The sequence below is a fragment of the Triturus cristatus genome, chromosome 5_2 (assembly GCF_964204655.1).
Source record: "Triturus cristatus chromosome 5_2, aTriCri1.1, whole genome shotgun sequence".
In the NCBI taxonomy this organism is placed as follows: Eukaryota; Metazoa; Chordata; class Amphibia; order Caudata; family Salamandridae; genus Triturus; species Triturus cristatus.
This window is the reverse complement of record NC_140588.1, coordinates 1102874156-1102946244: the sequence shown is the minus strand read 5'-3', so window position 1 is coordinate 1102946244 and position 72089 is coordinate 1102874156. Positions and strand designations below refer to the sequence as shown.

The 72089-nt window shown below is 42.6% G+C and overlaps 1 protein-coding gene across 1 annotated transcript; it reads right to left on the bottom strand.

Moving 5' to 3' along the window:
* Positions 1-19469: 19469 nt before the first annotated feature.
* Positions 19470-66480, bottom strand: LOC146829775 (nicotinamide N-methyltransferase-like). The gene is made up of 3 exons (XM_085608492.1): positions 66317-66480; positions 52777-52984; positions 19470-20169 (listed from the first exon to the last, which is right to left on the bottom strand). The coding sequence occupies exons 1-3, from the start codon at positions 66462-66464 to the stop codon at positions 19734-19736; spliced, it is 792 nt and encodes a 263-aa protein (XP_085464618.1). The 5' UTR covers positions 66465-66480; the 3' UTR covers positions 19470-19733.
* Positions 66481-72089: the final 5609 nt, after the last annotated feature.

The following is a 72089-nucleotide window of genomic DNA, read 5'->3' as shown; positions in this document are numbered from 1 at the left end:
GTGGGGTGATAGAGGTTTTGCCCTTTGTGAGGCAAAAGCCTGGAACGACTTGTTGTTTGACCTGAGAAATGCCACGGATCTCTTAACTTTCAGGAAGGGCCTAACAACCTGGCTATTTGCTAAATAAATACTCTTTTCTTCCGTTTCCTGTCCTAAGGAGTTGTAACTATCGCCAGGACACCCCCGGGTAACCGTTGCACATTAAACATATCATTAACATAACATAACATCACATCACATATTACATCATTCAGTACATGGTCAGTGACATTATTGATGACATCTCAAATTGCATCACTGAGAACATCAATGATCACATCATCCAGTGACTGTGAGTGTTTACAAAAATGTTTGTGAGTGTTAAATATGTATACAAAGGTGTACTGATGTATTAGTGGGTATATGGGTACCTGTGCATGGATGATTCAGTGGGTGCGTGACTGACTGAATAAAAGAGAGATTAGGTGTTTCAGTGAATATATGGATGAGTGACTAGGTTGTCTGAATGTCTGTATCAGTCTGTCAGTAGGTATCAAAGTGGCTGTGTGAGTTGGTAAGTGGGTACATGAATGGCTATATGGGTGACTCATTGGGTGTCTGAGTACCTGTATGGGTGTATGAATGTCTGTGCGGGTGGGCAAGGGAGTGTCTGACTGCCTGCAGGAATGAGAGAGTAGGTGAGGCTGTGTCTAAATGGGTTAGAGAGTGCATCTGTGAGAAGCTGTAGGGGTGAGTAGCTACATCTTCTGTCTTGAAAATTTCAGGGTGATCCGTCAAGCGGGGGCTAAGAAAAAGGGGATCCCAAAAACATGTTTCCCAATGTTAATTTACCAGTTGAACTGGTGAACGGAATTACACCAAATTTGGGATTTGCTGTAAATCTGTTCAGTAGTTTTTGAATTAGTAAAGATAATCTAACTTATACAAGGATCTGCGACCCCTCACTATCTCATGCTGAGATTTAAACCAAGAAGTGTTGACAGCCATCTTGGGTCTCAAATTGAGCCGAGCCTCAGAAAAAACATTAAAAAAAGGAAAAGGTCAGGGTAGAAATATCCTGACCATTTAGGCCTCTAGTGTGGTCTCACAGGGACCCACAATATGCATTACTTTTGTATTATTTTCAGTGGGACCCATGAATTAAAAAAAAACAAGTGTGGGCTCCTGAGCTTCATTTTCAATCAGCCTCTGGGTGGGCCAGGTCCCGGGGTCATTGGAATAATAAGGTGGGGGTGCACAGGACCCCTCATGGGGCTTAATAATGCCCAGAGGACCACCCCTCCCTGGGGCTTATTTTTTCAAAACATGGGTCCTCTCAGACCCCCCTGGTCCCTAGGGATAATCGACATCCTGGGCTCAGATGCCATAATTAAAATGTGGGATCCTCTTGGCCAAGGGGATCAATCAATCAATCATAACATTTGTAAAGCGCACTACCTACCCATGAGAGTCTCAAGGCGCTGGGGGGGGCTGCTACTGGTCGAAGAGCCAGGTCTTGAGGAGTCTTCTGAAGGCCAGCAGGTCCTGGGTCTGCCGAAGGTCGGTGGGGAGCGTGTTCTAGGTTTTGGCGGCGAGGTAGGAGAAGGATCTGCCGCCGGCGGTGGTTCTCCGGATGCGTGGTACTGTGGCGAGGGCGAGGCTGGCGGAGCGGAGGCTGTGGGCGGGGGTGTAGAAGCTGAGTTGGTCGTTGAGGTATGCTGGACCGGCGTTGTGTATGGCCTTGTGTGCGTGGATGAGGTGTTTGAAGGTGACCCTCTTGTCGACGGAGAGCCAGTGTAGACCTCTTAGGTGGGGTGCCATGTGGCTGCGTCGGGGGACGTCGAGGATCAGTCGTGCTGAGGCATTCTGGATGCGTTGCAGCCGTCTTAGGAGCTTGGTTGTTGTTCCTGCGTACAGGGCGTTTCCGTAGTCCAGTCTGCTGGTGGCGAGGGCCTGGGTGACGGTTTTCCTTGTGTCGAAGGGGATCCATTTGAAGATTCTGCGGAGCATTCGAAGGGTGTTGAAGCAGGACGCGGAGACGGCGTTGACTTGCTTGGTCATGGAGAGGGCGGAGTCGAGGATGATCCCCAGGTTGCGCGCGTGGTCGGTGGGTTCTGGGGCTGTTCCTAGAGATGTAGGCCACCAGGAGTCGTCCCAGGCTGATGGGGTGGGGCCGAGGATGAGGACCTCTGTTTTGTCTGATTTCAGCTTCAGCCTGCTGTCCTTCATCCATTCAGCGACGGCCTTCATGCCTCTGTGGAGGTTGTCTTTGGTGGTGTGGGGGTCTTCGTGAGGGATATGATCAGCTGGGTGTCGTCGGCGTAGGAGATGACGTTGAGGCTGTGTTGTCGTGCGACGTGGGCGAGTGGAGCCATGTAGATATGGAACAGTGTTGGGCTGAGGGAGGATCCCTGTGGAACGCCGCAGATGATCTCGGCGGTCTTGGAGCGGAAGGGTGGGAGGAGGATGCTCTGGGTTCTGCCGGAGAGGGAGGATGTGGTCCAGGCCAGGGCCTTCTCTTGGATTCTGGCATCTTAGGGGCGTGCAGTTAGGGTGTGGTGGCAGACCGTGTCGAAGGCTGCTGATAGGTCCAGGAGGATGAGGGGGGCTGTCTCTCCTTTGTCCATGAGGATCCTGATGTTGTCGGTGGTGGCGATGAGGGCGGTCTCAGTGTTGTGGTTGCTGCGGAATCCGGATTGGGATGGGTCCAGGATGTTGTTGTCTTCGAGGTAGTGGGTCAGCTGTCTGTTGATGATTTTCTCCGTGACTTTCTCCGGGAAGGGGAGCAGGGAGATGGACTGGAAGATCTTGAGGTCCGCCTTGGGTTTCTTCAGTAGGGCGTTGATCTTGGCGTGCTTCCAGCTCTTCAGGAAGGTTGCTGTCTCGAAGGAGATGTTGATAGTTTTCCGGAGATGGGGTGCAATGGCTGTGCTGGCTTTGTTGAAGACGTGGGGAGGGCATGGGTCGGATGGGGATCCGGAGTGGATGGAGTTCATGGTCTTGATGGTGTCTTCGTCGCTGACGTTGGACCAGGTGGTCAGATGACTGATGCGGGTGGGGGTCGCAGGGGTGGTTGTCTCGGTGGCGGAGGTGGGGGTGTTGGTGTTGAAGCTGTCATGGATGTTGGTGATCTTGAGGTGAAAGAAGGTGTCCAGTGAGTCGCACAGGTCTTGTGATGGTGGAATGTTGTTGGTGTTGGAGCTGGGGTTTAGGTTGGAGAGTTCTTTCACGATGTTGAAGAGCTCTTTGCTGTTGTGTGCATTGTTGTCTAGGTGGTCCTTGAAGGCGGTCCTCTTCGTGGTCTTGATGAGATGGTGGTGTCTGTGGGTGGCGTCCTTGTGGGCGGTGTAGCTGTCTGGTGTTCGGTCACGGAGCCAGTTCTTCTCCAGTCTTCGACAGGTGCGCTTGGAGGTCCGGAGGCCTTCGGTGAACCATGCGGCTTTCTTGTTCGTGTGATTGGTTGCGGAGGTCTTCAGTGGGGCTAGGGTGATTTTGCAGTTGTTGATCCACTGTTTGAGGTTGATGGCGGCTGTGTCTGGGTCGGTGGGGTCGGCGGGTAGTTCCGGGACGAGGGCGGAGGTCAGTTGGTCCTTGGTGATCTTGTTCCAGCGGCGGCGTGGCAGCTGTTGGGTGTGGTCTGTCCAGTGGGGTTTGGTGGTGTGGTTGAAGGAGACGTGGGGACTGGCAGAGAAGATGGGGTCCAGTGTGTGGCCAGCGGAGTGGGTTGGTGTCGTCACGAGCTGTTTGAGTCCGAGGTTTGTGAGGTTGTCGATCAGGGCGGTGGAGTTGGTGTCGTTGTTGTTCTTGAGGTGGAACTTCTGGTCCCCGAGGATGATGTAGTTCGTGGAGGCCAGGGCGTGGGTGATGATGAGGTCGGCGATGGTGTCGCTGAACTGTGGATAGGGTCCGGGTGGTCTGTAAACCAGTGTTCCTCTGAGGGTGGTGTTGGGGTCGGTGTGGATCTGGAAGTGCATGTGCTCGGTGGTGGTGACGGTGTCGTCGGTGTTGGTCGAGACTCTGAGGGTGTCCTTGTGGATGATGGGGGGGCTTTCTGACCTCGGGGACCACCACCTCCCTGGAGACATAATCAATGTGTATTGGGGGCCTCAGGGACTTCCACCTTCCTGGGGGCCTCCCTCCTTGAGCCACAGATGGCCCTGGGGATAGCCACCCCAAATGGCCCTGAGTGGGACCCGGGGACCCAGAAAAGAGGCCCTGCCCCAGGGAATTGTGTCCCCAGGGCCAAAATGGGCCCGGGAGAAGGACACGGAGCAGCCCTTACCCCCTTTCATCCACACTCTACAAATCTGCATCCTGGCGCACTACTCGTTTGCGGATGATGACTCCTTGAGGTCTGAGGGTCCTTGGGTCCCACTACCCCTCCTATTACCTCCAGTGAATCCTAAATAGTAGTCTCACAGGCAGGTCATTGGAAGCCACGCACCCTTTTTCCACCACTCTGCAAACATACCTCTTGGTGCACTATTGGTTGGGAGATGAAGTCCCTTTGGCTGCTGATGGTGCTTGGGGTCAACAAGTCCTCCTGTTATGTCCAGTACGTCCACACAGTACAATTGCTTTTAGATGGTCAGAGGCCCTGCCCCCTTTCTCTGTCACTCTACAAATGCCCCTCCTGGTGCACTATTGTTTGGGGGATGAAGTCCTCTTGGATTCTGAGGGTCCGTGGGGGCAAGGAATCCCTCCTGTTACCTCTAGAAAATCCCATACAGCGGGATTACTGAGAGCTGGTCGCAGGTCACAAATCCCTTTTTCCACCACTCTGCAAACAAGACTACTAGTTATAAAAACCATAGAAATTCTTAAAAAACAAAGGTTATAGGGATGTTATAGTTAGGAAATAGTTTTTAAAAAACCTCAGAAATTTACTGAAACAACAAAGGTTACAGCGGTGTTATAGTTAAGCTCAGATTTCACTCATACAAACCCTGTGAAAATTAGCAGTTATAGTTACCTACACTAACTATAACCTGAACCCCTTCAATGCACTATCCCTGACCTCACATATTACAATACGGATGACATTGTCAGTGACCCACTGACAAACCCACTCATACCACCCTAAAACCTCTTGTATACCCACTCACACACACACACAACCACTCACAAACACATTACCAGTACTCATATACTGGCTCACTCCTTTATAGAGGTACTCACACAACCATTCACTTATCGATACAGCCACTTATGCAATGAATCACTTATTTGTAGAGCCATTGACTTAGCCACAAACTCACCCATACAGCTACTCACACACCCATGTATTTACCTACTCAGTCACACTTACACAACTATTCACTCACCCATATAGCCATTCAACACAGTCACTCACTCACGCATGCAAACACATACACTCTCACTCTGACACTCCCAGACAACTACTCACATACCCATGTACACATCTATACAAACACTCATGCATCCACTCACTCACCCATATAGCCATTGACACAGCCACTCACTCATACACACACATATATATGGAGATAGATAGATAGATAGATAGATAGATAGATAGACAGACAGACAGACAGACAGACAGACAGACAGACAGACAGACAGACAGACAGACAGACAGACAGACAGACAGACAGACAGACAGACAGACAGACAGACAGACAGACAGATAGACAGACAGATAGATAGATAGATAGATAGATAGATAGATAGATAGATAGATAGATAGATAGATAGATAGATAGATAGATAGATAGATAGATAGATAGATAGATAGATAGATAGATAGATAGATAGATAGATAGATAGATAGATAGATATAGACACCAGCCTCCAACTGGTCACAGCTGGGAAGGGCTAAAAGATGTGCTTATCAGGGGGTTTGTCTGCCAACGTAGGATTGAGATCAGAGCCTTTTCAATGGGCTACTGGTCATGAGCAGTGCCCAGCTACCACTGCACACAGCTCATGAGCATCTGTGCTTGGCTGAAAGCTGTAAGAGGAAAGGAAGAATGAAAAGAATAATCAAGATGGATGAAAGAAGAGAAAGAAGTAGTGAATGAATGATCAATTGATGTGTTTATGTGTGAATAGGTTACTGAATTGATGGTAAAAAGGATATATGGATAGACAAAAAGAAGACATAAATATGGAGCAGAGGGAGTATCGATGATAGGCAGACAGAAAAATGGAATAAAGCAAAGAAGGAAAGACGGAACAAGAGGAAAAATGAAGGCTAGGTAGAAGGAAGGTAAAATAACTGAATGAATGTTAGAAATATACAGAATGAATGATACAAAGAAAAAGATGAAAAGGAAAAGAAAGTATGAGGAACATTTCGAAGAATGGAAAATGGATACGGAAAAGCAAGGGAACAAAGACAAAATTAAGAAGAGAGATAAACAGGATAGATAGTGAAAGAAATAGAATAGCAAAAAATAGCAGAAATAAGACAAGGACATCACTATGAAAAGACTGAAACTGTGAAAAAAGGTAGAAAGAAAAAAAAAACATGAAAGCAAGTAGGATGAAAAAATAATTAAATATGACCAGAAAAAAATGAAAGTTTGAATGAAGGATAAATATATGGAAGTCAATATTGTGAGAAGGAAATACAGATGGGAGAAAGGAGAAAATTAAAGATGGTTAGAAAGAAGATATAAGCAAAGATAGATGCAAAAATGATTGAATAAATAAAATGGAAAGAAAGAATGACATGAGAAACATGAGAGAAATATATAAACATAGAAAGATACAGTGGAGGATTTCACACCATTAAACTTCATTGGGTTATAGGAACTTTGTTGCTCAGAAGTGCTCTGTCAGTGCTGACTGTAAAAACCTAATGCCTTTTTGGTCAATGTATTTAAAAATGGTTCTGTGAAATGTTAACTTCTTTCTCAATATTCCTTGAAAGGAGAGAGTTCTTAAACATCTCTGACAGAGGACTTTAACACAGCTGCAAGCCCTTGGTAAATTGGAATATTTCATGCGTACACCACTCAAGCAGGGCCGGACTGGGAACCAAAACAGGCCCTGGCAAAGTGCCCGCCCCCCCCCCCCCGGCTTGGGGGTGGCGCCGAGCACTGTGCCAGGGCTGTTTTCGGCTGATTTTGTTACAGGGCCGATTTTGCAGCCCTGTAACAAAAAGGGCCCCCAGGGGCCCAAAACCGTCCCCCACCCGTGCGGGGCACTGGGGGATTGCCCGGTGCCCGCTACGGCCAGTCCGGTCCTGCACTCAAGCTGTCTAGAAGTTCGCTATTTTTGGGCTAATTTCTTTGAGTTTTAAGGTGAAAAATATACCATTTGGTCACATATTTTTCAACATTTCTCTAGATGGAGGAACAGCTCTTCTTAACACTCTCACCACTGACCTAATGAGGGTTAGGCTTCCTTCATTTTCATTCACTTTCTTAGTGCCATTTGAGGGATAGCTCAAAATGTGTGTCGCTTCATTTTTATCACAAGTTTTATGTCAAGATTTCCATTTTCTGTAATGAATGCGGTGGTTGAACAGAATGATTGTCAATGAATCTAAAGTAATTGAGACAACACAGTAAGGGTCTCATCTGTCAGCTTGGACACCAGTTTCTGTATGAAGAAAGGATCTGAAGTATGTGGGATGCCCATTATCTGTGATGAGTCCTCATACACATCCAGCATTTGATCCATCCTGCAGAGTACAACTGGTGCTTTGTGAGATTTCAGTGCAGGGTATGGCCCCACCCTCGGGGGCTTATCTACATGAAATTTGTGTAGGGCAATGCTTCCTGCTGTGCTGCCCTACACTAGTTTAAAAGGGCAGGAATGCATAGTATTTAAAAGCTATGGTGTATTGCTGTCATTTCAGCCAGTGCACAATTGTCCCCTTGCACTATGGCTCGTTCCTACACAAAAATAATCACGAAATACAGCTCATTGTTCCACATGTGCTGCAGAATGCAGCACATGTGGAAAGAGGAAAAGATAGGAGAAGTGTAAAAATGTCTCCTTGTACGCCTTCTCTAAGGAGGCAAAAGTGTTTGCCATTTTTTGTAAACAGATGTTATTGGTTGTCATATATACATTATACATACAACCATATAGTTGTTACCATTAAAGTTATCACTTATCTACTCAGATCTACATAATTAAAGTACTTATGAAAAATTATGTAAGTAATATGTAATCAATACCTAGCCTTCCCCCCAAGGTCCCTACCATGGAGTAAGTAAAGTATTACAGAAATGAAAGTAAGCAGCATGAATTGCACCACATATAAGGTAAGGAGACATTAGACATTTACAATTAGGCATCCATTCCTAGCAATTACTTAAGGGTGCACAGTACAAGCCAGAGTAGCAGAGACATTCCCCATAGAGAAATAATCATGGTGATCTTCTGGGTGTATCCGGTTCAGGGTTGGATAAGCTATCTACCATGACTCCCCAGGCGCAGGTAACATCAATTTTTACCTGGTCTCTTCAGGCTTTTTTCTTAAGCGTATTCTCCCCTCACAACCTGCTCATTTGATTATTTCTCTTCGCAACATGTGCACTCAGAACCCCCAGTTGTCTTCCAATTCCTCGCGATTTCCCGTTTTGCAAGGATAAACACTAGATCTTGGAACTTGCTTGCAACTTTCGTCTTGATGTGTGGGAAAACCATCCCAGAAAACAATGCCCCTGGGTATGGGGAACCTCTCCTTTGATGACCTTATCAATAGTGTGTAAGGTCTCAGTCCAGAATGTGTTCAGTATGAGGCATGCCCAGACCATGTGAAGGATGTGTGCCCCTCCCTTTCCTCATCTAGGACATGTTGCGTCAGTTACCTGGAAATATACGCCTATGCTCTGCGGGGTCAGATAGGACCTGTCTAAGATATTATACGAGTCCTTTGCTGTATTAGGGAGGCTAACTCTTTTTCCCTCCTAGATCACAGCTTGTTTTAACAGTTGTTGCTGGTCTGTGCATAACTCTCTATATAAGCAGCGTTTAATGGTGCCTGCAGGGCAGAGCCATATATTTACAGCTCAGCGATATCAAGAGGGTCAGTGGTTTCTTTGTGAAAATGTTTGCGAATTGCTGTCATGAGCGCTCAGTGTAGTAGAATGTGTCCCCAGAGTAGGTTGAATTTTGCATGGAGTTCCTCAAATGGTAGGACTTCCCAATCTCTAAAAAGATCACCCACTTTTGTTGTCCCAGCCTCAACCCAGAGTTCAAGGCCCTGCCACTTGCTGCCATGTGGAAGTGCCCTCAATTTTTCTAGAGGCAATTCTGATGAGTAAGGAGTTTTATTTCAAACCTCCTGTAAACCTCTGTTCACTCTGCCTACACTCTGAACTCCTGCGAGTCATTGTGAGAATTTTCTCACTCACAGAAGAAGTCAGGCAGTGGTGGCATAATGGGGCCAGGGGTCTGATCTCGATTCTGTCTCTGTGTCAGTCCTTGGATCAGCCATTTCTATTGGGCTGCAATATAATACGTCTTGAAATCAGGGACTGCCAACCCACCCGCTGCTGTAGTGCGTTGTATGATTGCCAGAACCACTCACCTGTGGCTTGTCCCTCAAGTAAACACAGTGACCAATGAGTCCAACGCCTAAAAGAATGAATTCAGGACCCATACTGTAGGTGTGCAAAAAACTTATAGGAGGCAGTGGGACAGCCAGCATTTACATGAGTGCTATTCTGCCTCCCACAGAAAGCGGTTGTGTCCTCCAGAAAATAATGAAAGGCCTTAGTGATCTAATATCTCACCCCAGGTTCCCTTCAACAAGTCGGTCCGGTTGTGCTAGATCCTAACTTCAGGGTAAGCCAAGTATCGGGGTATCCCACTGCAGCTCAGTTAGGCTTTCTGGGGGATTCTCACTCTGTACAACAGGAAATAGCTTGGACTTCTATCAACTGACTCACAACCCAGACAATAGACCAAACTCATCTAGCATAAAGAGGAGTAAGTCATCTGTATAGAGCTCAATTCGATGATGATGCCATCATATACACAATCCCCTATACATATGCCCATACCTAGCCAAAGCCTCTGGGGCTCCGTAGCAAGGGCGAACAGCATGGGGAATAGTGGATATCACTGATGTGTTCCCTGTCCCATCAGATAACCAGCAGAAATGACCCTAAACATATGCCATCTAGTATTATGTTGAGTAACATAGTCCATGTTATGAAGTCTTCACCTAGTCATCACTTCATACATATAATGCCATTACGGCCTGGGATAAATCTTGCTAGATCTGTGTGGATCAATGTAGGGATTACGGCTAGAGCTTAGCTGCTACAATCTTACTCAGAATTTTGTAATTGATGATGAGCATCAATAGCGGTCAATAGGCTGATCGATCATAGGCAGGTTTACCCCGCTTTAGGATGGGGGTTATCACTGCTTCTATAGTAGTGTCCGATACGGATCCGGTAGCCTTGGCTGTCATGTATAGATCAACCAATCTTGGTATTATATCAGCAGAGTATGGGCCATAAAATTCCACCAGGAAACCATCTGTGCCCGGGGTCATAGTTAGGGGTGGGCGGAATTTGTGAAATTCACTTTCGCAAATTATCGCAGAATTTTAAAAAATCTCCGCAAACATATGGAAATATCGCGAAGATGCGGAAGTTTTTTTCCCGCCCGTTCATGGTATTTTCTGCGTGGTCGCGGCTACCCAACTTACCCATGCGGTTGCTCGCAGGCGCAGCCATCTTGTTTTCACTTGTCTCGCGGTGCATGATCGCGAGAAGAAAGACGTGATCGCGCGACGAATGACGTTACTGCGGGCGCGAACTGTCGCGAGACAGCGCAAATGACTACCAACAATCCAACATCTCGTGGAGAACGCAACCGGATCGGGAAAACTTGTCGGCAAACATAGGGATTCAGGTAAGGCGATCACGCGCACGTGAGAATGTATTATTTTACAGGGCAAGCAAGCAAAAAATTTCCGGTAAAATGCGGATTGCGTAAATTTTTACATTTTCGCGCTCTCCGCGGAACGCGAAAATATCAAATTATCGCAATTTCCACGAGCGGAACGGAATTTGAGCCCAGGCCTAGTTATAGTACATGCCATTTGATTAATGGCAGAGGTTATTTTGTCTGGAGTAATATCCCCACCAAGATCTCTTGCAACCTTGAGTTGTTGCTACAGCAATGTATTGTTGCTGTGTCTTGTAAGGTAGAGCCTGTATAAAGGTTGGAGTAGTAACAGGTAAATATGTCATTGATAACCTAATGCAAGTAAATTCTGTTACACCCTTTGTCTTTCAATTCATTATTGCTGAACTATACTTATCTGGGTTGACTAGCAAAGCTAGTAAAAACCAGATTTATCTCACTCAACAATGGATTCTATCCATATACTGCTTGTAGTTGAAGCATCTAAGTCCTTATACCTGCAACAAAACCTCCTCTTTAGCTTCCAGGAGTTTAGATTATAGCTGAGGATTGCCGGTCGTTGGGTCTTTTTTCTCTTAAGGCTCTCTCAGCAGCTTGAACTTCACCCAAAAGTTTGTGCCTGATACCTTTCAATCTGGCCAAACAATACCCAGAAGAACCTCCTTAAAACTGTCCAATTCTACCTGAGGAGACAAAGCCATAGCAGTTTTATCGGTAAACTACTGGATTATCTTGGTTCTGATCATCTTGCAGAAGACCTAGTCTTCCAGCAACTCTGGTTTAAGCCTACACGTAGCGATTGTGTGTCGGGGTTGAGCCCATTGTAAATGTAATAGGACAGGATTATGATCCAATATGGTGCAGGAGAGATACTCCACAGTGTGTACTAGGCTATGAAGACTTGGGGTACAGAGAAATAGATCTAATCGGACATGAACATCATGAACCCCATAGAAGAGGGAGTAGTCCCCCCCATCGCTTACAGCCATCCCTATGAGTCAATGAGCCCCCAATGCTGTTGCCAGTCTTTAAACGCATAGGCTGTGCGAACAGTTTGGAAGTCATGTAGTGGAGGGTGCAATCTACCCAACTGAATATCAATAATTTCCCACCTTTGGGGGTCGGTGGAATCCAGATCTCTTATAATAGCTGTTCTACATTACTTTATGTCTCTATCCAGGAACTCTCTCTGTGTTGGTTGCAGTATCTGACAGTGGCATACCAGATGAACCGAATTCTCCTTTTTATAGCCACAATGCCTCCAATTTTTGTTTTCCTTATGCATCCAATGCGGGGCGTCTGCAAGAGTAGGGAACTGTCCAAAACGCAGGGTTATTTATTTTCTTTTAACACACATAGAAAAAGTGGACTCCAAATAGGCTGCTTGTTTCAATGTTTTATAAGTATTGATCACTGTCCACGAGTGAGTTCTTTTAGAAAAAATACTTTTATCAACCAGCCGCGAATGGAACTTTGCAGCCTTGTTTAATGTTAATTTGAAGGTTTGGTAGGGCATATATTTATTCCAAAGATCTTCAGTGCAGGTAATCTTTAGCGCATGTTCCAAAAATGTATAGGCTGGCAAATGTTTATCCTGTTCCATTTCCTGCCATAATGATTCGTTAAGACTATTTTCCTCTACAGTCTGTTTTGTCTGATACCAAACGTTTATGTATGTGTAAAGTCTGCCCAGTACCTCGTTCAGTAGCCCAAACTCTAAGCACATCTGTGCTGGTGAAGCAGTCTTTGGAAGCTGAAGAACCTTTTTGTAGATACTCGTTATTAGTTTGTTTACAATTTCTGAGTCCTTCCCGTACATTGCAGCACTGGCGTATGATAGTGTTGGCAGTGCTTTAGCAGAGATTGCCATCAATAATGGTCTTAAGGAAGGACCCTCCAGTTTCTTTGCAAGAGCTTTTAGGGCAAATGTTAGGGCCCCTGCTCTCTGCGTCATGTATTTTTTCTGGTCTCTAAATAATAATTTGTTGTCAACATAAAATCCCAAATATTTGTAGCATGATACATTCTCCAGCAAATTACGTTTTAGTCTAATCTTGTGATTCAAGGCTATACGGTTTGTAATGAGCATCATTTTTGCTTTTGAAAGATTTAATTCCAGTTTATTAACAGACAGAAAATCAGAAAGTTCATTTAGTAGTCTTGCTAAGCCTACCTTAGTTAAGCTTAACAGAACAATATCATCTGCATAAGGTAGATGCGACAGTTGTAATTTGCCCAACTTTGGTGAAAGTGAGTTAATTCCATCAAGCTTTCTCAAGAGGTCTGAGATGAATAAATTAAATAGGTGCGGAGCCAGCACGCACCCCTGTTTCAGTCCCGTGTTGGTATACACTTTTCTGGATATTCTAGCTCCATTTCCGAGCTTCACGCCTACCCAGGATGCTGTATAAAACAGCAATAGACCCTTCAATAGTCTCTCTGGTATATTCCAGGATTTTAATTTAGACCACATGAGTTTCCGGTCTACGCTGGCAAAGGCAGCTTTTAAGTCTATATAATACAGGTGAAGATCCTGTTTTCAGCTTTTGCATCTTTCAGCAATCAGTGAAATGGACAGGATATTTGTGATAGTTCCGATGTCCTTTCTAAATCCTGTTAGATTTTTTGGTATCAAGTTACATTCTCTTGACTAGTCAGCTGGATCTTTAAGGAGCAATGAGGCAGGGTTCCTGTAGGGCTATTATATCGCAATCTGCCTCTCGTTAAGTGGAAGGCCTTCATTAAGTAGTCGCCTGGCTCCAGCTATATTCCAAGATAGCATGTGTATTGCATGTGTTTCAGAGGTAATATCTGAGACATTTTTAAAGGTAACCAGTTCCTCTTTTATAGTACATTAGGCATATACGTGCACGTTAACACGGCATGCCTGACACTTTAAGTCGTCACGAGCACAGCGGTGCCACGGCCCCCGCACCACAGGGGAATTACCCCCGCTGGGAAGGGGTTAATATACACCTCTCCTGTTCAAGTAAGAGAACAATTTATAACGAAAAGCATTTATATGTCATTTGCCCTGCAGTAGATGCCATGTAAGGAAAAGTCATTATGCAAGTCCTCTTTATATCTCCTGTCCCGCAACCCCAATAAGCACAGTATGGGCACAATATACAATGTTTTACGACTCATCAATCCCCAAGATTTTAAAACAATAACTAGTGTCCCAACTCCGCATCCCCAGGACAAGCCGAGGAACACCACCCATCCAAACAGTAAAATAAAACAGAGCCAGTAATGTAAGTTCTTCCATGCTATGTATGAGTAAGAGGGTTAGCCAGTGAGTTGCCCAAGCTATTGAACTTACGTTCAGCTTATTTCAATAGCATTGTAAATTCAGCCCATTGTTTAGTGTTAGACTTGGGGGTCTCTAGTTGGCACAGGTATGCACTTGTGACAAATAGGGACCCTCGCCTCTAGTCAGGGTAAGGGGCTACACTCCTAAAATAACCCCTGCTCACCCCCTTGGTAGCTTGGCACAAGCATACAGGCTTATCTCAGAGGCAGTGTGTAAAGCATTAGTGAACACATACAGTAATCAAGTGACAACACTACAGATGGACACCACACAGGTTTTATATCAAAAATAAGTATTCTTTATATATATTTACCACAAGACCTTTAAAGGACAAAAACACACAATACTGTTACTTTAGATGGTAGAATTTAACTTAGTTCTCTTAAGTTCTTAGATGCGACACTTTAAGTCAATGTACCTTTTAGATGCGACACGCAGCGAAAGTGTTGCAACGATGTTGATGCGATGAAGTTTTTGGTGCAAAGAAATAAAGATGTGAAGATCTTTCAGATGCGGCACGCTTCTCCGATGTTGCGAGAAGACTCGACTCGATGCTTCAGCTGCAGCGGCGACACACTTTACGCGATGCGACGACATCGGGCTTGGCAGCAACACTCTTCTCCGACGTTGCGCGATGCTTCCGCTCAATGCGATGTTGCAGCGGTGACACCCCTATACGCGATGTGATGACAGCAGCTCCGACGGCAGCACGCTTCTCCGTGGATGCGAGGCACTTCTCTTGATGCGGTGCAATGCGACAACTATGATGGCTGCGATGGCGACACGCTTCTTCCTCGATGCGAGACTCTTCTCTTGATGCGGTTCAATACGTCAGCTACAATCTCTGCGATGGCGGCATGCTTCTTCGGTGTTGCCAGACACTTCTTCGATGATGCGAGACGCTTCCGCTTGATGCGATCCTGCAGTGGCGACACACTTTACGCGATGCGACGACAACAGTTTCGACGGCGTCACGCTTCTCATTCTTGAGTTGCGCTTCCAGCTCCTTGCGACGCGCAGTCCCTCATAAGGCCCAAGAGCAGCAGGCACTTCCAAAGGACTCTGGGGAGCTGGGGGGTGAAGTCTGTTGTTCCTGAGACTTCAGCAGGAGGCAAGCTCTTTTCCAAGCCCTTGGAGATCCTTCACAAGTTGAGCAAAAGTACACACAAAGTTCCTTTCTCCTTTCTTTGGCAGTAGGCAACCCCTGCAGGCCAATCCCCAAGTTTCAGGGATAGTCTCTCCTCAGTTTCTTCTTGATTCCTCTCCTCAGCAGAGGTTCTTCTTGTTTCCCAAAGTGATCTAAATTCTTGGGATCAGGGTCTCAATACTTATACCCCAAAATCCTTTGTCCTCTGAAGGCAGAGGGGCCTTTGCCTTGTTCAAGCCAGTTCTGGTCAGTCCTGGAGAACTTTGTTTATCTGACTCCTTCTTTCCTTTCAGAGTGCAGGGCAGAGACCTCAGACGAACCACATGAGGTGGAGCCAGCATTGTGGAGGGAAGGCACAGCCCTATTCAGGTCCCAGGTGCAACTCCTCCAACCCATCTAGATGCAGATCTCTCTATTCACCACTGGGACACCTCAGCCTGTCTCCTGGAATTCCTCAGCCCTGTCACTCAAACTCCAGGCAGGGAATAGACAGCCTAGCAGAGGCAGGTTTGAATGGTTAGACAAGAAAATACCTAATTTCTAAAAGTGACATTTTCAAACACAGAATGTTAAAACCAACTTTACTAAATGATGTATTTTATCATTCTTTGTTCAGGCATACTAAATTCAAATTTCTACCATGTTCCCTCAGTCAGTTAGGATTATAAGATGTAATAACCAAACTGCCCATGCTGGTCTATGGAGAACAGGTAGCCTTCCAATAGTGAAAAATGAAAATGGCTGTAATTCACTATTAGAACATGCCACACACACCAGGCCATGCCCTACCGTATCCTTACAATGCACCCTGCCCTTGGGCCTACCATAGGGGTGTCTGATATGAAAAGGGAAGATTTAGGGACTGGCAAGTGGGTGCACTTGCCCAGTCTGCATGACAGTACCAGACTGCACGCAGGTTCTGCAATGGCAGACCTTAGACACATTTTTACAGGCTGCTTCTGTGGGTGGCACAACCAGTGCTGCAAGCCCACCAGCAGCATTTGGATTTACAAGCCCTGGTCACTCCTGGTGCACTGTACTAGGGTCTGACAAGTAAACCAAAGCAACCAATCGGAATCACAAATCATACATCAATTTACAATAGGGAGCACTTGCACTGTGGCACTGGACAGCAGTGGCACAGTGCCCTGAGCAACTAACAGCAGCAAAAACATATGAGGCAACAGCAAGAAATGGAAGGGAGACCCACGCCAATGTGCCAGGTCTAACATTCAGCTATCAGTATCTTTCGCAGGTGTCCCACGTGAGTGACAACCATGCTATTCTTTTGTAGTATTCCCCCAACATGTTACCAGTTTGTCGTATAGCTCAGGTAATGTCATCCAATGATTTTGGTGATACCTTGTGCATCTCCAGGCTTGAGCCCTCTGAAGCATTAGAGCCATGTCCAGAATCTGAGTCGCGAGTAGGAGAACTCGGCTCCGGCGTCATAGATACCATCATTCTCCCACTTGTCTTGTCTACGACTTCCATTGCGCTCTGCCACCCAAGTTAAACTATGGCCTGTGAAGGGGCAGTAATACCTCGCTGCAATTGTGTCAAAATCAGGTAACTCACTGTTGTTTAGGGCTCTTGTCAGCTCTCGGTGCCTGTTGGCAGTCCAGCCAATCCCAGGCTTCCTGTGGGGAGTGGGAGAACTGTGTCCCGTCTGAGGTCGCCACCATCAGCCTTGCAGGGAAAAACCTTGCATACTTAGGGTCCAGTTATCATAGTTTTTTCTTAGCATCATTAAACAATGCTTTGTCTTTCGATGTCTCTGGAGAAGTCAGGGAACATTTGCATAACTGTATTATCAATTTGGAGCTCCTTCTTTCGACTGGCCTTAATCAAAATATGATTGCGATGGGACTTGGTGTGCCCTCTCAACTGCAAAGAATGTAGAGAGGTCCTCAAGCACAACCTTTGTATATAACCAATTCTCAAGATAGTTCATCATGTTGGCGCCCTCCACAATCTCAAGTAGTCTGACCACTCGGATATTATTGTCAGGGGAACAATTTTATACATTTCCACTTTTCCGAACATTAGATTTCACCGCTGTCAATTGAGCCTTCATTGTAGAATTGGTAGGGGGTATTTCCCTCAGAATCTGTTAGTTTATAGTGACTTTCTCCACAAGGTGCTTATGATCATCTCATAAGAGGCCCAAGTCTATGCTAATAGTATCTATTTTGGATTCCAGTCTCTCACAGGAAGCTATCATAGCTTGAAGTATGTCCTGTAACATCAGATTTCTAGGAGACCCCGCATGCTGGGACTTGCCTTCAGCCCGTTCTGGCAGGTAAGCATTGCTCTCAGGACCCTGGTCCCTTCTGTGAGTAATCTTGCCCATAATTCCCAATATTAGACTAATGCTAGCGGACATACTCTCTTCCTGCACCTGCACCTGATAAATTACAGTGCCATCAATCTGGCAGGGGCCATACATACCACCCCCTTAGTAGTGCAGACTGATAGTCAGAAAGAGCTTCAAGCAGGGGGGTGATAACCCATTCACGATAATATTCTGCTTAAGGACAACAAGGGCCCAAACACATCTTGTCAGCCAAAGACTCCCCAGACACAGGCCTCGCAGTATTCTCTGAAATGATATAGGTTGTAAATCACCTCCTGGTCATATTACTTACCCCCTTTTCCAAGGAGATGCTGGTAGAAAAGTGCTAGCAATTCTTTAGTCTGTTTCCTTTGTCGTACTTATATCGGTTATCTCTGAGACAGGGCCTCTTCTTTACAGCCTCTTCTAGCCGTCACTGGAATGGCAATGCGCTGCTCAGATCCAAGCCACTCCTTCAGACCCGGGTCAAAGTCAATCTTGCGGTCCTCAACCGATGCAGCCATATGGCCCAGGGGTAGGAAGAGCACCCAGCAATCTCCCAGGTCTCCTTGCAATGCTCAGCAAGATGTCCCTTGAACTCAAAGGACTAGGGCCAATATGTCTGAAAGGAGAATTCGGTGCCTCCATCTACACAGGGGGGCCCAGCAGCCTCTAGTACTGGCATACCTCACATCTCTCACATTGCTTTTCAGTTGGTATGCCTCTGTGCTCCAGCACTCACATCTGGCCTACACTGTGTGACACAGGCCCCACTATTTTTCTTCCTTGCAGGTTCCTCTGAGTACCTCCTCATCTTCAGCAGTCTCCAGCTGGCAATACAGCAGATATAGAACCCTCAGTAGCATGCCAATATGGAGGGGGGAGTTGGGGCTCTTGAGCTGGTCTCAGTTTATCAATTTGGAGCTGGATGCAGGTCAGCCAGACAGAGCTCTGAGCAATGCTGTTCACTCCATTGGCACCAGGCCACACTCCACATGCATACTTGATGCTGCTAAGATGGGACAATATCAAATTCCATGGGTGTTCAGAGATAAAACCAACATCAACACCTGTGGAAGGCCTCTTTCGTGCAGAGTAAGGCAAGGCAGCAACATGCACCGATTTGCCTTACTCCATATCTACATGGCCATGAAAAGTCACACAGGGTGGTTTTATGTGGCCTTGTAGATATAGCTAAGCCCTGTACACCAGCTGAATGTTACCAAAGTGATATCTGGAGGTACACATGGCTTTTAAATAAGTCCCTCAGTATGGCAATTGGTGTTATTCTGCTCCCAATCTGTATCATCATGATAAGATCTGATGTACATAGCCTCTCCATCACCTGTGGCAAGTTCCAATGCACCCAGAGTGCTCAAGGGCTAGAAGCAGCAATCTTCGATTATAGCCGAATGCGCACCAATGTAATTATCAATTGGCTCACTCTTGAAAACATACCCATAACATCACCACTTTCCTATAACCTTTTAGGTCTTTTGTTTAAAGTCTAATGTTTAAAAATATTGAATTTCAGTAAGTGCCAAGGAATGAAGGAAAATAAACTACCCTCCTAATTTTCAAAATAAATATCAAGAAATCATGAGTGCATGGTCAACCTTCCCAAGTGTCATTTCATTTTCAGAGATGAAGTGGAATTAGTGGTCGACTTCTGTACAACTGATGAATTGATCCTGAAAACCGGGCACTAGTACTGTCAGGCTTCTGGGTTATGAATATAATTGCCTGAAAGAGGATCCAGGTCCTTGGGGTTTACAATTAAAAAGAAAACACCAGAAATTAGAAGCTCTTGAAAAGAAAGCCATGTCCAGGAGTTAGGATGACATCATTGTTTATTGATTGTATTTATGAACCAACTACTCACTAATGGTTTCACTCACCATGGTTACTCAACATTGCCCAGCTTTGTGGACTACTTTTATGTTCTATCAACAGCTCTCTATAATATTAAAGAAATAATTATAATTTTAAAGTATAGATATAATGAGAAAATGTAAATGAAAGAAATTTGATGCTCAGGTGAGCTTAATTTTTCATAATTTTACCTCCAGAAAGTTTACTCTTTAGCTACTGAAAGATTACAGTTCTCTTTCTTTGCGTGCTTTTATAACAGCAAAATATTTAAAATCTGCTACATTGTACAAACTTTCTGTTTTTCGAGGATAAATGTAATCTTCCTCAATGACATAACCAGCCCCCTTGAGAGCATCCTTCACAAAATCTGCATCCAAGCAGAAAACAGGCATCTTGACGTCACCGCACATGAAAAATGTCGCACAGAATTTTGTAATCATTATCAGATGTCCTCCAGTCTTTAACAGTGACGAGACATTTTTCAGAGCTTCGCAGTAGGACTTCTCGTCTGAGACAAAGTGCTCCAGACAGTGCACCAGGAGCAGACAGTCAGCTTGGGAGTGGATGACGGGAGGCAAAGGGTTACTGCTCATGACGTCATATTTCAGAGCTCTTTTAATTTTTTTTCGCAACATCTGTTTCTTCTCAGTCAATGTTTCACTGGAATAAAGAAATACAAGGTGATTAATATGCTTTTAATTGTTGACTGACAATTGTTATGCAATGGGACCATCTTCATAGCTGCAATGGAAAAATGTATAAACCTTTTCAAGATGGCCGCTCCACTGCCTGTGCAGTTCACTTTCTGTCTTGCACTTTGCTACAGCTATCAGTATGTTATGTTATGTTATGTTAACAGGTATTTATTAAGCGCACGGCTACTCCCGGGAGTGTCCTGGCGCACTGGGTCACTGGGTTATTAACTACAGCACATTCACATACACATATCATTGCATTTCTGCCTTCCCTGGACTCCTATTAGACATGCTGGTGTCAGTTCATCTTTTTGGAATTATTGTTTTCCTTGATGTAAAAGAGCATTCTGTTCCTAGGCAATGGGAAAAGATCGATGATTTCTAAAATATGGTCACTGCCACATACGTTTACGGTGATCCTTCCATCTACATCACACATTATTAAAACCACTGTGTGGGATCAATCATCTTAATCGGCATCAATAAACCTTCCCATCAACTCAAATCCCACACCAGCGCATGAAACAGCAAAATGTAAAACCCTCACTTCCAGAAAATCCACTGAGTGAATATATATACTTCTACCTGGGTTTTAAGACACAACTCACAGTAGTCCCCAGAGAGATTTTTTCTAGATACTGATATATTGGAAGACTGGTGTCCTCAGACCCTGGCAATGAAACACATCACCTTAACCTCATTCAAACCCCATTCTCTTCCACTGATTTCCAAAGCAATCCTTCTCAAATGTCTTCCACACAAATGCTGCTGGCCCCAAGACAAGACCTTAACTAAAACCTCAACATTTTATTTTATTCCTAAAAGAAACCTGGTTAGATGTCTCCTCGGTTTACTGATAGATTATAATATTGTGTCCATAAAAATAAGGCCAAAAATATTGAGATTGTAAGTGCAATTCAGTATATCCATCCAGTGGGGGTAAGAAAGTGAGTTACCAATTGTAATTCCCTTAGGGTTTATAGACATGAATACAGCTTGAACAGCTGGACAGAATTACACCACATTTGGTAGAAATGTAGCTCTTGGTCCAGTAAGCGACATTTTTTGTAATTTGATGAAATTCAGTTATGTAGTTTTCAAGATATTAACTGAAATTTAAATGTGTATCTATAGGGTTTGTCCCTCTGCGGATCCTCCTCGTATTCCTGAATCAACATGCCAACTGGAATGTAGTGATTATCTGGCCACACCTGAAAGGAAAGTTGGTGCTGCCATTTTGTTCATTCATATACGGTCCTAGTGGGGAAAATAAAGTTAAAAGGTGATAGAAGGGGTCACGGTAAAGGTACCCTAACCACATGGGACTAAGGGAGGGGTCTGTGAGGGATCCCTCATGGGCCACAAATGTCCAACATTTTTTTGATTTCAGCATCAGAGAAGCCGCAGATCCTCCCCAGATACTCATGGATTAAGGTGGATCCACCAATCCAAAACACAGCAAAAAACATACACTCACTCAGAGATCCATACCCCTACTCATACCTCACTCACATACTCCAACACCACCTTACTCACCCATGAAGTCACTCACACACCACTCACACACCTATGCAGACACTCTCACACCTACTCACAAACCCGCAAACCCACTCACACACACACACACAACCAATGACATACCTACTGACACACCCACACAGCCAGTCCCATACCCACTCACAGCCACACACAGACAGTCACATAGACACTCATATAGCCACCACACACTCACACACCCACACAACCACTTACACACACACTCACATTCCCTCAGACACCCAAATGCAGGAACATTATTGTTAGGAAACAGCAATGAAAAAACATAGAAATTCACTGAATAAAAACAAAGGTTACAGGGACATTTTAGTTAGGTTCAGATTTTACACACACAAAACCACTGAATCAAAAGTTATAGTTATAGTTATCTCAAGTAACTATAATATGTGCCCCAAGGTAACTATAACTCAAGCCCTCATCATGCACTGCTAATTACCCCACATATTAAATTGCTCATCAGATCTTCTATGACATCATTGATAATATTATTGCAACATTTGAAGTGAAAATATTTATGAGAAAACTGTGCATGGGGGTGTGAGTTATAGTTACCTTAGGGCCAATTTGGGACCCGGGGAGGAGGTCGATTGTGGACTAGGGGACCACATCCCCCAGGGCACAGCCGTTAATTATTTTTTTTAATAGGGGGGTGGGCGTGGAGCTCCCCTCTCCTCTCCTAACCGATTTTGGCACTGGGCTCCCATCCCCCAGGTCCTGGCTTTTTTACAATCGGGTGAGGGGATGAATGACCCCTCTACACCGGCTGATTTTGGCCCTGGGATCTATCGCCTGGCCTTTTTGCGATGGAGAAGGGGAGCAGCGAGGTGTTCCTCCTTGGGAGGATTTTGGCCCAGGGACTCCATCCCCCTGGGCCCGGCCATTATAGTACAGGGTGGTGGTCTGCATGGCCCTCTCCCCGGCCAATTTCTCCCCTAAGAACCTCATCCCCAGTGTTCCGGCCATTATACTATCATGGAGATTGACTATGTGGCGCTCTCCCAGAGTCAATTTCTGCCCCGGAACGCCAATCCCTGGGGCGCAGCCATGTTTTCCTGGGGGTCCCCAGGAACACAGTCTGCACCTGGACTGCAGGAGTATCCTGAAGGCACATGCAGTGCCTGTCGGCACCTCACCTCCTGCATGAACTAGCATTGCTTCCACACATAGGGAGGTGCTGAAAATACATCTCCCTGTATGGGAAAGTAATTTGTCTGTTTCCCTTCTTGCTTGAAAGTGGGCAAGGAAACAGACAAATGCTCTGCTTCCAGCAAGTGAGAGAATTTGTTGTGGCTTGGTGGGAGCTTTTTAATCTCCTGCCAAGCAACAGTAATCACCAATATCCTAGGGTGAGCACCCCAGTACATAGCAGGAGCTGGCCCTGGGAGGTAGCTATCACCAGACAATCTATGGCTTCAGGAGGGAGGTGGCACAGCCTTCCTCCACTGTGGTATATTGCCCCAGGTGGTGGTCCCTGGGGCTGTGGAGATTCCCTGCAGGCCCCCCATTGATTTGATGTTTAGCCTTGGGCAAGTGGCATCCATTGGGCAATATACATGTATATATATATAATGTTATAGTGGGCATTCATATTCAGGTGCCTATATCTTTGGCAACAGTTGATACATCTTCATGAAATGCTGGTACTTCACATGGGGTCTGGAAAGTTTTGCGGTGCTTTTGTGTAGCAGGGACAGAGAAAAAGGTAGGATCCCAAAATGTGTTTTCCCTATGTTAATTCCCATAGGACCATTAGACACGACTACAGCCAGAACTGCAGGACGGAATTACATCAAATTTGGCAGAAAGCTAAATCTTGGTTCACAGATCATGTATTTTGTGATTTGGCGTAAATCTGTTCAGTAGTTTGGAAGATATTAACTGGAAAAAACATTTTTATATCAGGGGATGTGGATTCAAATTCACTGATGAACTCCTGATTGGCTGGCTGCCCCTTGACAGAAAAGGCCATTTTGTTTGCCATGGAACGGTTGTAGTTGTTGAAATCATAGAGTGAATATTAAGTGAAGGGGACAGGTGAGAGGTTTATTGACCCCTTGTGAATGCTTACAATTAGGAGTTAGGGTGTATTAAGGCCATAAATATGACTCCAAATTTTTTGGGGATCATTCGTTTAATCAGTGGATTCCTCATGAGGCGATGCTGGGGATCCGCTAAATTAAAGTAGCTGAAAAAATATATACATATTTGTATCCTATTCTTCCCACAGCTACTCACATACCCATACAGATAATGTTACATCCACTCTTATACCCATAAAATCATTCACACATCCAGTGTTACACCCATACAGGCACTGTCACACTGATTGACAACCCCATAATGACACTGTCACTCCTATTCCTAAACCCATACAGACACTGTCACACCCATTAATAAAGTCATATAGACACTGTCACATCCATTCACGTACCTAACCAGGCACTGTCACATCCATTGACAAACTTGTACAGACACTGTCACACCTATTCACAATCCCTTAGAGACTGTCATACCCATTCAAATCCCCATAGAGAGACTTTTATACCCTTCCACACACCCATAGAAACTAAATTACATCCATTCACAAATCCATAAAGTCACTGTTATACCTCCTAACAAATCCGGACAGACATTGTCACAGCCATTCACAACTCTGTCGATACTCTGTCACACCCATTTACAACTCCATAGAAATGCCTTCATATACATTCATAACCCCATACAGACTCTATGACGCCTATTGGAAAACCTATAGAGACAGTGACACAACCATTCACAAACCCTTACAGTCACTGTCACACCTATTGATAAACCTATACAGAGACTGTCACACTCATTGACAACCTCATATAACCTTTGTTATACCCATTTATACACCCATACAGACACTGTCACACCCATTTATCTCCAATACAGTCACTGTCACACCCATTGACAAACCAATACACACAATGTTACAGCCATTCACAAACCCATATAGTTTCTGTCATGCCCATGCATATACCCATACAGACAATGTCTCACTCTTTCACAAGCACATACAGACATGTTCATACTCATTCACAAAGCCATACAGACACTGTTACACCAATTCATGTACCTAACCAAACAGTGTCAGAGCTATTCACATACAGACTCTATGAAACCCAAAACCCATACAGTCACTGTCACAGCCTTTCAGAACCCCATACAGACTGACACATCAATTAATATACCCAAACATAGACTTTCATATATACTGACAACCCCATACAGACTTTGTGATACCTATTCACAAACCTTTTGGGACACTGTCACACCCATTTACAAACCCATACAACATTTATACACCCATTGGCAAACCCACTTTTGCACCTAAAATAACACCAATTTAGACTATGTTATACCCACTGTGAAAAATCATTCCGAAGCTTTTTCTCGAATTATTAAATGTGCTCTTTTTCATTGAATGACTGCTTTTGGTTTATGGATTTGCGGAGTCAAATACTGTTTGGGACATAACGTGCCTCTTAGAAGAGCTATTGTGTTAATTGTGAGTATATGATAACTACATATACAAGTGAATGCAGAGTTTCAAGTTGTTCAGAAACACTCTGTTGCGTTCATCTGGGAAGAGGAAACCATCTCTCCTGTATATTCCATGAATGTTGAAATGCAGGTTATTATTTTTGCCAGAGTCCATGTTACAACAGTTTTATGAAGATGTTTCCTGGCTTTCTCTGTCTGTGGACAGAATTCAGAAAACAACTTCCATTTCTGCCTCTGGCATATCTTAGAAAACACCAAGGCAGTGTAAGGGAAAAGTTTCATTAAATGTTCAAAGGTACTCTTCATTGGGATTTCCAGTCCTTTCTCAGTCAATGTGTCCAGGCAATTCCCACCACTGTGTACAAACTTGAGGTCAGGATGTTGGTTCTCCATAAAACTTTCAACCAATGGAAGCAGGTGATGCCACTTTAACTGGCCGAAGATGAGAGTGGTTTACCATTCTTCTGTTTGGTTTTTGCATGCTTTCTTGAAACAAGTTTGAAAACCTGATAGTGAGTACCAAACATGATCAACACCAATCACATTTAACAGGCATGTGTATCCATCTATAGCAAAAGAAAATGAAACAGAGGGTCTGAGTATTATTAAGATGGATGAAACTGAGCAGGATGTCAAAGGACATTTTGAAAGTGAGTAGATCATGAAAATAGAGTGAAGTGAACTGATAAGTAACTATGAATAAAAAGAGGTGAAGGAAAACAAAACAGAGGCATACATCAATGTATGAAGTAACACAAGGAGTGAAATGCTAATGTATGCTGTGAGATATTAAGGATTTTATTATGTATACAGTTATACAATGAGATATACACAGATATGTAGATTAAGATAAGCTGGTTCACACTGATGCTGTTGCAAAGAGAGCAGGGTATAATTAAAGATATTTACTTTTTACAGATATTGATATAGATATGCATAGACTAACAGAGAAAGGTTTACAGTAATGCATACATTACAGAGTCAGAATGAAACTGATGTGTGCATCATTTCTTATACTCATTCAGACCTCTTTTATTCTCCTTTATATACCTATACAGACACTGTTATACCCATTCACATACTGAACCAGAGACTCTGACATCCACTTATACACCCAATGAGAGACTCTCATGTACCCATACATACCCATACATACACTGTCATATCCTGTCACATACCCATTTAGACCACCTTTAACCCTATCCACAGAGCCATACAATCTGACCCCCATTCATATACCTATGCAGATAGTTGCATCCTGTCACATACCCATACATACACTGGCATCCCCTCCTACATACCCATACATACACTGTCATCCCCTCCTACATACCCATACATACAATGTCATATCCTCTCATCTACCCATTTAGACCTCCTTAACCCTAACCACATACCCATACAGTCTGACCCCATTCAGATACCCATACAGATAGTCACATCCTCTCACATACACATACATATACCATCAACCCCTATCGCATACTCATACAGTGTGTGTCATAACCATTCACATATGCGTACAGAGACTCTCACATATCCATACAGACACCCTTATACCAATTCACATAGCAATACACAACTTTAACACCCTTTCCCATGCTCATTAAGACCTCCTTTATTCCCATTCTTATAATCATAGAGACAGTCTGACACCCATTTTCATACTCAGACACTGTTAAACCCACAGGCACTATTATACTGATTCACAAACTGAAACAGAGACTCTGACATCCTCTTATATACCCAAAGACTCGAACAGCCTCTCACATACATATACACATCCTGTCATTTATCAATTAAGACCTGTGACATCTTCCCACATGCCAATGTATATTTTATTCACTATTGACAACACGCTCGACTTCATTTCTGAATTTCAACCTACCATGGTGCAAATCAGTAACTGGATGAACAGCAACCATGTAAAGTTAAATCCAGATAAAACTGAACTGATTCTGATAGTCAGTGCCCAGAATATTTGGAGCTCACACTTTTGGCCAACTGAGCTGGGCTCCCCCCCCCCCCCAGCTCCATCTACTATCTACTTCAGCTAAGAGCCTCGGGGCCAAATCAATTGTGACCTGTCTATGAAATCCCAGATTAGAACAGTAGCACTGGTCCAGGTTGTCTTAGCCCAGGTCGTTTTCCATACAAATTAGGCTAACTCACTGTATTTTGGTCTGCCAATGACTCTAGTCAAAAGAATGCAGCTGGTGCAGAATCAGGCAGCTAGACTGATTTTCCATCACCTGACATGGCAACATGCCTCCCCTCTTATCAGAAAGCTACGTTGGCTTCCCATAATACAAAGTTGAGCCTTCAAAACCGGGTGTCTCATCTTCAGATCTTTGCACAGTGCCCACCCAACATTTGTTTCCAATCTTATAGAGAGACATAAACCCACCCGCAAATTGCAGTTTGCCACAGGAATCTTTTGGTCATTTTACCTATCAACCAGAAGAGACTAAGCATCAGCAGGTTTGCAGTGTTGGACCCCCAATTTTAGAATACCCTCTCCCTAGGCATCAGATCCTGCACAGACCTGCTGAAATTAAGGAGACTCCTTAAGACATGGCTTTTTATTCAGGCGTACTAATAACTCAACAGGGCTCGGATACTCCTACTTTCAGTGCCAAGAAACCGACCAGTGCACGTGCGCACTAAAATGTTTTTTAGCATAACATAACATATATTGTCACAGCCTCTCACATACCAATACACACACAGTAATACCATTTACATACTGATACAGTGATTCTCACATGCTCACACATACCCATGCAGAGCCTCACACCCTCTCAGGTACCCATATATAGTCAAGTCAAGTGTATTGTTTTTATGAAACACAGTATATTCTATACATTTGTAAAATGACATGATTGTGTGCGATGTCTCATACTTCTGTCAGCAGGTGAGGGGTGTTGTTGGGAAGTTTCAACAGGCTATGTCTAACAATGTCATGAATTTACAGTTTAACTGAGGTGCTACAAGCTAAAAACAGGCAATTACAGCTTCCCTGCAGGTGCATGTGTTTCTCTTACTAAACAGCTTGTTAGGTATTGTCGTCTGGTTGTTTGCAGACCTGAGCAGGTACAGATTATCTCTCTTATTATTACAGTATGTGCATGCTGTAGGGCCCTTATATTTCCATGTTGGCAAGGCTGCAAATCCTGGTATGTGTCCCATGCATGGGGAAAGAAATCATTGTTTGATATGTGCCAAAAAAGGGATGGTCATATACAAGGCAGCAAAGAACTCTGTATAGTATTTCATTACCCTCCATGCATGTGGTACTGGGTACTAAAGTTGATTTTGTCTCCGAACGTGGAGATCATTTTTGTGGTTTTGTTTGTTACCCTTCTAAAGGTGTCATAGGTCATGTCTGATGTCCATTGCTGCGTGAGATCTAACTGTTTGATGGAGGCATGTAGGTATTTATGGTGCTCTGATAACTGATTATGTTGATGTGCTGACCATAAGCCCTCATTTAAACAGTTGGTTGAACAGCTGGTTTTTACTGCTGTCAATCTTCTTGATAGATCTTGCTTAACAAGGCCAAATGGATTTGTGTCAGGGACGAACCCCGCTGTAAATTAAATACTCTCCTAAATGCACTTATCTATATCCTGTCCAGTATTTCGTCACCTCGGTCTTACATCGCCATACTTGGAAAAGTGCTTGTTGGAATAGTTAATTGGGAGGCCATTACCCTTAAGAGTGACTGAAGAGATGGCCCGTTCAGTTTCCTTGCCAAGAGATAAAGTGTAAATTAGGGGTGTCTCCTTCAGATTGATATACTATTTTTGCAGTGTAAAATTCCCTCTCTAGTCTAAGTATACGTCTAGATGTTTATATTGCACTACTGATTCAAGGCACGATTCATTCAAAAAGAATCTGGGGCAGGGCTCAGAGGAATATTCAGTGACATTGTTTTTGTTTTTGCTATATTTATCTCCATTATAAAGAACGGGGTAACCCAAAGTAATCAAGGACCTGGGTATTATGTGGTACAAAAAACAATGGTCCTGAACCAATATTTCAATTGAATCAATCAAGGATTTTTATTTAACATATTATTGAGTAAAGCAATCAACATAAAAAGTCAACATAAAAAGTGCAACAAACGACCATAATCTGGATCACCATATATTTATTTAAAGCAATTAGGTGAAGACCAGACAGTACATAATACAAAATAGCAATTTGAGGCTGCTCCAGAGGGAGACGTGCAGTGAAACAGAGTGCTCAAGAGTGACGTGGTGAAGAGAGAAACTTCAACAGAAATATATAAAAGGTTCAATATGTCAAGGCAAAAAACAGGGGGACCAGTTGTGAATCACCGTCCTTAGGTAACCTGGCCCAATTATATTCACACACGATTGTTATATCAGTTCACACTAGAAATCAATTTTAGGGTAGCACGTGAAAGAAGCAGAGGGTCCAGGTTAGGTTAATTGGGCGTCGACGTTTCGATCCGACTTATGGCCAAAAGGGCATTTGGTTACTTGGCCTGGCGGATCTTCATCAGGACTAAACTGGGCAACCTGAAAAGGGGACCAAAGGTCAGGTCGTTGCGCTAAGATTAAAAACTGAAATCATCACACAATTAGTGTACATGACAAAGTAGTCTCACCCATCAATTACAAGTGAGAACAGGAGTCCATGGTTTCCTTTATTGATCCAATATGGGGGTATTCGTCTCCAAACGTAATCTTAAAGGAAAATAATCATACTTGAAAAAATGTGCTAACTAAGACACATGAGTTACTTAATAAACACTAGAATTAGTGAGGTCAATACCTTCACACTTGGTTTCAATAAATGCACCCCAGTGAGCCAAAGGCGATGATTGCGATTCCCAGTCACCCACAGGGAAACAAAGGGATTCTAAAATCACGATTACCAATTATCTCTCCTAATAGTAAAATAACGCAAAAAACAGCGCTCAATTATTGTTCATGACCATCGTGAAAATATACGATGTCCACTTAAATTATGTTACTTCTCCGATGGGACCTTTTCCACATGTTCAAGGCTAAGCTAAATATCTGTTTAGGCTAGGAAAGTAATTCACACGGCTAAATACAGGTTAGTGATGCTTGCGTTAGCGTTCCCGGGAGAATAATGCACTTTTAAATTGGACATGTCAATTATTAAATAATCGTCCACACGTTCGAGGTTAAGCTAACCCCCCCTTTTCAGGTTGCACACTTTAGTCCTGATGAAGATCCGCCAGGCCGAGGAACCAAATGCCCTTTTGGCCATAAGTCGGATCGAAACGTCAACGCCCAATGCACCTAACCTGGACCCTCTGGTTCTTTCACGTGCTACCCTAGAATTGATTTCTAGTGTGAACTGATATAACAATCGTGTGTGAATATAATTGGGCCAGGTTACCTAAGGACGGTGATTCACAACCGGTCCCCCTGTTTTTTGCCTTGACATATTGAACCTTTTATATATTTCTCACTCTTGAGCACTCTGTTTCACTGCACGTCTCCCTCTGGAGTAGCCTCAAATTACTATTTTGTATTATGTACTGTCTGGTCTTCACCTAATTGCTTTAAATAAATATATGGTGATCCAGATTATGGTCGTTTGTTGCACTTTTTATGTTGACTTTTTATGTTGATTGCTTTACTCAATAATATGTTAAATGAAAATCCTTGATATTTATCTCCAGGTCATTGTCTCATGCATGGTGTGTGCACTGATGTTGTAATCCCACTCTGGTTTGACTAAATGAGGCGTATAATAAAAGGGTGGGTTGAAGCAGACACAGATGGGAGGGGGATTTAATTTGGTCAAGCACAGGTGTAAAATCTGACAGGAAGATATTGATATAGCTACGCAAACAGTAACAGAGAAACAGATGGGTTTTTGGCTCTCAAAAAAGTACTAGTGTTAGTGGGTTCGTCCACGTTGTTTTTCATGTACTTTATCCCTGGGATATGGACATACCTCCTTAGAATCCTCGCTCCCTCCTTTGTTTACATATAGTACTGACAGACCCATACAGAGAGTGATATACCCTCTGAAATATACATATAGTGACTTTTACATCCTCTCAAATACCCATATAGACACTCTTATACCCATTTAAATATCCATACAGAGATTCACACACCCTGTCACATAATAATAATTCACATTTGTAAAGCACGAACAATCATCCGTTAGGGTCTCTAGGCGCTGGGGGCCGTCGGGAAGATTAAGCAAGCTATTGCCCAGAGTCACATGGTGCTGGGCTAATCTGCCGCCGGTGCTGGGGATCGAACCGTGATCCCCAGATTCCGGAGTCAGTCGCCCTGGCCACGGCGCCACACCTCTTCCACATACTTATAAATAGAATATAATACACTCTCACATAGCCATAAAAGGAGTGTCATAATCATTAACACAACCATAAAGAGACTCTTATTCTCTGACATACCCATTTAGTGACACCTAAGTCTGTTTACATACATACCACTACACATACCCATTCATATACCCTTATACAGGCGCTCTCCTCTTCTCTTGATATGTGACATTGTTTCATTGATAAAGTTGTTATTTAGTGAATTAATAATTAGATGTTTAAATCTGGAGCTTAATGTATTGGTTAATACTTTTCCAGATATACAGTTTTGAAAAAGAAGAAGAACTACAATGCCTAACAAACACAAAAAAGAAAGAAACAGTATTACCCATTTCAAAGTGAAACAGAAAAGCAAAATACGGTGGAGATTCTGGAAAAAAGTATATTGTAAAATGCCGAATGAGAGTACAGTTTTATCTAAAAGTGTTTCACAAAGTACTAAATGTTCTAAGAAATCATAGAATTTCTCCTGGAGACAAAAACAGTTTAAGGAGTTAAGAGCTAAAATGTTTCGCAAAAAGGTAATACAAAAATTGCAGGAAAGAATAAAGAAATATAATAGGAGAAGTGATGCATTTCAGCAAAAGTAGTATACTGAAAGTGTTGTCGAAAAAGCTTTTTATTTAAAGAGGGAAGTATTTATTTTGATATTGAATAGAATGAGTATATTAAACAAAACAATGTTGTGTATGAAGAAGTGCTAGAAAAAGGCATGTTAATAAAACTAATTTTTGGAAACTTATTAAAGGCGTATGGGTGCATACGTCTAGTATAAATACTTATTTCAAGGAGGAAAGCTATTTCCAAGAGAATACATTAGAACAAACTGTTGATTTAAGTGGTCGTTGTAATCAAGTAAATTATGATTCTCCTATTGAGGAGATGGGTTCTAAGAATGTAGAGGAAGTGATAGATAAAGTGGTGCAGGAAAGGTGTAGACAAGCCTTAGTATACAAATTGAATTGTAGTAGTATTTACCGTATTTGACAGAAATCAATTGATTTATTAAAGATTTTAAACATGACTTTCTATGCAGAAGTCTGAGAAAGAAAAGTACAATTTTGCAAGGTTTAGATCCATGCAAAGTTAGAAAATATAGTAATTGACAGCGACATTCACTAGCAGGCATTTTAAGGAAAGTTTGCACAAGCATGTTTCATCATTTATTATGTTAGCAGTTCATCACCCAAAAAAATGAACTTTGGTTAGTTACTATGTAAAATTACTGCTTTATGCTTAGGATTGATGAATAGAGCTTTATTGTGTGGTACACTAGCAGCGGTAGAAAACGTTAAAGAAGATACTCAGTTTTAGTTGTTTGGTCTAGAAAAGGAGTATTGGGAAAATGTTGGTTACTGATGATGTAGAAGATACAGAAATTTCAACTCAAATCAATGCAAAGTGTAACACAGTTTCCTTTGAAAAACCACACAGAGTTTATATTTGTTGTTGACTCACTCACTACAAAACAAAAACTCTAAATGTAGTGTACTCTAAAATTAGAATAGAGGACAATGATAAATGGCAAGAATATGGTGCACACTTATTTGGTGATTAACAATTATCTGTAGGAACTGCTATGACAAGTTAGAGAATAAAAAAATGCCAGCTAGAGATATACATAAAAAAATAGAATTGGTATCCATTCCACAAGAGCTTAAATCATTGAATGTTTATGAATTAATTCTTGTACAACACATACGTACTTCAGGAATCATTCGTATGGATCCAAAGACAGGGGAATCACCTCAAACTGAGCTATCCAGGTGACTAAAGAAGAGTGTTGTGTATTTGTCTTTAGATTTTAAGAAGAATATTTAACTGTAGGAGTAGTTACTGAAATAGAATAATCACTTACCATTTTGGTAAATGGTGTTCCATCAAAGAATAGAAAAATCTGGCAAAAGTTAGTAGATGTGAATAAAGTAAAAAAAAACAACATTATACCTTGTGAAATATATCTACTATAGAGATGTTGTTGATGCTGAAATTTGAATTTGCATACACAGTGCTACCTTATCATCATGCGTACAGATCGAAAAAGTGGATCAATCTAGACAAGAAGAATTATTTTAACACTACATTACCCATCCAATGAATTCAAAATAAGTTATTGGTGATGCTATTGAACTCTTTCAAATGCAGCAAGCAAAACTAAGTCCCTTAAGCGTCTGGTAAATTACTTGTTGTTTTGCGCAACTGTTTCCCACTGGAATAGGTGGACACTGTGATAACCTCCCTGTACAGATACCTGCAGCTGAATACTGCTCACCACAATTAGACTCAGAGAACCCAAGATGTTGTCTGTGCATTACAGACATATTTCATTTCTTTTTTAAAGCGTCTAGCACTCCTGAGGCTTGAGCCGGGAGCACTTCTGTGTAACGAGTGAGATTAGCGTTTACACTGTATATTTGCACTTTAACTGTACTCCGTTTTTATTCACCTGCTGCTACTGTTTTTAACATTCTACTTGCTGCTACTGTTTTTTACATTGCATTGAATGATACCGGTAGAGTTACTTCCTGGCAAGGGGCACGTCTGATTTACGAGGCGGATCCCGATAGCAGCCGCCATTTTAGGTGTACGCAGGTCAGCGGGCTAGTCCCCTGACTGTGTATAAAGCGACGCCCTGGCGCAAACGCGCAGCGGACGCGCGCGACGGGCGCGCCGCTGGCGCGCCGAAGGCGCGCCTAAGGCAAGCCCGTCTGCGCCCGTCCGCGCCTGCTCAGCGCCCCTTGCCAGAAATTCTGGCCTGATCCACCCGGGCACTCAAACTATCCTCAGTTACGACACTCGTACATTGCTGACTCTGAGGAAAAAGATTAGCCCGGCCTGCCACCGCCTGGTGCCGCATGAGTTCCCCCTCTCTCCTCCTAATTACTGTGCTGCTTGCAACTCGCCTATCCCGAAAATCTTCGATTCCCCCATCCACATCAAGCGTGGGATTGTGGGGAATATAAGTAATAAAAAGGATAACTACCTAGCATGTATTTTGCTAAATGCTAGATCTCTAGTCAAGCACAGTCTGGAGTGTGCTAGACTTTTGGATGAACTGGAGATCAAAATAGCTTTCATCACTGAATCTTGGACCGACCCGGCTACTGGACCGGATATGGTGAAAGCCACCCCCCCAGATGTTCTCTCCTATAATATGGATAGACCTCTAAGAAGAGGTGGGGGTCTGGCGATGATATATCACCATTCCATTAAAGGATCCTTCCAACCCTGCCTCTTACAGTCATGCGAAGCACTATTTTTTAACTTTACGCTCTCCCATCATGAATCCTTTAAGGGCTGTTTGGTGTATAGACCACCGGGGAATCGGAATCTGTTCCTGGCCTCGGTTGGTACGTTATTGGAGGAGGGGATGCTCTCTCCAGCCTTCACAGTCCTGGGTGATTTTAACTTTCATCTTGAGTTAAGAGGAGACGCGGATTCCATTGCTCTACACGATCTCATGATGTTAGGAGATCTCAGGCAACATGTGATAGGGCCTACGCATAAGGGAGGACATACACTGGATGGGATATTCTCCAACTTCAGTAACCTCCACTTTAGGGGCCTTCTCCCATTAACCTGGTCCGATCATTGCGCAGTTAACTTCGATATACGGCTAGATTTTCCTGGCAAGGAAGCCGCTAATCGAAAGAACTATATAAAAATCCGAGCCTGGAATAAGCTGAAGGAAGGTCCATTTAACAAAATGCTATCGTCTCCAACAGATTGTCTGCTGGACGACGTGGACAGCGCTTGCCAACACTATACGGGTTGGTTGCAGCGGGCCTGTGACAGTTTAGCTCCGACCAAAGAACTGCGACCGAAGAGAGCACAGCCTTCGGCCCCCTGGTACTCACAGGAATTGAGAACTCAAAAGGCAATCTGCAAGAAACTTGAACGTGCTTGGAGGAGCAATTATAACGAGGCTGAGCGGAAAGTGTATAGATCCAGCCTTCATACCTACAAACAGACAATCGCTTCTGCTAAACAAATATATTTTGCTGCACAGATCTCAGAATCTAAAAATTCAGCAAAAGAACTGTTCAAGACTGTCAAACTTTTGGCCTCACCTAAGTCAAGCCCTGTCCAACCTAGTCAACAACTCTGTGAGGAGCTGGCCAACTTTTTCCTGACTAAGGTTGAACGCATTTTTGAGCCCTTTAACAAGGGATCTAATGACACTTTGGAGTTGTGGATGGAATGCCCAGGGTCTGAGCTTGCTGCTAGCCCAATTTTCGATAAATTTCGGACCATCCCCATTTCAGACATTCAAACTGGCATGAGGGAAATCAACTCTGGCTCCCCTTTTGATCCCTGTCCCAGTAGAGTGGCAAAACGTGCGTCAGGTCCGATTGGAGTGAAGCTTACGAGCATAATTAACCTCATGTTCGAAACCGGCCGATTTCCGAAGCAATGGAAGCTTGCTTCCATCCTACCTCTTCAAAAAAAACCTAACCTGCCTTCAGATGACTCCAATAGCTTCCGCCCAATTGCCAGACTCCCCTTTCCGGCTAAATTGGTTGAAAAATCCATGAATTAGCAACTTAGTCTCTTCCTAGCCGAAACTCAAGCATTCGACCCCACACAATACGGATTTAGGCCAGGTCATAGTACTGAATCTGCCTTGATCAAAGCAACGGAAGAAATTAGAGAGGCGGTGGACCAGGGAGGGAAAGCAGCGCTGATTCTGCTTGACCTGTCGGCAGCGTTCGACACCGTCCACCACTCTATTCTTCTGAATTGCCTAAAAATGTGCGGAATTGGTGGAAAAGCATGGGACCTCATTAGATCTTTTCTCACAGATAGGAAACAAGTGGTCACCTTGGGGGAATTCCATTCTAAACCTTTTTCCACTCCTTGTGGCGTCCCTCCGGGGTCATCACTTAGCCCCACGCTATTCAATATTTATGTGAGCGCTCTGGCCCCTGTGATCAGCGCTTATGGATTTGGGATCACTTCCTACGCAGATGACACCCAAATCGGGGTCTCTCTGACACCTGAGGGCGAGCTAGACACGGTAAAGCGCCTACAGGACTGTATGCTAGCAGTGGGGAGCTGGATGACGACGAATTGCCTCAAACTACACTCAGATAAAACAGAGGTTATTCTGTTCGGAAATGTTACTAATTTCTGGACCCTGCCTGCTGGCCGGACTCTCTTGGCACGCTTCCAGTCCCGGTCATCAAAGCAAAAAACCTCGGCATAATCCTGGATGACAAATTGACCTTTGACTCTCATATTAAAGAGGTGACGTCCAAAACCATGTATACCATTAGGATGCTGAGGAAAATGCTACCTCTACTTCCCTCGGACAGTAGACACACAGTTGTCAGGGGGCTGGTACTTGCCAAATTGGATTATTGTAACGGTCTGTATTTAAATGCGCAAAGTAGAGCACTGAGTAAACTTCAGATTTTACAGAATGCTGCTGTCCGCCTCCTCACGGGCGCCTCACAATTTGCCTCTGCATCCGCAGGAAGAAAAACCCTGCATTGGTTACCAGTCAATAGCCGCATTCAGTTCAAGGCCCTGACCCTGACCTTTAAGGCTCTGCATGGCTTAGGCCCAGATTTCTTAAAGAATAGATTACACTGGTATGTGCCAGGCAGAAACCTACGCTCTAAAGAAGCCAATTTGGCGCAGGTACCGCGAACTAGGAAAGCTCGCTGGGGAGGCAGAAGTTTTGTCTGCGGGGCCGCCAAGGCCTGGAACGAACTTCCTTTGTACCTTAGGTCGGCAACGGATTTGCTGTCTTTTAGAAGGGAACTCAAGACTTGGCTGTTCCGTAATGAATAATTCTGATCTCCTCTTCCATCTGACTTTGACGCAGCCTCCTCAGGATCTTGCTAGACAGCGCCAGGATGCCTCCGGGTAATTGTCGCGCTATATAAAAACCAATAACATAACATAACATAACATTTGTCTGGACTTTCTTCTACTTTGAATCATTTTGATGACAGGAGCAAATCTTCAAAATGTACTTCCAAGGGAATTTGTAGATAAAGTTCAAGAAAAACATGTGAACTGGGAATATAACTTAATGAATTTGATTGCATGCCAAAGGGGAAAAATAGTAGTTGTATTGTCCTCATGGAGAGCTCAAATGCATGTTGAGAAACCTAGGAGCACCTACTTGGTTTGTTACATTTAGTTGTGCTGAGTATACATGAACTTTTCATAGAGGCAAATTCAAATATTGAGGACATAAATGTAAAGACAGCAGGAGAACTTTGCTCTCTGGATCCTGGTAATGTATGCATACATTATTGCCTATGGTACATAATTATGCATAGAAGTGATATATTTATCGAGCTTTGTAAAATTGTATCTCTGAAGGTGCTTACCTTAGAACTGTGCTCTTGGTCTTAAAAAATTATATAACAATCAATGTATTTCTATAAATTGGTCTCAGATGTATTCTTGACTGTGTGTCTCATGTATTTCATCTGTGATTACAACATATGCTTAACACTACCCTCTGATAAGCCTAACTGCTTGCCCACACTACCACAAAAAGAGAGTTAGTATTATCTACTTGTATCTCTATCTGTGCTTTTTGGGATTTGTTGCACTCTATTTCATTTTAGTACACTGTACAGAGAGGCTGTTTCCTAGTGTATTACTCCTTAACATCTCCACACCAAGAGATGGAGCAGAAACCAAACAACTTGTGATGCACCATCAAAGCAAGGAGGCATTTCAAGTAAAAAAAACAATAAAGCATTGTTTGACGAAAATGGCACTGTAACTGTTTGAATTCTTCCTATCTAACTGAGTGCTGAGAAAAAAAGAACAGAGATGTATAAGACTTACAAAATGGGCCATATATATGAAACTCACACACTCTGTAACGGACCCACTCAGACACTCACACCCATTCCCAGACCCATTTTGACACTCACACATCCACTCACAGACCCACTCAGATACTCACACACCCAGCCACAGACCCACTCAGACATTCACACAGCTACTCACACAACTCTTCAGACACTCACACACCAACTTACACACCCACACAGCCAAGGTTACAGGGATTGTTGCAGGGATTCTGCTCATGCACATAACTATGCGCAGGAAACCAGGACCTCAGTGAATTGCGGTGTACAAAAAACTCACCTCAGTATCCAGAATCCCTATCTGACTAGCATCAGTGTCTCATTCGTTCTCCGTATCATCTCGAAGCTACCAATGATTAGGCAACCCAGAACAAGCAACTTAGAGTACTCTCAGGAATGGTGGGAATCAGAAACACCTTTTCGTTATTATTCTCATATCAGTCCACAACAATAGTAATCAGAGACACGGTAATGTTTAAAATGTTTATTTTTAACTACGTGCCCTAAGATGCAGTACTTTGGCTAACATAAGCAGACAAATGATTAAAAAGGAAACCATCAGCATTGTTACAATACCATAGAAAATGAAGGGAGAAATCATATTACAAATGATAGTGGAAAGCAACCACCTTCCCTTCGCTAGTAAACTAGTTTTATGAAACTAATAGAAGGTCTCTAGGCTTGAATGGAGAACCCCATACCTTAAATATCCGCTTAGGTGAATACCATCACAGGATCAGCTCTGCTCTGTGTCTGGAAAAGGTCTTCTCCAAAGTGTTCTAATCATGCATGCAAAATGCAATATTAAAGGCACTTGAGTTTCAGATATTTGCAGCTGTGTGTGTGTTATGACTAGAGCGTGGGCCGATCAACATGAATTCAAAAGCATACATTGTTATTTGACCTTGATGGCTTCTGTACACAGTGTTCAGACTAAGGTCGCGGTGCACGTCTAGGGATGTGAACAACAGACTGTTCTCATGTGAAGAAAAAGCAAGCAAGCAGTTTTTCTTATAATAACAGCTACCTGCAGTGTCGTGTGCAAAAGCAGCAAAAGTGACAAGATGGCGTTTTACATCTAAAACGCTTATGCTAACATACCAATGTGTGTACATGGAACTCCGTCTCTACTACATGACATTATAGTAAGGAAATAACATTAACGAACTTTAGTAATTCACTGAAAAAAACAAAGGTTACAGAGACATTATTGCCAGGAAATAGAATTAAAAACCTTAGAAATTCACTGAAATGAAAGGGACGTTGTGTTAGGATGCGATTTCACTTCTACACAACCATAGAAATTCTGCAGCTATAGTTATCCGGGCTAACTATAACTTATGCCCCCTGTGATGCACTGCTTATGGCTGTGCATATTACATCATTCAAAGACATCACTGATGACATATCAAATGACACTTCTTAGGACATCACAGATGACACCATCCACAGAAAACACACACACTCACACAACCACTCACACATCCACTCATACTCCCATGTCCATGTCTCCAAATACCTGGTGTGCATTTCAGCAATGAGATTATTATTCATACATCTTTATCCTAAAGCCTGTGAAAACATGAATTTCCCTAAAGAGAGGACAACATGAGCACAAAAAGGTATATTGTCAACAAACAAGGGTACATCATCTCAACTACATAAACTAAGTGAATCTTTGTTTGGTGGAGACATATTGTCCGGCATCAAATACACAATAAAAAATAACCAAAATGTACTGAGTAGCCGTTTGGTTAGCAGTGGGAAGAACTCTCTGTACTTCTAAGGTGGATTGGGTAGGGCCAAAAGGGCAAGGCCTTTTTGTGATTTTCCATGATTATAAAGGGAGAACCATATATTCTCTTCTCACCAGAAGATGATAAGAAAGAAGCTACTGATCACAGTCACTACATTTTGCACTATGATACATCAATGATGTTTTCACACCCGTCCTAATATTTGTGAACATTTTTAATGTTGAATTTGGCAGAAAACACTCTTACTTTTCCTTTACCAAGCCCAAGAAGTTAGAATCATTTGAATGTCACAGATATATTCTATCTTGGATGAAACACATGTGGCCAGAAGGTTTTATTTTCTATTTACAAATTTGTTGCAAAAAGATATGATACGTATATTCTAGTACTGCGCTTGCTTGAGAAATCGGTGTAAATAATATATATAGATACATATTGTAATTCATGGTTGTTTTTCAGCTATTTACTAAATTAAAATGTACAGTGAGGTTTTTATTAGTAATTTTATTATATTTCCTGTATTCTGGAATACTTTGGAGTTTGCGAATATCACATGACTACAGAAAAGAGGGATTTTATTGGACTCTTTTGATTATTGTGGAAAGGAAGCCCCCACCCAGTCTTTCTTTCTTTACACTTGTGGTGCTCAGATTGGAGGTGCATATTCCAGTACCTGCCAGTTTTTGGCTTTCTTCTTTAAAATGGTATCTGGTGGCAGTGGAGAACAGAAGCCTCACCCTGTGGACGAGAATTTGTCAGAGGAGGAACTCCCGATGAAACACCAAACCCATCCAATGGAAAGATTTCATCAGCCCCGCCGCAGAAAAGAAAACAGTGCCAAAGTATGTGAAGTGCTCTTTGTGTGAGAAGAACCTCTCCACGGGTATGTCAAAGAAATATTTGTGTGGCACAACAAGTATGCTGACATACCATTCCAAGCAGTTGACCAGAGCCGAGATGGAGTACAATAATCCCCATCCCCCACGGCCTGATGTATTCTTTAAGGGCCCCCCTCCTTGAGCCCATACATGGTTTTGGGTACCCCATCAATGGGCTTGGCTTACTAGCTAGGTCCCAGAGAGCCTACCACCAGGACATAGTGGTTTCCCTGCGTGCACCGGAAAGTGGTTTATTGTGTTTAGTGCCTTGTGGCCAACCCCCCTACAAATAGGGTCTATGCATCATAGGGTGTTAGATTTATGGATGGTAATTAAATACTACTTCACTGAAAGAAAAATAGAATTTCACTGAAAAAAATGAAGATTAAAGTAACTTTATAGTTATAATAAAAGTTCGATTACATCATATTGGGGGTTTTTTGCACTCTAAGAACTTCTGCAATTCACCAGTCATAGATATAGTTATGTCAAGTAAACATAATCTCTTCCCTAAGGTAACAATGACTCGTGCCCTCACCATGCACTGCAAATGACCCCACATTTTGCATCACTCATAACATCTTCTATTACATCATTGATAACATCACTGCAACATTTCAGTACAATTTCTGATGAGAAAACTGTGCATTAAGAGAAAACTGCAGTTTGGGAACAGAAAGAGAAATGCTTCTTCCACTCATTTAATTGCAATTTAAAATCCTCTCTAATGGCAAAGGTGATTTTTAAGTTACTGTTCTGAAGAAGGCATTTTTAGAAAGTTTGCATTTGTCTGCCTAAAGCAAATATGCGTTCCTGCCAGTGTCTAGAAAAATATGACTGTGAATTGTGTACTTCTTCTGTGTATTTTATTTGTACAGATATTGAATTAAGAGAGTATGTTTTCCTGATAGGATGGATGGGATGAAGTTAGTCCCTACCCTGAATAGACTTCAAAGGACCCGACCTGCAGTACACACAAAGGAACTTAACAACAGGCCTTCCCCTGCCTTTGTCCCCCTATACAGATTGGAACCAAACAAAATGATAGGGAGAAAAACTGGATAAAGGCTTGTTTGGGAATTCACAAGGACTGATCCCTACACAAAGGCTGACACTGGGTATACGAATAGCACCATTAAAACCCCTCATTAGAATACTCCTGGGCCTGTGGAAGTTTCAGAAGAAGGACTGCTTTGAACCTAGCATCCCAAAGGTAAATTGACTGACTTCCTGTGTGAGCTACAGATGTACAACACACTTCCAAAGGCCTGTCTGCAACTGTCCAATTGACCAGCACTAACTAGACCTGCCTGAGTGTTGATTATGGCATCTACTGCAGTGAGCCGACATCCCAAAAAGATGTCCCAATTCCTGGACCCTTGGCCGGCATCAGTATGAACTTCTCTTGCCAAAAACTGAAGTCCAGGTGAAAATCAAAACCATAAGTGAGCTTCTTGCGTCAGCAGCAATCAATGTATTTTCAACAGTGAGCTGTTCTTAACGCCACACGAAGACTGATCATGTATCGCGGCTTGAGAAGATCCAGCTATAACCTGGTCCTAGTAACAACAATGATCTCCTCGCAGCCCCGGCTCAAGCTAAGGTTCATTCGAGTGGACTTGGACTCAGAAGAGGTAAACTCTTCACTGGCATAAGTACGTAGCATATAGAAGACAATTGAAATGTATTGGAACATTCAATTGGGAATCCAAGGTAAACAGGCGTCCTCTCTCAGACTTGAGGGCAATAATCGTAAGTGAGTAAAAATGCTGAAACCCCCGAAATGCAGCAGTCCAATGTTGTAATGATGCTTCAGTATGCTCATGTGGTGTTGTGACCCTAGTCGCTTGGGTCAATATGTGAAATAAGTCATAAACCCACGAGTGGCGCTGTGGTCTTTTTGTCATAACTACAGTCCTACTATTGGAATTTAGTCATTTTAAGTGTAACATTTAACTCTATTTTTCTAAATTGATTTGGGATTTTTCTAGTCTTATCTTTTCACGTATTGCTGTTAGAATGCTACATACATACTTTACACATTGCCTCTAAGGTAAGCCTGATGCTTTTGTGTCGAGGTACCAGAAAGTTAAGCACATGTTTATTTAGTGGCTTCTGTAGTTCACATTGAGAACGATTGTGTTTATAACTACACAACACCAATTTCTTACAAGTTGCAGAACACTCTTCAAGAAAATTGAGCTTTTTACCAACCCCAAGAATGACCCTCTAGGACCTTACTCCATGGGCAATTGCAAACTCACTTCTTCTTCAATGGAAAAATGCAGATGATATGACAACACATTCCTATGCCACCCATCCCTCTGTGCTGTATTCCATGATGCTTTCCTTTGAAGCCCTGTCAATCGTAGACCTCACTGATATCCTCAAATCCATCAATACCATAGCCTATAAAGATGATGCTTTCTACTGGTGTTTTAACGGCACTCTCACTGGAAAGACGTTCTCAAATCTTCTTACCCTTGTCAATATCTTCCTCAATCAGTGTATGTTCCCAGAATCTCTGAAAGCAAAAGATACAAAATTGATGGACGGAATGCAGAACAAATCACAACATCCACCACCAGTCAAGAGATCTGGGTTAAATACATCATTCTTTTGCTCACCATGCCACCCCACTTTAGCCCTGGATATATGCAAATCTGTCTTGACCCTGTGCCTCATGGGAACAGTCCAGCCCTAACTGCCAAACCAGGTCCTCCCTGGCCCAGAAACAAGCATCCTAAGACCCATTTCGGGGTTTCATCCCTCTTCAGCCAGGAAAGCATGATTCCAGTGGCACAGTGAGCCCAGGACTCATGTCTGAGAATGGATTTAGGCCCAGATCTCTGTACTGGGGTGAATGTATGACATTGTTCTGCATTCTGTCCATCAACTGTTGTTTTTGCATTTGTCACCCTGAGTGGGACATGTATGCTCAGAAGTGAGTCCCGTGCTCTCCATGCCACTGGAATCAAGCTATCGAGGCTGAAAAGGGGTGAAACCCCGAAACCGATCCTAGGGTGCTTGTTTCCAGTCCAGGGAGGACCTGGCTTGGCAGTTCGGACTTGACTGTTCCCATGAGGCACAGGGTCAAGACTGATTTGCATATGGCTGGGTTCAAACTGGAATGGCATGGTGACAAAAAAAAATGGATTTAGGCTCAGATTTCTGTACTGGGGTGAATGTATGACATTGTTCTGCATTCTGTCCATCAACTGTTGTTTTTGCATTTGTCACCCCGAATGGGACGGGTACGCTCAGACATGAGTCCGGTGCTCCCCATGCCACTGGCATCAAGCTATCCCGGCTGAAGAGGGGTGAAACCCCAAATCTGGTCCTAGGATGCTTGTTTCCAGTCCAGGGAGGACCTGGCTTGCCAGTTTGGACTGGAGTGTTCCCATGAGGCACAGGGTCAATACTGATTTACATATGGCTAGTTTCCAACTGGAATGGCATGGTGAGCAAAAAAACAATGGATTTAGACCCAGATCAGCATGATTCCAGTGGCACAGTGAGCCCAGGACTCATGTCTGAGAATGGATTTAGGCCCAGATCTCTGTACTGGGGTGAATGTATGACATTGTTCTGCATTCTGTCCATCAACTGTTGTTTTTGCATTTGTCACCCTGAGTGGGACATGTATGCTCAGAAGTGAGTCCCGTGCTCTCCTTGCCACTGGAATCAAGCTATCCTGGCTGAAAAGAGGTGACACCACGAAACCGGTCATAGGATGCTTCTTTCCAGGACAGGGAGGACATGGCTTGGCAGTTTGGACTGGACTGTTCCCATGAGTCACAGGGTCAAGACAGATTTGCATATGGCTGGGTTCAAACATGAATGGCATGGTGAGCAAAAAAAGGATGGATTTAGGTCCAGATCTCTCTACTGGGGTGAATGTAGGACATTGTTCTGCATTCTGTCCATCATCTGTTGTTTTTACATGTGTCCCCCGGAGTGGGACGGGTATGCTCAGATGTGAGTCACGTGCTCTCCTTGCCACTGGACTCAAGCTATCCTGGCTGAAGAGAGATGAAACCCAGAAGCCGGTCCTAGGATGTTTGTTTCCAGTTCAGAGAGGACCTGGCTTGGCAGTTCGGACTGGACTGTGCCCATGAGGCACAGCATCAAGACTGATTTGCATATGACTGGGTTCAAACTGGAATGGCATGGTGGACAAAACAACAATGGATTTAGGCCTAGATCTCTGTGTTGGGGTGAATGTATGACATTATTCTGCATTCTGTCCATCAACTGTTGTTTTTGCATTTGTCACACCGAGTGGGACGGGGATGCTCAGACGTGACTCCCGTGCTCTCCGTGCCAGTGGAATCAAGCTATCCTGGATGAAGAGGGGCAAAAACCCCAAAACCGGTCGTAGGATGCTTGTTTCCAGTCCAGGGAGGAACTGACTTGGCAGTTTGGACTGGACTGTTCCCATGAGGCACAGGGTCAAGACTGATTTGCATATGGCTGGGTTCTAACAGGAATGGCATGGTGATCAAAAAAACGATGGATTTAGGCCCAAATGTCTGTACTGGGGTGAATGTATGACATTGTTCTGCATGCTGTCCATCAACTGTTGTTTTGAATTTGTCACCCCGACTGGGCAGGGTATGCTCAGACGTGAGACCTGTGCTCTCCATGCCACTGGTATCAAGCTATCCTGGCTGAAGAGGGGTAAAGCCCGAAACAGGTCCTAGAATGCTTGTTTCCAGTCCAGGGACGACCTGGCTTGGCAGTTCGAACTGGACTGTTCCCATGAGTCACAGGGTCAAGACTGCTTTGCATATGGCTGGGTTCATACTCGAAGGTCATAGTGAGCAAAAAAATGATGGATTTAGGCCCAGATCTATGTACTGGGATGAATGTATGATATTGATCTGCATTCTGTCCATCAACTGTTGTTTTTGCATTTCTTACCCCGAGTGGGACGGGTATGCTCATACGTGAGTCCTGTGCTCTCCTTGCCACTGGAATCAAACTATCCTGGCTGAAGAGAGGTGAAACCCCGAAAACGGTCCTCGCATGCTTGTTTCAAGTATAGGGAGGACATGGCTTGGTGGATTGGACTGGACTATTCCCATAAGGCACAGGGTTAAGACTGATTTGCATATGGCTGGGTTCACACTGGAATGGAATGGTGAGCAAACAAAAGATGGATTTAGACCCAGATCTCTGTACTGGGGAGAATGTATGACATTTTTTTGTATTCTATCCATCAACTGTTGTTTTGCATTTGTCACCCAGAGTGGGACGGGTAAGCTCAGACATGAGTCCCGTGCTCTCCATGCCACTGGAATCAAGCTACGAGGCTGAAAAGGGGTGAAACCCCGAAACCGGTCCAAGGATGCTTGTTTCCAGTCCAGGGAGGACCTGACTTGGCAGTTCGGAGTTGACTGTTCCCATGAGGCACAGGGTCAAGACTGATTTGCATATGGCTGGGTTCAAACATGATTGGCATGGTGAGCAAAAAAACGATGGATTTATGCCCAGATCTCTGTACAGGGGTGAATGTATGACATTTTTTTGCATTCTGTTCATCAACTGTTGTTTTTGCATTTGTCACCCCGAGTGGGACAAGTATGCTCAGACGTGAGTCCAGTGATCTCCATGCCACTCTAATCAAGCTATCCTGGATGAAGAGGGGTCAAACCCTGAAACCGGTCCTAGGATTCTAGTTTACAGTTCACGGAGGACAAAGCTTGGCAGTTCGGACTGGCCTGTTCCCATGAGGCACAGGGTCAAGACTGATTTGCATATGGCTGGGTTCAAACTGGAATGGCATGGTGAGCAAAAAAATTATGGATTTAGGCCCAGATCTCTGTATTGGGGAGAATGTATGACATTGTTCTGCATTCTGTCCATCAACTGTTGTTTTTGAATGTGTCACCCCGAGTGGGACGGGTATGCTCAGACGTGAGTCTCGTGCTCTCCATGCCACTTGAATCAAGCTATCCCGGCTGAAGAGAGGTGAAACCCCGAAACTGGTCCTATGATGCTTGTTTCCAGTAGAGGGAGGACATGGCTTGGTGGTTTGGACTAGACTGTTCCCATGAGGCACAGGGTTAAGACTGATTTACATATGGCTGGGTTCAAACTGGAATGAAATGGTGAGCAAACAAAAGATGGATTTAGACCCAGATCTCTGTACTGGGGTGAATGTATGACATTGTTCTGCATTCTATCCATCAACTGCTGTTTTGCATTTGTCACCCTGAGTGGGACGGGTATGATCAGACGTGAGTCTTGTGCTCTCCATACCACTGGAACCAAGCTATCGAGGCTGAAAAGGGATGAAACCCCGAAACCGGTCCTAGGATGCTTGTTTCTAGTCCAGGGAGGACCTGGCTTGGCAGTTCGGACTTGACTGTTCCCATGTGGCAAAGGGTCAAGACTGATTTGCATATGGCTGGGTTCAAACTGGAATGGCATGGTGAGGAAAAAAGATGGATTTAGGAGAGATCTCTGTACTGGGGTGAATGTATGACATTGTTCTGCATTCTGTTCATTAACTGTTGTTTTTGCATTTGTCACCCCGAGTGGGCCAAATATGCTAAGACGTGAGTCCTGTGCTCTCCATGCCACTGGAATCAAGCTATCCTGGCTGAAGAGGGGTAAAACTCTGAAACCAGTCCTAGGATGCTTGTTTCCAGTTCAGGGAGGACCTGGCTTGGCAGTTTGGACTGGACTGTTCCCATGAGGCCCAGGGTCAAGACTGATTTACATATGGCTGGATTCAAACTTAAATTGCATGGTGAGCAAAACAACAATGTATTTAGGCCCAGATCTCTGTACTGGGGTCAATGTATGACATTGTTCTGCATTCTGTCCTTCAACTGTTGTTTTTGCGTGTGTCACCCTGAGTGGGACGGGTATGCTCAGATGTGAATCCAGTGCTCTCCGTGCCACTGGAATCAAGCTATCCTGGCTGAAGAGGGGTGAAACCCTGAAACCGGTCCTAGGAATGCGTGTTTCCAGTCCAGGGAGGACCTGTCTTGGCAGTTCTGACTGGACTGTTCCCATGAGTAACAGGGTCAAGACTGATTTGCATATGGCTGGGTTCAAACTGGAATGGTATGGTGAGCAAAAAAACGATGGATTTAGGCCCGGATCTCTGTACTGGGGTGAATGTATGACATTGTTCTGCATTCTGTCCATCAACTGTTGTTTTTGCATTTGTCACCCCGAGTGGGACGGGTATGCTCGGACGTGAGTCCCGTGCACTCCATGTCACTGGAATCAAGCTATCCTGGCTGAAGGGGGGTGAAACCCTGAAACCAGTCCTAGGATGCTTATTTCCAGTCCAGGGAGGACCTCATTTGGCAGTTCGGACTGAACAGTTCCCATGAGGTACAGGGTCAATACTCATTTGCATATGGCTGGGTTCAAACTGGAAGGGCATAGTGAGCAAAAAAAACATCAATTTAGGCCCAGATCTCTGTACTGGGGTGAATTTATGACATTCTTTTGCATTCTATCAATAAACTGTTGCTTTTCCATTTTGTCAACCCGAGTGGGACGGGTATGCTCAGACTTGAGTCCCGTGCTGTTCATGCCACTGGAATCAAGCTATCCTGGCTGAAGAGGGGTGAATCCCCGATACCGGTCCTAGGATGCTTGTTTCCAGTCCAGGGAGGACCTGACTTTGCAGTTAGGACTTGACTGTTCCCATGAAGCTCAGGGTCAAGACTGATTTCCACATGACTGGGATCAAACTTGAATGGCATGGCGAGCAAAAAAACAAAGGATTTAGGCCCAGATCTCTGTACTGGGGTGAATGTATGACATTGTTCTGCATTCTGACCATCAACTGTTGTTTTTGCATTTGTCACCCCGTGTGGTACGGGTATGCTCAGACATGAGTCCCGTGTTCTCCATGCCACTGGAATCATGCTATGATGCTTGTTTCCAGTTCAGGGAGGACCTGGCTTGGCAGTTCGGACGGGACTGTTCCCATGAGGCACAGGGTCAAGACTGATTTCCATATGGCTGGGTTCAAACTGGAATGGCTGGTGAGCAAAACAACGATGGATTTAGGTCGAGATCTCTGTACTGGGGTGAATGTATGACATTGTTCTGCATTCTGTCCATCAAATGTTGTTTTTCCCAGTATCTCTGAAAGCATGAGAGAAAATCCCAATTTTTTTTTAAAAACCCACACTAGACCCCGAGGCCCAACAATTATTATTTTTGAACCAATCTAGCTTAAGACACAGTGCAGAAAGTCACCTATCTTATAAATAATCAACAATGCCCTCATGATCGCAGATAAAGATTATCACGCCCTCGCGACCATCCCACGCATCCGAAGAGCGACCTCCGGCAGAAGATCGTTTTCCTATCTCGCCGCCAAAACCTGGAACTGCCTCCCCATCCTCCTACGGCAGACCAAAGACCTACTAACCTTTAGGAGGCTACTCAATACCTGGCTGTTCGAGGAGTAGCAGCACCCCCCAGCGCCTTGAGACCCTCACGATTAAGTAGCGCGCTCTGCAAATTCCTCGATTGATTGATACCTGTCTCCTCATATGACTGGACCTTACAGCCAACCTCTCTACTAACTACCATTTCACCCTCATCCACACTTTTAAATCTCAAATAAGAATCCCTGGAAGCATCCTACACTAGTTCTTTTCCTACCTACCTAAACCACCCCAATTGGGCATCACACCTTTAGAGAACTCCATGCATCTACATTATCCACATGTATTGGTACCAGAAAATTGTTGCCAAAATATCTCCTGGTAAAAAATTATTTTCCTAAAGCTTGTTAGGTTGCCTGTTTTCAGTGCTTATATTTTGTCGATATCAAGAGTGTTTTATCTGTGTTTTTCAAACCTTTTGATATCTGTTTTTATTCCGCTGCATAGCCCCCAAAATAGACAAAACTGTCTTGTTTATGTTTACAAAATGTGTTGTTTGCAATTTTATAAAGCAAATATTTAATGTAAATGAGAAGTAATGTGGGGGTGTGCAATAAACATATTAATCTGTTTTATGAAGAGAAGCTGCTTGCATTGCCCTCCCACCTACAATTACACTCACATCCTGTTACCCTTTCTCACATCTTGTTATTTTCTGCACTCACTATCAGGACTCTATCTGATTTGCAGAACTATTGATGGATTAAAGATTAAGATCATTATATTAAAATGTTTTAATAACAATTCCTCAACACAGTTGGGAGTAATTCACCTACTAATTTTTCAACACTGTCAACATCATAGTTCCTTCTGAAACTTTTAAAATTAATTTGGAACTAAATCAGATTAATCTGTAAACTTTCAGTCTAGGTATGCCAGACCATATTTTGACAACAACATTCTGACATTCAACCATAACAGTTTTCTTCAACTTCTAACTGGAAGCACTTAGAAGCTTACTTCCAGATGCATGCAACAACACATAATTCTACTTGGTGTTCTTTTCCACATCAAGCATCCATTATCTCCCTGTGTTCTTTATCCATACCTGGATGTCTAACTCCTATCTTAAGCTCATCAGAGCCAAAACAGAATTACTTTTATTCTCTAGTAACAACAAGCTACAACTACTCCAAACTTGGCTCTAAGTCATGAAAGTAGACATATTGGATCCCTCATGTTGACCCAATGCTAAGTCACCCGGATTCAAGAAGGACAACAACCTCCCACACAAAGAACACATCGCCCAAATTTTTTTTACCTTGGTATCAACTCTCTTTACTATAAGGAGACTTTTCCAGGTACCACACACTTCTTTGTGTGTGGATGAATTTGGATGACACCCTCTCTCCGCAAGTGAAAAATCATGCAGATAGGTACTGTTCCTCTACCAGTAAAGTGGAGCCATTCTCGCAGGAGGCAGACTCAGTTCAAAGGCAGAACACACATAGGTGACAAGGGTGAAGCTTAGAGACAGATGAAAGAATGCATCATAAAAAGTTGGAATCATACTGAGGGATAACACAGCCTCAGCCATTTAAAAAAATCATTGGTTGATATACTTGAGATATGTTACGTATGAGTCTAAACTCCCCCTATGCCTTTTTGGGGAATAAAATTGTGTAGCAAAATTATGAAGTTTCTCCAGACAGTTTAAACATTGATGAAGAATTTCCATCCCACCTGGAGTTTTGCAGACCTTCATGTGAAATCCTAGACCAGCATTTATAAACATTTTTCAGTAATTTTAAAACTGTTCTGTCTTATGCGCAGTCCTCCAGTTTGAGTGTGTTAGTTTTGCCAATAAATCTACCCATCCTTGAGGCTGTTCGACTGAAAGTGGAGGATAAATGTGAGAATAGATGAAGCACAGGCATTATTTTTCATAGGAAGTGTTACTTTTAAAGCCATCCACTACTGCCAAAAGTCAATATCTAACTTGGTTCTAGTTAAAGAGTTATCCTCCTCCTTCCTTGAACAAAACTCTGTGTCATAGCGCAACCAAGCCAACCCAATGAAGGTGTATGTGCTTACCCTCTAATTTAAATATACTTGAGAGGAGAAATAGTTCCCTTGGAGCCCTTCTTGTATATGACATTTGCATAAATTGCTTATGCTAATGTCTAGAATTTAACACAAACTGGCTCTATGAGACTTGTAGCCAGTTCTTTCTTCCCTGTATTGGCTCTACGTTGGATCTTTTTTTTCTGTGTGGTAGCTTTAAAAGGGCCATATTATCACAAATCCATATTTTTACCTTTATTGTGCCTTTATAGAAACCATACGGTGAGATCTGAGTGGCCTTAACACTGACAAATAGAGCTTAGTTGCACCAGATGTGCTTATGTACGATGGTCTCTCCATCAGCCAGTCTGACCATTGGTATGTTATTAGAGAGATAGGATTGGGAGATTTTAGACTGCCAGGTTTCATATTTAACACATTTACCTCTAAACTAAGATTGTTTGTGGAGTGGCCCTAAAAGATTTTATTGGTGTGATTTCCATGTCATGCATTTAAAATACATTTGAAAATGCCGATGATAAAAAAAAACTGCACTCAACGGGACCCTCATATTCCAAAATGATGGACAGGTAGGTTGTAAGACAGAAGAATGTTTAGATGCTTCCAAGTTCTAGATGTCTACCCAATGATGAAGCATGCCATCAACCAATGAGATGAGAGTCATGAGATGGTAATCCACTAAAGATTTGGTAACCACTAGCGAAGGTGCATTTGTTGCATGTTCTTTATAAAGTAATGAGGGCGACAACAATCTACAACATCCTCTCACTTTCCTACTTGTGTTCAACATTCATTAAACAGTCTGAGGACATGAAGTGCATAAACAGGTACATGTCAGAGTGAGGAACTAAGTCAACACTTATTAAAATCATGACCTGAAATTAAATTGGTATGGCATTAAAGCTTTTCTACAAAAAAGGTGTGACTAAAAGAATCCAGGGTAGCTTGGTGAGCCTTTGGTTTATTTGTGATTCTGGGTAACTGAGTCAGTGATCTTGGAAGCCCAAGAATAAAGTACAGAAGATTATTCCTTCTTTTACACTTCTAATCGGGGTATCTAACCCTTACTTTCATAAACTCCCCCCTTGGTGCATTTGCTCCTCTCTATGAGCACTCACATTCTTTATAGGAGTAATGCAAAGAGAAGATGGATAGGAAAACAAAGTAGGACAGTGTTAATACAGAGCCAAATACATACCCTCTGCCCTGAAGCTCACAAATCATCTCCATGGCGTGACTATAATCCAGGGCATCAGGTTCATTCTTCAACCATTTCTGCATCTCTTGGAGGGAATTGTCATCAGCGCAGGCAAAGGTGATCTCGTTGAAATTGTCACAAAGTGGGAGAGTGTAATGTAAATAGGGCCCAAGGCAAAGTCCAATTAGGGAGTCTCCTTTAACATCACCTGTTTACAAAAACATTCATACTTGAGTGAAATAAGAATCTATAACACGTAAATGTCTCTTTTTCATCAGCAAACTAGAATGAATAAATATGTTCAGTAGGCTCATCATTATCATTTATATGTTACATATTGTGGTCATCTTGCATCATATGAGTCTGTCATATATCCTCTCAGTCTCTCTTTTGACCCTCATAACCACCCCAGATCTAATTTGAAGTCTGCAGTGTCTAATTTGGGACTCAGCTTCTGTGACTGGGTGGTAGAGGAAGTTGGAAGGTTATCCCTTTCTTTCATTTGTTTTAGAGGTGTTATTCAGTGGGGGGGTGTGGGTTTTGATTCTTTCGTCAAAGGTACTTGCACCTCTTGTAGACTATAGATTTTCTGCAGTGTGTTTTTGCCTTGGATTTATATAAATCTAGGCTATATAAACATTTCCTTTCAAGTGCTTAGGACTAGAAATCAAGATGTCTCTTGCATCTGCCCATCACACTGCTTGTGCCAAAGTCAGGTCACTTAGGGCCATATTCTTTACATGGTTGTGTCACTTTTTTTTTTTTACCACACAACAGGGTGCATGTAAGACATAACCTTTTAGCGTGTATTCAATGCCAGACCTGTAAAAACCTCTGCGTGTGAATCAACCAGGGAACATTTTATTGATTTGTTATTTAATCTTAGTAAGGGTTGATGTGCATGACCCAGGGAGTAAGAAACAGGAAATTGGTCAGACCAGTGCATTATAGTATAGGTGGCACTCCATAAGATGTTTTCTGCTAATGAAGCAGTCGAGGAAAAACCCTTTTCTAATGAGTTAGGTTTGGAACAGAATTGTATGAGGTCATTGTTGATCAGAAAGATGGTTAGTTGTAACACAGTGGAATCAGAATTATCTCCTCTGTTTAAATTGAAGTCACACAGAAAAAAGCTAATGGAGTTGTATTTTATCCATGAGATGTTCAACGAACAGAATAATATAATCAGGAGGGTGGTTGATTATGTTAATATTCAAGGCTCTGGTTTGAAGATCTTAATTTCAACAGAGAGACGTTTGAGATACCCTAAGGGTTTTGCCCGGCAAAGAACAACAGTAAATACATGCAACCCATCTAACTTGTTATTGTCCCATTTATGGAGAATAGTACAGGATGGGAAGAGTCGGAGAGTCAAGTTTCCATCAAGAAAATGCGTCTAGTTGTGGGACTGGATCAAATCCACAAATTCAATGTAGTGTCTGCTTCTGATCTGCAGTGGAGCAAAATATTTAAAATGGATCTTCTAAGTTAGGAATTATTCACAATTTCCAAGGTAGTTTAGGTGTTAGTTTGAGTTCTCTTAGACAGAAAAGCAAACTATGTATCTCTCTTGATACCTAGATTATAAGTATGAGCACCAGCTGTACTTTGGGAGGTAGGATTGATGTATGAAGGTAGATGGCTGTCATGTAAGAAATTATGAAGAGTACTATGTAGACCGGTAATTTGGGAAGATGGAATGATATCAGAAGGAGTATTGCTGCTATCTTCAAGAGAATTAGTTGTGAACAGCATACAGTAAGACTTGGAGGTTTCTGAATGAATAGGAGATTGGGAGGTGAGAGAACTGGATGAGATAGTCAAAGCATTGAATGTCACTCTTTAAGATAATTTGTTGGACTATTCTGAGACAGGGAGACTTATTGGATTGGAGAGATGTTTTGAGATGGCCATTAGAGGTACTAGAGGACCACTAAGAGAACAGGAGAAGGTTGAACGTAGATTCAAGGGTGGACAGGACAATTTTCAATAATAAAATGGGTGAGATAAATTTCGGCATTTCAGAGAGAAAACCGTGCAGATTGTCGATAAGAGTTTTCTGATTATAGGTGATCAGCGGTGTCCTCATGTCATAGGGGCAAATGGGGGACAGTTTAGTAAGTTTTCAAATCCAGAGACCTGTGAATAGGGCCATGGGACTCTAAAAGGGGTTCCACTTCAGAAATATTACGACATATTTTTCAGTTAAAGCTTGATGATGGACTCTTTTCATGTATTTGCTCTGTAGGGGAATTTGCCAAGGAAGGAAATAAATTAGGTGGAGAAAGCTATCAACTGGGGGGGGGGGGGCAGAAGAGGAATGTGTGTCCTGTTCTGGTTGAACTTACTAACCAGCAGGTATGTAGCAGATGTGGGACAAACATTTTAACTGTCTAGATGCCCTTAGAGTTGTATGGGGAAGCTGAGGAGCAGGGGATGAGGAGGAGGACGAGGATGAGGAGAGGAACTACGAAAGAGTCACAAGGAAAGTAATGTGACCTAGGCAGGGATGAGTTTAGTAAAGGGAGGGAGTAGGGAAACTCATTCTAGGGATAATTTGAATTTATTTTTTAAATGTGCACATCTCTCATCTGTTTAATGAATTATTATCTTGCCATTATTGAAAATGGAGATTAACAGCTCTCCACCAAATTGAGTCAAGTTTACCTACATGTGGTGTTTGTCTAGACTTCTCCAATTCAGTTTTACACCTGAAAACTGCATTTGAGTCTAGTGTATGAACCGCAAACATTTACCTAGTACTACAGCATTTTGAACATGGCCTTTTAGTGCACTATTCAAGACCCACCAAGGTCCTTGCATGTTGAATAAATTCTATCTGCACTGCTTCTCTTTTTTAGTGATTTTAGATCTCAGGTGTTTATCTCGACGCATGACAAAAAATGTGTGAATGCAAAGAAAATTACAATGCCTTTCACCATTAGTGTGTGCTAGTAAAGGTGGAGATTTCCTAATCACATTTAACTCGCCTATGTCATCCTTGTTTTTATTATATTGATAGTACCAATAAATATAGACAGCTTGCACTGCTCACCATGCTTTACAGAGAGAGCAGAACCAGCCTCAAGAGCAGTATATGATCAGCTGGAGACTTCCAAGATGATTTTATAAATGCAGGCTAATCTTTCATTAACCTTAATTGCTAAATTATCTGCTGTCTTTTCCACTTTAGCAATCTCACACTGAATACATCACATCCAATACAGCTGTTTACAAATATATTGCTCCGTTAGGTATAATTTTCTTTTATCACCCCATATGAAACAAGATCTTAGAATAGGATATTGTGGACATTTTATTTATGTAAGATTACATTTACACAACAATATTCTGGTGCCATGTTATTTAGTGTACAAGGCATGGACCAAGTTATGGGTGCATACCAGCAAAATGTCTGTGAATTAAAGCAGAAGAGGCATGTTTTTTCTCCGCCTTTCTCACTCCACTTTTCCTTGCTCACATGTTGTTAACCCCACGATACCTTGTGTTGGCACTTTCAAGAGAAGGAGTGACTCATTGTGAGGGACCAAAACCTGCACTGCATGTTGTTCCCTGACCTGTGTGATAATGAGTGCTTTTGATTCGCTCCTTCTTATGCACCTAAAATGATACCTTGATCGACTAGACTGCTATATGCAACAACGTTGGAGTATATAGACATGCCAAAGTAAGTGGCAGAACCTCTTTCAGAGGGCCACAGGGCATGCAGGGGTTAATAGATGCAATATAGGGGGTTGAGGCCTCTTACTCCTGATGTACTAGTCCCGAACTACTATAGAACTTGAGCAACGTGGCCAAGTCCACCTTCTGCACTTGACTCTCAATGGTAGCTGTAGCTGAGCAGTCCAAAGCTACCTTGCACGTCAAGTCTGAATACAGGTTAGTGAACACAAGTCACAACTAAAAGAGCATGCAGCAGTGTCAACAAATTGATGTCCAGTCAAAAACCTATTTTATCTGTAACTCTACACATTCAAATAGAATTGTGACATGCAGGAAAAATGAGGTGGGGGTCTAGTGTTTCGATGAAAAATCCCTGTCCAACCACTCTTCATAATGTGGTAGGTGTTATTCCCTATTCACTGGAGCCACATCCAGGGATTGCTTAATTGAAGGCATTAACTCAAGAGTCCACTCTGACTCTAAATAAAGTAGTCCTTAGCAGCAAGTCCAATGATAGGCCCCTAACCAGTCTTACCTGTTCCAGCAGCAAGGAAGCTTGCAGGATCTCAGCTATTGCCCTGACCATGGATACTCACACTGATCTGGTCCTGGTGAAGGTGTCAGCTGCATGCATGCTCTGTGTCCAGAGCTTATGCCGCTGGATCTATTAGTAACCATAGGTGATCTAGTGCTCCTCCTGAACGGTTTGATGCTCTCCAATGGGGGGCTGAACTGGATTTCATTAATCCCAGAGTCCTCCTCATCTCACAGGGAACTCTGGCACAATCCTAATGCTTGGTAGTGACTCGCGGGTTGAGCAATTCACAATTGTCAGACGAATGCCCGATCCTCAGCAATCCCTGATAGCAGCAGCCCCTCCTGGCAAACTGATTTGCTGTTATCACTACCTGCCAAGGCGCTGTCCTTCACCACATGGTAGTCCATACCACAGCAGTTCCTCCTGGCATACTGGGTTACTACTAGACTCCACACAGGTGTTGGCAACTTACTCTAGCAATATTTTCACATCTGCTCATCCTGGCCTATAGGGTCATCAGGGCATTGTGGAGACTTCACTCACCGTACAAGGCACTCTCCTCATGGCAATCATTGTGAAGACCTCTGGGATACAGTAGTTGCCGCAAGAATCTGCACCTGGGCAATGGCCAACTAATGCAACTGCAGACTCCACACACCTTGCACTGGGAGTCCACTCGCTTGGGCTCCCCACATGATTTTACCCCATCCAATGCATTACTCTCCCTCAGTGGACACGCTTATCTTGACAAGCAGACTGGGAATGGTGATTCGAGCTCCAAAGAGTGTCTTCTTGGTTTCCTTGCACGATGTCCCATTCACTAGCAGGGAGACTAGCAGTCCTTGCCCCCAGTATCGGTCAGAAGCAGAAATCTTGCACAGTTTCTCCTCCTCACACAGCCTATCTGTGCTCCCTAGGTCACCATCCGGAGGCCTTGAACCCATGGAGGCCCTGCTGGGGACCCCCAAAATCAGATTCCCAAAGCCTTTCTGTGTCAGAAAGGCTGGCACAGAAAGGCTGTGAGAATCTGCCATTGTAATCCCTCGGGCGGAAAGGGATTACTGGAGGCTTTCCGAAGGGGTCGGTTGGAAAGCAATCCAAACAGCTGATTATGATCAGGTACTTAGAAGGGGCCTACAGCACTCTGCTCACCAATTTTGTCGATAGCTTAAGGGAAAATTCCTATTCCATATTGGTTGTCCGCCCCCACACATTAGCAGCCTGTGTAACATCGACTTCTAAAGCTATCTTTTTGGGTAGAATTGCCTCAACTGATAAGCTGATTAGGTAATGTAACTGTTTTGATGTTCTTCCTCAAAAGAATGATGAGTACTGTTGGGGAGGATTGATGTAATGAATTTATAAATGTGATTGAATTGTTACATGACAAATTATTCTATTCATTTTTTAATTGCAATTTTAGGGTGCAGGATTTTAAAATGTATTGTATGATTCTTGCACTTATTATGCTTTTTTGTTTTTGTAGTGGATTTCATTAATTATATCTATATTGATATCTAGTCAGATTACTGCAATTAATACTAGGCTTTACTTTAACTACTGCACAAGATACTTTACAAGCCCAAAAGTAATTCAGGACAAACAGGCCTTTTGAGGAATTGGCAGAGTTATGAAATGCAAAAATAGTGGGCATATTGACAACCGGCATTTAACGGTACAGGTAGAAGTACTGCAATAGGAATACTAAAGTACAAAAAAGCTATTTAAAAATGTATAAGCGTAAATCTCCAGCTCTACTGTCCTGTATCTGCTTTTGGGAGATTCTTACATGTGCTTTCGCTACATTGTAGGGCGGAATGAGTAGTGATTTAAGGAGGGTTACAGAGGGGCATGTGCCTATCCTCAAAAGGGTGAGCCCTTTTCTATATAGCCACAGAGGTACCCAAAACTAATTACTTCAACTTTTAGCTGAATTAAGACCACTGGACCAACCACTGATACAACAATACCCTCCCACAGAAAATAATGGCATAGGTATTGCAAATAAAATCTCATAGGAAATAGTGCTATAATAAATAAACTATTTAAAATGGTTACAAATGAAAATAAATACATCTCATAAAACCTTGTCCGACAATAAGATCAGGGAAGAAAAAAATAAATGAGAATTGCAATAGTGTGTAAAGGGGTGATTTCAAAGCAGAGGGAGCTTCATCTAGGGCATAATCACAGTTCTATGGGATTCTAGTTGGTCCATTGACCACAGCAAATGCCAGTATAAGATAGGGTGACACTGCATAAGTTTAGTTATAGGAATAATTCCCAGGTCCAGCAGTTGGGGAGGTGGGAGGGTCTCTGAGGAAGGTTGAGAATGCTCCTCATGAACCTTTCTTTGGTTTTACTGAGAACATTCCATTGACATGTCCCCATAATTTTACCGCGTTCATGGCTAAGCTTTTTGCTTTGATGTTGTAGAGCTCCCCAACTCGTTCTAGAGAATGCATAGGCCCATTTGCACAGTTTGACTACTGAATCAGCTTCTTGCTAAAGTTTTAGTGAATATCTCTTGATATGAGAGGACCAGCTCAGCGCCCTGCACCCGATTTATGTGGATTAAAAGCCATACATTTTATTTTGTTGATGTTTAGTTCCAGAACATGCTCACAACAGAAGATTAAAAAGTGGTAAAGATGTGCCTGCAGACCACGTGGGATATTGGAAATTAAGAGCGTGTCTTCTGCGAAAAGTAGCGTTGCAGTTTTATAAGGGCCAAGTTTGTGTCTTTTCCAGGGAAATCAAACGCGTGCACAAAGTCATTAATATAAAGTGTGAACAATGCCGGGGCCAGCACACAGCCCTGCCAAACACCAGTTTTAATCTTTAAATGGTCTGTGAATACTCCGCAGTTGCCATGCCTGACTCTGGCAGTATTGAGTCCATGCAACCTGATAAAGACAGAAAAAATTTACTGGGCGACACCCATCTTTTCCAGAACTTCCTGCAGCTTGCTCCTAGGCACAGAATTGAAAGCTGTCTTTAGGTCAACAAAGACCGCATAATGAGGGCCTGTTTTCCAATATAGGGCACTGAAACAGAGTATTTGATCCACCGTGCTGATCCTATTTCTGAAATTCACCTGGAGCTCTGAGAAAACAGAGTTGCTGTTTGCCAATTAAGCAGTTGGTCAAATATAAGGTGGCAAAATAGTTTCTGTGAGGATTTCAATAGGGCTGATATGCCTATAGTTCCCCAGGTCATCTTCAAGCCCTTTTTTGTAAATAGGGACATTCTCTGCAGTAAGCCAGGGACTGGGGTCAGACTGCCTGCAAGTATAGAATGCAACGGTGCCTGGAAGTATGTGGCCCAGATCAAAGGTTCTGAACGGAAGAGGACCCCGGGGAGGGAATCGAGGCCTGGAGCTTTAGCTGCTGGGAGTGACATTATTGCTGCCATTACATCATTAGATGGAAGGATAAGGGGGGGCCTTCATCTGGGAGCAGGCCTGTAGCATTTTCTGAATAGGCATACTCCAGGTTGGGTTTGGCTATGTACATTTTTTGGAAATGGTCCACCCAGGTCTGAGGCTGTAAATTATATTCTAGACTGGCAGTGGCATTCTGCCTGTCATGAGCCACAAATCCACAGAAATCTGTAATATCCCCTGCCTTTACTGCAGCTACTAGGTCCTCCCAAATCTCCTGTTCCACATTAATTTTGGCCTGGTTGAGAATGTCTTTATATTCTTTCCTAGCATAAATAAGTTCTTGCCTATTTCCGTTTTTCATACTTTGTATTACGTTACCACTTGATTTGTTACAACTGGAATTGAACCAGGTACAGCGGGATTAAACGTTTAGGTTTTGCAGACATCTTTGCTAATCATGACTTAAATGGAGCTAAAATAACTTTCATGTGATTTAGCAATAAAATTATGACCATGCTAGATGGTTCCACAGTGTTCAGTGCATCCATCATATCAGTCACACGTTGGAATATCTGGGTCACCATTTTTTGGCCCTTACAAACAGCTCCCCATTTTAGAGGCCTCTTATTGTTTCAAATTGACAGAGCAATCCCAGAGTCCAAGGCAGCACATTGATAAACACTCAATTTTTCCCTCACTTAGAGGTAAGTAGAGAGCATTATAGTAACTTTCATAGCGCTCAACAACTACCAGGCCCAGGAGCGATGGCCATAGCGGAAGAGACAGGAATATGTGATCAATACGGCTCTTTTACAATACACACTTGAAGGTGAGGGACCACTAAATTCTGAACGGGACCAACCATTACAAGCTCTAACACCAAAATGAAGGGTTAGGCTCATCACTTGGTCAGCAATGAGAGAGCATCTTGTAGGCTGGCCTAGGTCTAGATGAGGGACCCCCCAAACTGCAGTTTCAGCTTCAGTAAATTTAGAGGGCTCAGGGCTCAAGGGAACAAAGGTAACTTTGAAGTCTCCGACAATTGTTACCCTATTATTCTGTGGGAGGGAATTTAAGGCTTTTTACAAGACGCCCAGAGTATCGGATATTCTGTTTACCCAACTGGGTCTGTTTTAAATGTTAACAACATACCAGTTGGTGGACCCCCAGCGAGGAATTGCCCCATAACATCTGTGGAAATTATATTTTGTCTTGTGATGTGGAGATCTAAAGAATGTTTTAACCACATAATTAATCCTCCAGCAGGTTGACCACTTCCACCTGAAGATGCTGGACAGAAAAAGGTAGTAAACCCGGACCTGACATTCAAATATCATACTTGTCAATGAAAATCCCCCAGTCTGGATCTATCACCTTAGATTGAAGTCCAGCTAAGTTCTATGAAAACATGTTCCAAATCCTTTGCTGGTCCCCTTGAATTAGATGGCAAAACAGAGAGAGGTGTTGCAGTGGAATTGTGGTAACCAAAGTTGTCCTTCTAGGGGAAGAACCATGTGTAAAAGCTGGAACCTCTGCAAATAGACCACAGGTGACAAGGTTCCAAACAAAACAGGTTTCTGAACAATGATGGTGCAATTTAAAGGGCACTGGTGATCAGTGGTCACTATCTAGTTTCAGAGCTGATGGGTGTGACATCAGAGTTCCAATTGAAATGTATGGCCACTAGAGGGAAGGATTCCCCAGTTACCTGCAACTGTAGTCGTCAGTTCTGAGCATCTAGAAGGGAAACAGTTAGAGGGGGATTTTTATTATAGGAATTGACACATGTAGAGCTGAAATAGTCATACCTAATGTATGATCTCGCCTCAACGGTCATGGAGAAAAAATGATGGCAGGGCCTATAAAAGTACTCCAGCAGTAGTGTTTTAATATGACTTGCTCAGGGTGCCAGCAGATCAAGCTGGCTAAATAAAGATTCAACAGTTAAAGGGGACTTAAAATTCACTAACACACAATTCCCATGACAAGCTTTAGGGTGGATGCCAAACCATAGTGAACGTCTGACAGAGAGGATCTCATGAGTCAAGTCACAGTGCCACCTCGTATTGGTTTGTAGCCAATGTGCTGACTTATTCCTCAACAACACAGGAATTTCACCCAGGGGTGCACTCAGAAGGAAGTTGTGAATAAACTAGGGGTGTGTTGTCATGTCAGGGGGATGGAAACGTTTTCCTGCTTTTACTTGCTCCACCCTGACCCTCCCAAATACCCGTTATTTTCTGGTCACTAGAGATCTTTAACTGGAGAAGTACGTGTGGTTGAGTTTGGCCAACAGAGCTTGAATCACATGTTACAGACTGGGAGTGGCCTGGTAGGGAAGAGCACTTGGCTAGATGGCGGGCCCTCTCTTCCAGTGGTCGTAGGAAGGTTTTTCAGAACCAACAGTTTCCCTTATAGATGATAGAAATGGGCCAGCACAGGGTCAGCCCGGCTGCCAGGATAGCTCAAAACTTCTCTAGTGAGACCTCGAAGAACCAATCCAGATGTTTTTCAAGGAGTAACCCAGGGGCCTCAAGAGTCATACAGGTGATACAAGTGAATTAGGGTCACCAGCATGGGTCAATTTATTTGCTTTATTTTTATTTGATCGGGGAACAATAGGGATTGTGTAGTATGACTGGATAGTTGCTCTACAGGTGGATCACTCATGAGAGCACAGCAATTACAACTGGAAGGTATGTCATCAAGTGGAGCTAGAGTAGGGAAAACAGAAGAGTATGGTAAGGGTGGATCTACACTAGGGTTATCAAATGGGTTCCTGGCCTGAATTACCCCGGTTTCCTGGTTTGCTTGCTCTACCCAACCTGGTAAACATCCCAGGAACTCTCCTGTGGTTGTGGGGGACAATGCTAGGGGCAGCATTAGGTCTAGGACCTCCTGGGTGAACACCTGAACATGATGCAGAGGGGGAAGGAACAAGAAACTGCTCACATTCTGATAAAAGGTTATCTGTTCTGTTGATAGCACAGTTGTCTCCAGCAGGTTTCTGTGTTTTTTTTTATTTGTTCCGCTTTGGTGAACTCAGCCCACCCTCCAAGGCCTTTCTCCTCCCCATAGTAAGCAAAGGGGCAGGGGACTCAGACAGACTTCACAATTTCTACTACAGCAGGGCACAACACACTTGAGGGGGGAGACCAGTCCCATACCAGAATCAGACCCAGTACAACAAAAGCAAGCAGGAGCAGCAGGAAGCAGCAGACAACCCCAAGCATATATAACAAAACCGGGCCTTCTTTGGTGTTTGAAGACAAATGGAGGGTTCAGGTTCCAGCATTGTGGGTGAGAAGTGCTCTTCCAACAATACTGGCTTACTTTTGGGATAAATTAGGGCAGGGAATAGACCCCCTGAGGTCAATATGGTCCTCAGATGACAGTCCCCGCTCTCTTGAGGGTCTGTACGAGAAGTATGGTATGATAGTTGGTAGTAATATTGAAGGGATGAAAAGCAGCACAAAGTCTGTGCGAGAGGTATGATAGCAGGTAGTATTAATGAAGTGATGAAAAGCAATACAAAGTCCACTCCCCTCCTCCCCTGTTCTTCCAGGTCACCACCTCCACCCTCACACTAGGCTGAGCTGTTGGTCAAGTGAAGACAGAAGCTCTCTTTTCCTTTTTTGCCACCTATTGCCGCAGCACTCAGTAGCGGCCCAGTTGAAGGCCTCTGGTCTTTAAATAATGTGATTCAATTATAGCCAGGCTTTTTCCAGAAATAACATAAATAGAAGCACCGTTTTCAGTGGAGGGGTTTGTGCGAAGAGAGCTCAACCCCTCCCAGGAACTCTCACCTCTCAGTACTGGTCTCAGCCCAGGTCGTCCGTGATAAGCTGCCACCCCAGCCACCACAAAACGTGCAGTACCCTGCACAAGCACTCAGCCCACAGCATTTTTGCATTAATACATTAATGTAAAATTTACTTTTATTAAAATATATGTTTTAATTACTTTTAGTTAATTCTCTATACCACTTTAATAATTATTAATGCATATTCAGAAAATAAATATATTTTCATTTCAGGTTGGAATTTTGTATTTAAACTTCAGAAAATGTATTTGTTTTTATTCAATTGACTAAAATAAACGGTATTATTTTGTTTCACATTTAAAATAAATATTTTACTATAGATAGAATCGACTGTCAAGTTGGAAAGCTCCCTTTGGTGAAGTGTAAGCAAATTTAAAAAAAAATATTTTAACCTTAATAAAGTAATTTAAATATACAAAAACATTTTAAAAAAATCCACAACACAAGTTGAATTAAAATTAATGTAAATATATTAAATATTATAAAAAATCTTTAACTGAAGTTTAAATTAAATAAAGTGAATTCCCTCCTTAAGAAAACAACATGAAGTAGTAATTTTTTTTCAATGATGTACTGACGTATTTCAAATGAATTTCAGGGAGTGGAGATTTGCACGTATAAAATTTTGATGAACGTTATACTCAGAATGTCAAAAAGAGTAAAATTACCATTTTTTATTTAATAGCATTAAATTCTGAAAGAATTGCATAACAAGATCATTAAACAAATAGCTTATGTGTATATTTGAATAAAACAATGAGAATACAAAGACTGAGTACTTAATATGAATGCCGAATAATGTTGTGAATACAACAGTATCAAAAACGGTGCACAGTTTGTAGGACACATTCAATAGGTTTCTTTGCCATGATCTGTAAGACATTGTTTAATTCTGACTGATCCTCTTCTGTATTTAGCAAGTCCCATGTGTATTTCAATGTGCATACAATATCCTGGAAAATAATTGGATATGTGCTTGACATTTTATAAAGTGACGAACTGTAATACAATTATTCAAAAGAGAAAATCCTGTAAATTTTTAAACAATAAACATTGAACCCTTTGTCCTGTAATTTTGAGCATGTGACAGATCTTTTCACCTATAATTCCCCAAATTGATGCATTGTTCTCATTTTCTCAAAATGAAAAAATGAGAAAAATTCTCTACCTCTGTAAAATTATTGGATGACCCATGAATATTGCAATAAAGATAAACATTGGTAATTTTCCAGCTGTTCGTCGAATAAGAAATATCAAAGCAGAGTAGGAATTGAGTATCTGAGGAATTGTACAAAAAGTTGCTTCTAAAGATGTTGCAGAATAGCGTTCAGAAAATATTTAATCAATCAGAATTCCATATAGAAGGGGATCAGTTATCTGTGTCTATTGAGTCAAAGTTAAAACTATTAGTACAGATTTTTCAACCATTTGTAATAAAATTGCTTTCTGTAAACTTTCATACTCCTGAGACCTGACAACAGTAAGTTGATTCACTTTTCTCCAGATCTGAAGCAAAGTTACTTAAAAGTGTAACGCTAAATTTCACATAAACTACTACTTTAGTGTTGATATAAATGCATTTTGAATTCTTGAGCAATTAAAAAAGCTATTTTAAACAATCTTCTTACATTTCTGTGCACAATACACCTGATATCAATAAATGATCTCCTTATGCAGGCTGTATACCGTGTTTCAGTTTTTAAGGCAAGAGTTATTTAACATGGCGGAGAGGAGAAGAGCACAAATTCATGTAGCTTCAGACTTCATGGATTCTATTTTAAACACATGGTCCATGGGTGACCTGGCCAGACCCCCCAGCTGACGGATGTTAATTATATTGCATCATTGTATTGTTGTTGACGCATTTACTGTTTTCCCTGTTCTATTATAGAGGCCACAGCACAAGTTCTTAAAAAAGAGACAATAGTATCAACAATTTAGAGATTTTGTTTCTTAATACCATTATTGTTGCATAACATTTATACTCAATCCTCTACTGCAAATGGTTTGAGCTCATTTTTTATGTTAGACGTTATTCTGGTACCACTCTGTGAGTTTATCTGCTGCAAGCAGAAATCAAAAAATAAGTAAGACCATGAATAGAACATACCTGACGAGGAGCATTTGAGGAATTTAGAAAAAACCAGAGTAACGTGATCATCAAAAAAGTCAGAATCTCGGATGAAATATGCCTCCAGGAACTTTCTTGGATTAAAATACTTCGCAAAGAGTTCTTTCAGGTTCATAGTAGAAGCCATTTCTCTGGTGAAACCTTTACCAACTTTAAAGCTGTGCTACTTGCTCCTATGCTATATATGGCTTGAAATTTAACTTTTAAATTATCTTCAAATAGATAGAACTCTTCATGCATGTGCAACTTATGTTAGTTCCCATAAAATTTCACTTTTACCCTCAGGAACAATGATCCTCAACCGTCATAACATTATTAGCTTGTGGCTGTTTGTGAGTTTTGACTGTTTGCAAGTATTGCACTTTGAAGCATGATGCAACTCCATATTCAACATTAATATATGTCCACAAACTTATGAGGTTATGAAGATGGGCTCAAATGAGGGCCTTGGGAAAAACTCTACTCTTTGCCTGGACCAAATAGAAAAGCATCCAATGGCTCTAATTTTTACAAGGCTTAAACAGGTACAGTTAGCAATTCAGTGCAGACTGGCAAATGCTTCACAGTCCCAAGAAAATTGCCCTTCATTATGAGTGGGCACTCAATTTCAGTGGGACTTGTAACTGTAAGTTCTTGCCCCATTAGACTTGTGAGATCCTACACGACACTGCAGATCGGTTTACTTTACTTTGGAGATTTCCGGTTGACGTGGAAATCTAAAATGTCTGATCGAAACTCTACTGAAAAATGAGGAACTACCAGGGTTATTGGATCAAGAATTCCTTCAGGACAGCTGCTAGACAGTGTCCGGGGTACATTTATTATTCTAATTCTGCTGGGGGCATACCTCAGGGCAGGTGCTAGTAAGTGACTGGAGGCACATTTAATAATCTAACTCTGCTGGGGGCGTCCCTCAGGGCAGGTGCTGGTAAGTGACTGGAGGCAAATTTAATAATCTAACTCTGCTGGGTATGTCCCTCAGGGCAAGTATTGGACAGAAACTGGGGGCCAAAATTAACTTGAGAAATAGAGAAATAGATTATTTTTGTCTATTGTGGCAGTGTCAAACAATATACTGCAAGTAATGTGAAGTCTCCAAAAGTATTCACCTTTCAACCCCATACCAACAGGAGACATTGCATACATATTTAAGTGAGCCAACCTTTACAATGAAGTCATCCACAAACCAAAACATAACAATGGTACAGCATTCAAAGCTAATAACATGTTCTATCTATTTTACTCCACAACAAGAAAACAAACAACATTGTACGGTGAAAAGCACAAAGATAATCTAGATTTTGACCATCACAGACTGTCTAATAAAACAAAGCACAATAAACTTCAGGCAAACAAATGCCATCTTTCCATTTATCCAACAGTAGCAAGCAACATTTTTTCTATGGTGTGCTGGACACATTTTCAATGCTATTTCACAATTTTAACAGGGTTTTAAACTGTTCTTTTTCTCTCTTGGTAGGCAAAATTAACCAAATAATTTGTCTTTTCTTCCAAACAAGTACAACAAACAGTTTGGAAAACATAAAAAAGAATGATAAAAACACAATACTTAATCCTACTGAATGTTTATCTCCCCAACTAGAACATCAAGAACATTGCAAGGCACAAACATAAAGCCAAAATGGAATTTTGAACATCACATAATATTTTTCTGGTAAGGAAATCTCACCTTCCCATTTATCCATCTCTAATATTTAATTATAAAAAATGTGTTTATTTATAAAAATGTATAAAATATCAAATGGAGCTAGTTGAATAATACAAAAAAGAGAAACTAAAATAGATTGAAAAGCCCTAAAAAGAAAAATTAGAGGATCACCTAGGAATAAATGAGAAATGAGAGTCGGCCAAATACGTTGGGAAGGGCCAGGTCTTAAGCATCCTCCTAAATTGTAACAAGTCGGTTATGGATCTCAATGAAAGAGGAGGTGAGTTCCTAAGATTGGCAGTGCTGACCATAAAGGTCCGCCCTCCTTGCCTGGATTTCCTAAACTTGGTTGTGCATAGAAGATAGGCTGATGTAGAACAGAGAGCTCTGTTAGAAGTATATCTTTTTAGCCTCTCAAGCAAAGGGGCAGGACAACCCCCTGAAATAGTTTGAATACAATGCAGAGAGATTTAAACAAGATTCCTTGCTTGAGTGGTAGCCTATGTAGCTCCTTTCGAGCTGGGGTGGTAGATGCTCTCCAAGGTCTATTGAGGGCTAGTTTAGCTGTTGCTGCCTGAACCCGTGACAAGCGATGTAATAGGTGCTCCGCTGTAGCCAACAGAAGGGCATTACAATAGTCCAGGCAACTAAGAATGGCACTATTGACTACTAAAACACTAGAGGAATAAAGAAGTACTGGGAAGATCTTCTCAAGGATCTCATGAGCACGAGGCATGTGCCTGCAACTTTATTCACGTGAGTCTCCAGACTAAGTTTGTCATCAAACATGACTTCAGGATTTCAGACCAATTTTATGAGAACTGCTGGCCCCCCAAATTGTCTAGGCCCCAAATATGACAGAAGTACAACCTGGAATTTTTTGGGTGGAGGAGCAGAACAGCTCAGTCTTATCACCATTACATTTTGAGGAGTTCAGATTGAGCCACTGTATGATATCCTTCATACTGTCATGAAAAATGGAAAGTTGCTTATTGTTTGCCAAATAAATAATGAGTCACGTAACGTAAACATAGTTGACCAATATCACCTTGTAGGACGTAATGATCCTAATCAGGAGAGCCATGTAGATGTTAAACAAAATCGGGCTTATGGAGGAGCCTTGTGGCACTCCATGTTTGACAGATCTGACCTGGGAGCGGAATGGAGGGAGAGTGCTCGCTTGACATCTGGCCAAATGACAGGAAAGGAACAAATTCAAGACTGTCCACCTCTACCCAACGGACTCCAGATGATCTAAAAGCCTGGTATGATGGACAGTATTGATTGTGCCCGAGAGGTCATGTAAGATCAGCATCGCTGATTGCGCCTCATCGACTCACATCCTTAGTTCACCCATAGCTGTAATCAGAGTTGATTCCTTCTTGTGCCGGGGCCTAAACCCAAATTGCTCTTCTTCCAGGTAATTGATGTTTTCCAGGTATTAGACTTGTTTGTCCTGGTACGGTAAGAGTGAAATTGTTCTGTATGTTCCCCCTTTGGGAGCATCATGCCTGATGGTAAAGTTTGACAACAAATTAGCTTGAACAGGGGAAACAGAACTTCTGCATGATCCTTACAGATTTTAACTGGTAGAATATCTAGGTGAGGGTACCGGATGGAGTGGCCATGACCAAGGAATGGAAGCCTTCCACCGAGAGGGGTTCAAAGTTAAACATTATTATTCTAGGATTATTTTTCTAGGATGTTATGTGCATATTAACAAAGCAATTTTATATTTTCAAACAATCTGTCTACCCTGGTATTTTCGCTTTTGGAAGCCAGAATTCATCAAACAATTAGCAAAAACTAAAAACATTGTAAAAACACATTATCTTAACTTTTTTCTCTTACTTCTTTGTCAAAGAATCCGCAAACATGGCTGCAACTAGACAAGGTTTGTATGTAAAGTCAAGAAGGGGCAATTAACTGTTGACACATAGTGGCTACCTTTATTGAAAGGATAGATTGACTGAGTCAGGAGTCACTGACGGTATGTGCAATATTTTACTACCAGTATGTCTGCAATACCTAATCTTAGAAGGTTGATACAGAGGCGAAAACAGGCAAGTAGTTCCCAACAGGTCACCCCACAGACCTTTTCTGATATTAACATTCCTCAAATGTTATAATTATGTAATGAAACGTTTCTACTGCATGATACCGAAAACCCTAAAAGAAAGACAAAAAATCTTGTTTACCACACGTAACCTGGTAAGTCGTGAGAATAGTGCTATTTGGATGATGGATGGTACTTTTAAATCCACTCTCCAATTTATCCGCACAAATGTACACTATTTATGCAAACATTAATAACACAACCATACCTTTGGTATACAGGCTGGTGATGCACAGACTGGCTATGAGATGGCCAGAATTTGGCTGGTGTGGAAAGTTGCTGTAGATGCTTGGGATTTTGTTGTGGAATCAGTTTGATAGGTCATTGCCGTGTTTTTGAGGGGGGTGATACTGTTAACAAAGGCTGGGGGTGTAGTGAAGTCCTTGATGATTGAGAACATTTCTTTTCAGCTGTTGGCATTCCCTTTAATGCATTAACCTGGTGTTCTTTTCTTGGTGTCTCTCAGTTGCTTATGGTAGTACTGTCAGTGATTGTGCAGCTGGTTCTCCACTTTCCGTCTAGCTGTTTGCACCATTATTCAAATGTGCTTGTTCCTAAAAGCTTGGAAAGTGAAGGTATGAGTACAGCAAACATTTTCCTAATGCAATTTTGGAAAATTAAACTTTTGCTTCCTTGTTCAGCGCCTTTTTTTTACCATTTCCGCAAAGAAAATGTAGCTATATTTAGCTATTTCCAAGGTCCCCTCCAGGGAAAGCACAAACCGTTGGTATCTTTAGAATCCCCAAAATGGTAGAAAAGAGCATACTCATTTGGTGAGGATACTTTATGTCAAAACTAAAAAGTTATGAAAGAGTAAACAAAAGTGAACTAAATAGCAAAAAAAGGCTCAGCATTCTAGTGGGAAAGCTTCAGCGGTGAAGGGGACATCAGTATAATCTCCACTATCTATTGTTGGAATGCAATTTACTTCAATAGTGGATCATGAGATAAATTGCTTATTGATATTGTCCCCCCTGACTCCAAGGGGTTAGATTGCTGATGTGTAACAGGGAGCTGCTTTTGGTGATGTAGTGACACACTTACAAAGTCAGTCAGTCTTCCTTATTGATAATGGCTCCCCTATTTTTCTGATTTTACATCTGTTATAGTTGTGGGTATTGTGATTATCAGTTGTAGGACTCACTAGGCATTTAATGTGGTATGAGGTTGTCACCAAAGGTATTTTTCTCTGCCTGATGTGCATATTTGTAATTTAATGTGCAGTATTTAGTTGTGTATCTAATAACGGTACATTTTCTTTTCAAAAGAAAAACACTTACTGTCCAATGAATTAGTTAGTGTTGTTTTTGAGTAACAGTGAGCTCAGGTTACTATCCCTCAACGCCTCCTTTCAGTAGCTCTTCCTTGCTATCCTGAGAGATCCAAGTGCTACACTGAATTATTTGGTGCCCAGTAAGAAATCAATTACAGACCCATTGCTTATGAAGCAATCACAGGCGTCACAACTAATAACAATATTTATCACAGCAGGCTTCCCAAGAAGATTACCATTCCACTCAGAATGAGGGTCTCACTAAGTTGCGATGCTGTATGAATCATCATGAGGTTGTGGTTTACAGCTGCTGCCAGATTTACAGTTGTCTGCCTGTGCTGGTGTGTCCAAAAACGACAGCCTCTCGACAGCCCCCTCTTCTGTCACACACTTGCATTTGTATCCCTAAACAGGCATCACCAGGTCATGTGACCAAAATAATTAAAGGGAGTCGGTCTCTTGCATCCTCACTTCAATTGCCCAATTATCTGATTATGTGTGGTGTTCCTGTGGAATGATATGTACCACATAATACTTCATTTGTGATTAGGGGAATTGTATCATATTTAATGTGCTGAGCATGATGATGCACCATCTTCGTTATGGTGCTGTTGGGATGTATGGCACACAGCCCCTGACTTACATCAAGTCAAATGAAGGCCTAGATTTCTGGGCAAATCACCAACACAAAGCT

Excerpts from the sequence above, each read along its gene's own strand:
- LOC146829775 (XM_085608492.1), bottom strand. The coding sequence starts at position 66,464 with ATGGCTTCTACTATGAACCTGAAAGAACTCTTTGCGAAGTATTTTAAT. Across the intron at positions 52,985-66,316 it reads CCTCAAATGCTCCTCGTCAG|GTGATGTTAAAGGAGACTCC; the intron begins GTATGTTCTATT and ends TTTTGTAAACAG. Across the intron at positions 20,170-52,776 it reads TGTGAGCTTCAGGGCAGAGG|TGAAACATTGACTGAGAAGA; the intron begins GTATGTATTTGG and ends TCTTTATTCCAG.